Genomic DNA, 72,089 nt, shown 5'->3' on the forward strand with positions numbered 1-72,089 from the left:
TTCATTGTTGGCACTGGCCATGGATTGATGAGACGTCTGGGCAAGTGAGGGTGTTTGCTCAAGTGGAGCCAATTACATTCAAATAAATTGTCTTCCTCTCTTTCAACTCTCTTTCCTCTCTTTCCCCTCTATATTTCCTCTCTTTCCTCTCCCTCTTTCCTCTCCTTCCCCTCTCTCTTTCCTCTCCCTCTTTCCCCTCTTTCCCCTCTCTCTTTCCCCTCTCTCTTTCCTCTCTTTCCCCTCTCTCTTTCCACTCTCTCTTTCCTCTCTTTCCCCTCTCTCTTTCCTCCCTTTCCCCTCTCTCTTTCCTGTCTTTCCCCTCTCTCTTTCCTCTCTTTCCCCTCTCTCTTTCCTCTCTCTCTTTCCTGTCTTTCCCCTCTCTCTTTCCTCTCTCTCTTTCCTGTCTTTCCCCTCTCTCTTTCCTCTCTCTCTTTCCTTTCTTTCCCCTCTCTCTTTCCTCTCTTTCCTGTCTTTCCCCTCTTTCCTCTCCCTCTTTCCCCTCTTTCCCCTCTCTCTTTCCTCTCCTTCCCCTCCCTCTTTCCTCTCTTTCCCCTCTCTCTTTCCTCTCCTTCCCCTCTCTCTTTCCTCTCTTTCCCCTCTCTCTTTCCTCTCTTTCCTGTCTTTCCCCTCTTTCCTCTCCCTCTTTCCCCTCTTTCCCCTCTCTCTTTCCTCTCCTTCCCCTCCCTCTTTCCTCTCTTTCCCCTCTCTCTTTCCTCTCCTTCCCCTCTCTCTTTCCTCTCTTTCCCCTCTCTCTTTCCTCTCTTTCCTGTCTTTCCCATCTTTCCTCTCCCTCTTTCCCCTCTTTCCCCTCTCTCTTTCCTCTCCTTCCCCTCCCTCTTTCCTCTCTTTCCCCTCTCTCTTTCCTCTCCTTCCCCTCTCTCTTTCCTCTCTTTCCCCTCTCTCTTTCCTCTCTTTCCCCTCTTTCCTCTCTTTCCCCTCGGTCTTCCCTCTCTTTCCCCTCTCTCTTTCCCCTCTCTCTTTCCTCTCTTTCCTCTCTTTCCCCTCTCTTTCCCCTCTCTCTTTCCTCTCTTTCCCCTCTTTCCTCTCTTTCCCCTCGGTCTTCCCTCTCTTTCCCCTCTCTCTTTCCCCTCTCTCTTTCCTCTCTTTCCTCTCTTTCCCCTCTCTCTCTCCTCTCATCTCTCTGGCATGGTGTCTGTCGGCCCTGGTTTGGGGCCATGAGAGCCCCCTTCCAAATAAACAGTGTGGTAATGGTGGTTTACCTACGGCGCAAGAGCCATTATGCGACGGGAAGTTAAACATCTCTGACAGCCAAAATCGCCGGAGACAAATCACTGTTGCCCTTTCTTTCTCGTTGCAGATTGATTGGGAAGGATGCTTGATGTCTCTTAACTGTTTCCAGCAGCAGCCTTACATGGTCGCAGCCAACTGTTCCCTGCCGCCGTCTTCTCTTCAAGACATGCCAATGGGATGGTGTAAGGATTCCAATCAAGAGTAAGTTTGTCTCCAATTACAACTATAGAGAGCCGGGTGACCTCGGCCGAGGCGGATTTCATCACGCTTACCACCTCAGAGCAGACCTCTCAGAAAAGTGTTTTTTCAGGAGAACATCACAGCCCACCTCCTTTCAATCATCTCACAGGATCTGGAGAGCAGAACGTGGAAATGTCGGAAATGAGAGGGGGGACTCCCCAAAGTGCAGTCAAGGCCTGTCATAATGAACGAAAGGCCATTCCACAAAGTCATTTTCAGATCAGAAAGGAAGTTCTAACAAATTGGAGTGAATGGCACCATTCTATGACTTGGAGTCTAATTGGAGTTTAAATGGTTCTGTACACAGAGTTATGCATCTGCTCGTACATGTGTAGAATGTACTGAGTTCAATCACAGTGCACAGTCTATAGGAACTTTTACCAATCTTCAGTCAGTGGATGATTTTGTGTGTAAAAAAAACAGTTGGGCCGGGCCCGGGCCTTAGGGGTTGAACAGTCGGACCGGACCGGGCCTTAGGGGTTGAACAGTCAGGCCGGGCCTTAGGTCTGACTGTGAGGGTATGCAAAACATGGCCAATTGGATCACAACAGTTGACTGTTCAGAGATCAGAGACTGACTTCAAACACAGTATGTTGAACAATCCGTCATTATTGCTCAAATCATAGAGGATGTGGACAGTTGTACAATATGGAATTACAATCCTGGCACAGCACAAAACATCAATTTCTTTCTCATGGATTTCAAAGTGAATAGTTGGCAGTCTAATACAGTACGTACCATCTGGTGCCTGCGATGTGTGTGTGTGTGTGTGTGTGTTTGTTTGTTTGTTTGTGTGTGTGTGTGTGTGCGTGCATGCGTGTGTGTGCGTGTGTGTGTGTGTGTGTGTACTGTATATGTGCCTGTGTGTCTTTTCTCTCCATTGTCAATGTGCCAGGGAGCAGTCAACGCCTGGATCAGCAGGTCTCTCCCTCATGCACATCTACTCTCACACAGTCGAGTGATCTTCCTTCCCCTGCAGAGAACAGACTACACAGCTGCTTTCTTTCACAGTGTTAAAAAGGCCCCTACAGACCACGATTGAGCTGCCAACTGACCAATCGATGCTCCTGTGTGTCCTCTAATTACCTTGCTGGTGCCCGCCTACTATTGCAGGGATTTGTGTTTGTACTCATCTTTGTGGCTTTGCTTGCTAGGCTAATAATTTGTTAGCATGACCTGCCTAGCCTAATAAATGTTTGTAGCATGACCTGCCTAGCCTGATAAATGTTTGTCAGCATGACCTGCCTAGCCTTCTAAATGTTGGTAGCATGACCTACCTAGCCTGCTAAATTTTTTTAGCATGACCTGCCTAGCCTGCTAAATGTTTGTTAGCATGAGCTGCCTAGCCTGCTAAATGTTTGTAGCATGACATACTTAGCCTGCTAAATGTTTGTAGCATGACCTGCCTAGCCATTTTAAATGTTTGTAGCATGACCTGCCTAGCCTGCTAAATGTTGGTAGCATGACCTGCCTAGCCTGCTAAATGTTGATAGTATGACCTGCCTAGCCTGCTAAATGTTGGTAGCATGACATACTTAGCCTGCTAAATGTTTGTAGCATGACCTGCCTAGCCATTTTAAATGTTTGTAGCATGACCTGCCTAGCCTGCTAAATGTTGGTAGCATGACCTGCCTAGCCTGCTAAATATTGGTAGTATGACCTGCCTAGCCTGCTAAATGTATTTAGCATGACCTGCCTAGCCTCCTAAATGTTTGTTAGCATGACCTGCCTAGCCTGCTAAATGTTGGTAGCATGACCTACCTAGCCTGCTAAATGTTTATAGTATGCCCTGCCTAGCCTGCTAAATGTTTTTAGCATGACCTGCCTAGCCTGCTACATGTTTGTTAGCATGACCTGCCTAGCCTGCTAAATGTTGGTAGCATGACCTACCTAGCCTGCTAAATGTTTATAGCATGACCTACCTAACCATTTTAAATGTTTGTAGCATGACCTGCCTAGCCTGCTAAATGTCGGTAGAATGACCTACCTAACCTGCTAAATGTTTGTAGCATGACCTGCCTATGCATTTTAAATATTTGTAGCATGACCTGCCTAGCTTGCTAAATGTGTGTAGCATGACCTGCCTAGCCTGCTTAATGTTTGTAGCATGACCTGCCTAGCCTGCTAAATGTTTGTTAGCATGACCTGCCTAGCCTGCTAAATGTTGGTGGCATGACCTACCTAGCCTACTAAATGTGTGTAGCATGACATGCCTAGCCTGCTAAATGATTGTTAGCATGACCTGCCTAGGCTGCTAAATGTTTGTTTGCATGACCTACCTAACCTGCTAAATGTTTGTTGCATGACCTGCCTAGCTATTATAAATGTTTGTACCATGACCTACCTAGCCTGCTAAATGTTTGTAGCATGACCTACCTAATCATATTATATGTTTGTAGCATGACCTGCCTATCCTGCTAAATGTTGGTAGCATGACCTACCTAACCTGCTACATATTTGTAGTATGACCTGCCTTGCCTGGTAAATATTTGTAGAATGACCTGCCTAGCCTGCTAAATGTTTGGAGCATGACCTGCCTAGCCTGCTAAATGTTCATAGCCCACCGCTAATGATAACGCTAACGATACAAGGGGGCTGTTCAGGCTGATGTCGTTGTCTCACATTTCAGTCATTATTGTTCAGATAGTGCATCCTTTACTGGTGTGGTTGTACGATACTGGTGTGGTTGTATGATACTGGTGTGGTTGTATGAAACTGGTGTGGTTGTATGATACTGGTGTGGTTGTACGATACTGGTGTGGTTGTATGCTACTGGTGTGGTTGTATGCTACTGGTGTGGTTGTATGATACTGGTGTGGTTGTATGAAACTGGTGTGGTTGTATGATACTGGTGTGGTTGTATGCTACTGGTGTGGTTGTATGAAACTGGTGTGGTTGTATGCTACTGGTGTGGTTGTATGCTACTGGTGTGGTTGTATGCTACTGGTGTGGTTGTATGGTACTGGTGTGGTTGTATATTACTGGTGTGGTTGTATGCTACTGGTGTGGTTGTATGCTACAGTGGCAGTGCCTTTCCCACATGGTGGTCATTACCAGGCCTGGTGCTTTATCCTAGCCTTATAGCATACCTGACATGGCTAACGCTAGTTTCAGGCTCTACCTGGTCTGCTAGTTTCAAGCTCTACCTGGGCCTGCTAGTTTCAGGCTCTACCTGGGCCTGCTAGTTACAGGCTCTACCTGGGTCTGCTAGTTTCAGGCTCTACCTGGGCCTGCTAGTTTCAGGCTCTACCTGGGCCTGCTAGTTTCAGGCTCTACCTGGGTCTGCTAGTTTCAGGCTCTACCTGGGCGTGCTAGTTTCAGGCTCTACCTGGGCCTGCTAGTTTCAGGCTCTACCTGGGCCTGCTAGTTTCAGGCTCTACCTGGGCCTGCTAGTTACAGGCTCTACCTGGGCCTGCTAGTTTCAGGCTCTACCATGGGTCTGCTTACTGTTTAGCCATCCATGTTCATTCATATGTGATTCAGGCACTGCAATATTATGCATGTTTAGATTCACACATGTTTATCTTTAGTGTTTCATTGAGAACATTATTTAATGTATTTAGCTTAACTCTTGTAATGCAGTAGTGAGCAACTATGTATAGCCTAATTGCCTTGCATAGCCTTTGTGTGTATAACTTTGCAAGGTTCAATCTATTTCCAGTTCTCTTTCCTCCTAGAAACCGCATACCCCTGTTGAATAAGTCCCCAAACTGAACCGGAGTGTGTTGTTGTGTGGTGACAATAAAAACCCTTTGCCCTGACATCCTTTGGCTCTGTTCTTGCCGGACATCCCTGTGGTCCTTCACACATCCCTGAATCAGTACATGGTGATAAGTAGAGGTCATCCAGACTCTTGCAGTATTATATACTACACCCAGTATTGGAAGTCCAGCTCCTTGCAGTATTATATGCTACATCCAGTATTGGACGTCCAGCTCCTTGCATTATTATATACTACATCCAGTATTGGACGTCCAGCTCCTTGCAGTATAATATACTACCTCCAGTATTGGACGTCCAGCTCCTTGCAGTATTATATACTACACCCAGTATTGGACGTCCAGCTCCTTGCAGTATTATATACTACACCCAGTATTGGACGTCCAGCTCCTTGCAGTATTATATACTACATCCAGTATTGGACGTCCAGCTCCTTGCAGTATTATATACTACATCCAGTATTGGACGTCCAGCTCCTTGCAGTATTATATACTACATCCAGTATTGGACGTCCAGCTCCTTGCAGTATTATATACTACACCCAGTATTGGACGTCCAGCTCCTTGCAGTATTATATACTACATCCAGTATTGGACGTCCAGCTCCTTGCAGTATTATATACTACATCCAGTATTGGACGTCCAGCTCCTTGCAGTATTATATACTACATCCAGTATTGGACGTCCAGCTCCTTGCAGTATTATATACTACATCCAGTATTGGACGTCCAGCTCCTTGCAGTATTATATACTACACCCAGTATTGGACGTCCAGCTCCTTGCAGTATTAAATACTACATCCAGTATTGGACGTCAAGCTCCTTGCAGTATTATATACTACATCCAGTATTGTACATCCAGCTCCTTGCAGTATTATATACTACAACCAGTATTGGACCTCCAGCTCCTTGCAGTATTATATACTACATCCAGTATTGGACGTCCAGCTCCTTGCAGTATTATATACTACACCCAGTATTGGACGTCCAGCTCCTTGCAGTATTATATACTTCATCCAGTATTGTACATCCAGCTCCTTGCAGTATTATATACTACAACCAGTATTGGACCTCCAGCTCCTTGCAGTATTATATACTACATCCAGTATTGGACGTCCAGCTCCTTGCAGTATTATATACTACATCCAGTATTGGACGTCCAGCTCCTTGCAGTATTATATACTACATCCAGTATTGGACGTCCAGCTCCTTGCAGTATTATATACTACATCCAGTATTGGACCTCCAGCTCCTTGCAGTATTATATACTACATCCAGTATTGGACGTCCAGCTCCTTGCAGTATTATATACTATATCCAGTATTGGACGTCCAGCTCCTTGCAGTATTAGATGCTACACCCAGTATTGGACGTCCAGCTCCTTGCAGTATTATATACTACATACAGTATTGGACGTCCAGCTCCTTGCAGTATTATATACTACACCCAGTATTGGACGTCCAGCTCCTTGCAGTAGTATATACTACATCCAGTATTGGACGTCCAGCTCCTTGCAGTATTATATACTACATCCAGTATTGGACGTCCAGCTCCTTGCAGTATTATATACTACATCCAGTATTGGACGTCCAGCTCCTTGCAGTATTATATACTACATCCAGTATTGGACGTCCAGCTCCTTGCAGTATTATATACTACATCCAGTATTGGACGTCCAGCTCCTTGCAGTATTATATACTATATCCAGTATTGGACGTCCAGCTCCTTGCAGTATTATATGCTACACCCAGTATTGGACGTCCAGCTCCTTGCAGTATTATATACTACATCCAGTATTGGACGTCCAGCTCCTTGCAGTATTATATACTACACCCAGTATTGGACGTCCAGCTCCTTGCAGTATTATATACTACATCCAGTATTGGACGTCCAGCTCCTTGCAGTATTATATACTACATCCAGTATTGGACGTCCAGCTCCTTGCAGTATTATATACTACATCCAGTATTGGACGTCCAGCTCCTTGCAGTATTATATACTACATCCAGTATTGGACGTCCAGCTCCTTGCAGTATTAAATACTACATCCAGTATTGGACGTCAAGCTCCTTGCAGTATTATATACTACATCCAGTATTGTACATCCAGCTCCTTGCAGTATTATATACTACAACCAGTATTGGACCTCCAGCTCCTTGCAGTATTATATACTACATCCAGTATTGGACGTCCAGCTCCTTGCAGTATTATATACTACACCCAGTATTGGACGTCCAGCTCCTTGCAGTATTATATACTTCATCCAGTATTGTACATCCAGCTCCTTGCAGTATTATATACTACAACCAGTATTGGACCTCCAGCTCCTTGCAGTATTATATACTACATCCAGTATTGGACGTCCAGCTCCTTGCAGTATTATATACTACATCCAGTATTGGACGTCCAGCTCCTTGCAGTATTATATACTACATCCAGTATTGGACGTCCAGCTCCTTGCAGTATTATATACTACATCCAGTATTGGACGTCCAGCTCCTTGCAGTATTATATACTACATCCAGTATTGGACGTCCAGCTCCTTGCAGTATTATATACTACATCCAGTATTGGACGTCCAGCTCCTTGCAGTATTATATACTACATCCAGTATTGGACGTCCAGCTCCTTGCAGTAGGCTACTGTAACTGAGCTCCAAGCTTGTTTCACCAAGTCCACAATCCCTCGATTTTATCCATGAGAACTATGGTTGCATTGCCTTTTTTTAAATGTGTTTTACATTGCTTTGTCGGTGTGTTGCATGTGTTCAGTGACAATGTGGAGTTCACGTGAGGTTCTGATATCACCACAAAAGTCAGTGATACTCAATGTCCTGTTGTCGTGAGGTCGGTAAAGCAGTGCTGTCTGGACTGCCAACCATTTGTTGAAACCACACTGGCGGAAAAATACAGCATTATCAAACAGATTTTGGGATTCATCTCTGCAAGACAAAAAACATACTGTCTTTGTTCAATAATTAATCCAGGACACAGGAGTTACAAACTCTCCACACCACAGCCACAGTCAATCCGACCAGGTGTACATTTTTTCAATTGAGCCTTTAGGTCTGAATTCATGCTTTAGTCATTTGAATCGGTTCATACAGAATCAAAACAATACACTATTTGAACTTCTTCTTAAGATAGTTTGGTTGAGTCAACCTGAGGCCTGTGTTTTGATGGACAATACCCCCCCCCCCCCCCCCCCCCCCCCCCCCCCCCCGGTCCATACCTCCCAGATGGCCTATTTCAATCCTGAATAGGAACATGCAACCTTTTTGGCAGCCAATCAAAGGACAGACTGCTGCCCACATCCCTCAGTGCAGACCAGGGGTTGATTTCAGTGGGGTGAATGCCTCTCTCTCTCAATCTCTCTCTCTCACAGACACTCTCACACTGAGTCTCCAACCACAGTATTAACATAGCATGAAAGGGAACAGAATGCAAAACAATCCCTCCCTTGACAGAGGCAAACCTATTGGGGAGGAATCTGAATCGGATAGACACGTCTCTCACTTCGCATACCACCAGTCCCATGCCTCCGAACATGGGGCGGTTAGTTCATCATTAATGCCAGCTGCTGGGGTCTGTTCAAGTGACTGCGGATGTCTTTAGTTCTGTAGGAGCAGAGGGATATCAATACCCGCTGAGGACTCAGAGGATGGAGTAGGGGACCAGTAGTATTTAATACAACCTCAATTACACGACTACTGACACGTCTCGCCTGAGCTGAATACTTAGCATGGTTTCTCCATGATCTCTCTGCTCAGAGACCGAGAAATAATACTCTTGAGTTTTCATGTAGGAATGTGAAATTCTCCTAGTTGTCATATTTAATGAATGAGGTTATCGTTGTGCATCTGAATTTCCCTTTGAACCCCAGTGAGTAGTGGCTCTGATTTGCGCTGGTAGTTGGCCCCTGGAGACACAACTTTCTCTGGGAGAGTTGCAGGGCAAAGGCCACGGAGAGGTTGGTACACAGTCGATGAGGGCTTGAAGTTGAGGGACTCCATTGAAGGCAATAGGGCATTTCTGATGTGCTACTTTATTTGAACTACCTCCTCCTATCAACTATTCTCTATAAACAAAGCACTGCACTGCATATATTTTCCTCGCTCTTTTAAAGAACTCAAAGCTTTGAACTGAATTATCGGTATGTGTCAGTGAACATTAGAAATACAGAGGCACCGTCAAATTGCTGAAGAAGTCATTGATGGAGGAAAATTGAATAAATGAGAGAAGTTGGGATATCAGCATAGATGAGGTTCAGACGAGTACACTCCAGCTAACAAAAAAACGTTCCCACACCTTTAGAGAATGTTCCCTTCAGAGTGTCATAAGGTCCTTACCTAAGGTGTTCACAGGAATGTTCCAGAAATGTTCAAGGACTGTTTCTAAGAGACCAAATTGAATGGTAATGCTCATGTTTTCAGTGAAATATTCCTAGAAAATGTTCCTTAATGTCAAACAAAACTTTCCCAGGACTTGGTTACCATGTTCTCAGAATATCCGATATTTATAATTGTATTTTGACAGGGACAGGGCTGTGGTGGTCATGATATTTTGTCAGTTGGTGATTGTCATGCAAATAACTGCCAGTCTAACAGTAATTGACCATTAATTAACATTAACACGTTTAGCATATCAGGCTTCCACACATAACCTACAAGCCACTGATGTGCACCTTTTGGAACATCTACATTTAAAAAAGTCTAATAAATCAATTTAATACATCCTACACAACAAGTCCATTTTTTTATATTAGGCAAACATTATGATGTGAAGACAATGTAGCATATTTCAGAAAAACAGAATAGCATATTCTGAGTCATCCTTATGCTAGGCCCTGGTCTGGCTATGCCATATGGCTGTGGGCTGCGCTAGTTCATTTAGCAGGCAAGATTTGCTTATAATTCCCATGGCATTATTTTATAGTATAGTAATAACAATACAATTGAACATAGCTGAATGAAATAGATAGGATATTTTTCCCAAACTGTTTCTGAGGGAATCCGCACATGTGGGTATGCACATGTTGGTATTCTGTGTTCTCCCCCTGAGTAAATTAGTAGTAAAGGAAGAGGTTTAATACAGTGGGGGGAAAAATAATTGGATCCCCTGCTGATTTTGTACGTTTGCCCACTGACAAAGAAATGATCAGCCTATAATTTTAATGGTAGGTTTATTTGAACAGTGAGAGACAGAATAACAACAACAAAAAATCCAGAAAAACGTATGTCAAAAATGTTATAAATTGATTTGCATTTTAATGAGGGAAATAAGTATTTGACCACCTCTCAATCAGAAAGATTTCTGGCTCCCAGGTGTCTTTTATACAGGTAACGAGCTGAGATTAGGAGCACACTCTTAAAGGAAGTGTTCCTAATCTCAGTTTGTTACCTGTATAAAAGACACCAGTCCACAGAAGCAATCAATCAATCAGATTCCAAACTCTCCACCATGGCCAAGACAAAAGAGCTCTCCAAGGATGTGAGGGACAAGATTGTAGACTTACACAAGGCTGGAATGGGCTACAAGACCATCGCCAAGCAGCTTGGTGAGAAGGTGACAACAGTTGGTGCGATTATTCGCAAATGGAAGAAACACAAAAGAACTGTCAATATCCCTCGGCCTGGGGCTCCATGCAAGATCTCACCTCGTGGAGTTGCAATGATCATGAGAACGGTGAGAACTCTCTGTCTCTCTCTCTCTCTGTCTCTCTCTCTGTCTCTCTCTCTCTCTCTCTCTCTCTCTCTCTCTCTCTCTCTCTCTCTCTCTCTCTCTCTCTCTCTCTCTCTCTCTCTCTCTCTCTCTCTCTCTCTCTCTCTCTCTCTCTCTCTCTCTCTCTCTCTCTCTCTCTCTCTCTCTCTCTCTCTCTCTCTCTCTCTCTCTCTCTCTCTCTCTCTCTCTCACTATTTGACAAGCACTTCATAATATTCTCGCCCATCAGAATATTCTGAATTTAATCTGATTTATACATATAGCCAACTGATATATGTGTGGAATATTTTTTTATTTAGAATGGCCCACAAAAAGTGAAATGGCGAATGGAGGTTACGTGTGGTTACGTTGTTAATATGCCAGGTAGGCTACACCGTTTGTAAAGTGGATTCAGGTGATTCATTTTAAGAATTGAGCAATAAATATAGCAGCAAGAGAAAGCTGGGATCCTCTTTTAAAATAGTGGACAGTCAAAACACTGTTTTCACACGTGATTGCGCAATGAATGACTGGGCTTATAAGAACGCGTTTCTCTCAGCAGGCTATGGGCTCTCCAACCCTGTTCCAGGGATCGTGGGCGTTTGGAGTTATTTGGCCACTTTAGTTGTGATACAAACCTTAGCCTATAGAAGCTGATGGGACCCCCCCCCCCCCCCCCGATTTCAAATTGGGTAGTACATCATCAGTTTTTCTCTTGTCATGTTAGTCATTGCATACCTTAGAGCAGGTTTGCCCTAGCACTACACAGCTGATTCAAATAATCCACTAATCATCAAGCTTTGATTATTTGAATCAGCTGTGTAGTGTTAGGGCAAAAAACCAAAACGTGCACCCCTTGGGGTCCCCAGGACCGAGTTTGGGAAAACGCTGCCTTAGAGAGCTATTTATAACTTTATAACTTGGTGTCATGAACAGTGCTTGTGCCCATAGAAATAGACGTGGCATGTGCACGCGTGTTTCCCAATGCTGGAAGGAAAACGTTTTTCCCAATGCTTGGGAACCACTGATTCAGAGGGACAATAAAGCGCTGAGTACCGGCCAATTAGAGATGGCCGTTAGCAAGTTTGGTAGGTCACTAATGCTATGGCGTATATACTTGGTTGCCAAGGGAACCCAGAAAACTGACCAAAAAAAAATAATAAAATAAAAAATAATAACAATTATCTTTCGTGTTTCGTCTCTCTGTGTTTCATAATTTTCCTTCAATTCGCAAAAGTCTGAATATATCTCACCGGAGAAAGCATTTGAGCGAGCAAAACAGCGCCCCTCTATCTTTGTATGTGTAGGCCATCTATTTTACATTTTTGTCATTTAGCAGACACTCTTATCCAGAGTGACTTACAGTTAGTGAGTGCATACATTATAAACATTTTTCATACTGGCCCCCCGTGGGAATCAAACCCACAACCCTGGCGTTGCAAACGCCATGCTCTACCAACTGAGCTACATCCCCTGCCGGCCATTCCCTCCCCTACCCTGGACGACGCTGGGCCAATTGTGCGCCGCCCCCATGGGTCTCCCGGTCGCGGCCGGCTACGACAGAGCCTGGATTCGAACCAGGATCTCTAGTGGCACAACTAGCACTGCGATGCAGTGCCTTAGACCACTGCGCCACTCGGGAGGTTATCTATCTGATGCTGTCTGGTCAAAAAGGGTATGACATTGTTGCCGCAGCATTGAATGCAAGGGAAGCTAGTTTGGATTTGGCTTCACTCCTATCACATCAAGAACAATACGTCATTGACAGAAACAACTTGAATTGTTGCATCTCGTTGTGTTGTTGTCCTCCGGTGGCTAGGTAGCTAGTTAAAATGGTCCCTTTCCTAATTTAGCCATGGATGGAGATAGGGATTTGGACTTGAGATTTTACTAAATTCTCCGTACTGGCCAATGATTATAACGGTAATTCTGATCCATCCAAAAATTCATACATTGTGCCCTTGGCCTGAGAGGATGGAAGTTCAATATGTAGCTTTATGTAGAAGGCTAATGTTAACTAGCTAATGTTGCCCATGAAAGGAAGTTAGGTTAGCGAGCAAGCATTTTAGCCAGGTAGCCTAGGACAACAAAAACTAAAAGCGTGGACTGTATGACAGAGTCATAGACCGTTTAGGCAGCATGAAAGAGAGGAGGATGGCGTTGGCGTTTCTCTACAAGTAGGGTGAGTCAACATGTTTTTTCTACTCGCACTCACGCACACACACACACACACACACACACACACACACACACACACACACACACACACACACACACACCAGTACCATTGACAGCCACATCATATTTAACTCACGTTGACTGGACTAAATAGTTTTTGGTATCTTTTAGTTGTCACTTGTATTAGACTAAGCAGAGGTGATTTGATGATGTTGAAATGTTGAAGTTAAAATGGTGCTGGAATAGTGGAGGCAGCTCCTGTTTTCTTTGCGACTTGCGGTAACTCTCCGTGGTTCTAAATCAATAGTTGTTTAGTAGTCCGAAAATGTCTGAAACATTAACCTGCTTGACCCCTGCTGTAGGTCATGTAACTGTTTGTTAAATGAAGTATGCTTTGTGGACTTCACTGGACAGAGGATGCTCTCCGGTTGTTGTGATAAAACAAAGGTGCGTTTGATTTTATTCTGCCACTGTGTCTTCTTATTGTCTCAGCCCTTAGGCCTTTATATCCCAAGGCATATGAACTAACAGGTTATAGAGCAAACAACACAATTATCACAACACATAGGTTAGAATATGGCTTCTTTTTTTTTTTCTGTCTTGGCTTCCCAAGTGATGTTACCCAAAATACCGCTACTGTACTAATGACCATCAGCGGCATCAGAGCTCAGTTTTGGAGAAAACGAGTTACCATGACTCAATGGTCAGGTGGAATTTGACTGCGGTCATGCCTGTGGTGGTAATACGGTCACCTCAACAGCCCTAGCAGAGACAAAGGTCTCTTTTACAGATTAGACCTGCAATTACAAAAATATACACATCAATACAAATACAAAAAAAAACTAAACTAATCAGAGATACAAAACACCAAAACACATTCTTCACTAAACAGGTCCTCAATCATTCTAGACACGTTTCACTGGAACATGAATATTCCTGTGTCCCTTTTTTATATGTGTTTGCATAATATTTCATCAATGTCACACCAAACATACCACAGAACATGGGTTGCCAGAATATAAGATATTCATATTCTGGACATGTTTCATGAGAACGTTCTACCAACTGTAATTATTTTTTAGCTTCAGCTCACAGACGGATGGTCTGATATTCTCCTGTAGAATTATCTGATACAGAGCAGAATTCATGGTTCCTTCTATTAAGGCAAGTCGTCCAGGTCCTGAGGCAGCAAAGCATCCCCAAACCATCACACCACCACCACCATGCTTGACCTTTGGTATGATGTTCTTACTGTGGAATCCAGTGTTTGGTTTTCGCCAGGCACAATGGGACCCATCTCGTCCATCTCGTATGAAGCTGAAGCGCAGCTGGGTCATGCAGCAAGACAATGATCCAAAACACACAATCAAGTCTACATGAAAATTGCAAGAAAGCAACAAATTGGACGTTTTGGAATGGCCTAGTCAAAGTCCAGACCTAATCCCAATTGAGATGTTGTGGCAGGACTTGAAACGAGCAGTTCATGCTTGAAAACCCACACCTCACTGAGTTAAATTAGTTCTGCATGGAAGAGTGGGCCAAAATTCCTCCACAGTAACGTGAGAGACTGATCAACAACTACAGGAAGCATTTGGTTGGAGTCATTGCAGCTAAAGGTGGCACAACCAGTTATTGAGTGTAAGGGGGCAATTACTTTTTCACACAGGGGAATTGGGTGTTGTTTATGAAATAAATATGTAATTGTTGTATTATTTGTTCACTTATGTTCCCTTTATCTAATATTAGGTTTTGGTTGAATATCTGATAACATTCAGTATCACAAATATGCAAAAATAGAGAAAATTAGAAAGGGGGCAAATACTTTTTCATAGCACTGTATAGTACACTGAGTGCAGAAAACATGAACTTTCCATGACGTAGACTAGCTAGGTGAATCCAGCTGAAAGCCTTATTGAAGTCACTTGTTAAATCCACTTCAATCAGTGTAGATGAAGGGGGAGGAGACAGGTTAAAGAAGGATTTTTAAGCCTCGAGACAATTGAGACATGGATTGTGTATGTGTGCCATTCAGAGGGTGAATGGGCAAGACAAAAGATTTATGTGTCTTTGAACAGAGTATGGTAGTAGGGGCCAGGCACACTGGTTTGTGTCAAGAACTGCAACGCTGCTGGGTATTTCACGCTCAACAGTTTCCCGTGTGTATCAAGAATGGTCCACCATCCAAAGAACATCCAGTCAACTTGACACAACTGTGGGAAGCATTGGAGTCAAGACTGGCCAGCATCCCTGTGGAACACTTTGGACATCTTGTAGAGTCCATGCATTTACATTACATTTTAGTCATTTAGCAGACGCTCTTATCCAGAGCGACTTACAGTTACTGAGTACATACATTATTTATTTTTTTCATACTGGTCCCCCGTGGGAATCGAACCCACAACCCTGGCGTTGCAAACACCATGCTCTACCAACTGAGCTACATCCCTGCCGGCCATTCCCTCCCCTATCCTGGACGACGCTGAACCAATTGTGCGCCGCCCCATGGGTCTCCCAGTCGCAGCCGGCTACGACAGAGCCTGGATTCGAACCAGGATCTCTAGCGGAACATCTTGCACTGTGATGCAGTGCCTTAGACCACTGCGCCACTCGGGAGGTTACGTCACCGTGCCACTGCCCCGACGAAATGAGTCCATTTTAGCAAGGTGTTCTTAATGTTTTGTACATTCAGTGTATCTCATTTCTATAAGGGCAACAGGTCCCTGGAACACTGCTACTGATATGTTAAACCATGATTATTTATTAATGACAAGCATAATCAAATCTCAAAATCCAAAAACATTCGTATTGTAATTTTCAGCATATTGCAGATCCTTAAATAATAATAATAATAATATGCCATTTAGCAGATGCTTTTATCCAAAGCGACTTACAGTCATGTGTGCATACACTTTTACGTATGGGTGGTCCCAGGGATCGAATCTACTACCCTGGCGTTACAAGCGTCATGCTCTACCAATTGAGCTACAGAGGACCATTAATTCTTACATTAATTATATTAACTTAGGAGGACAGGAATATAGATTCAACTGCATAAAAAAAAAAAAAAAAAAAAGACACACTGTGGCCATTGTTGTGCTTGGAAAAAAGCTACCCATCCACATCACTACGGCCAAACGCCACGCCCACCACCGTTTCTTCTCCACTAGGCGTCTGGATTGGCTCGCTACATCTACATCTAGTAGAACGCCAACACATTCTGACCGTTCTGAATGAAAGACTGGGCACTCAAACATCAGGGGGAACATTACGGGTAACATTACATTGTATGAAACCTGGTGCCCGAAGGCCCAGTGGATGACGTGGTAGGTGCATGCAACGTCTGAGCAGGGGAACACAACCTGTAACCGTCTGAGCAGGGGAACACAACCTGTAACCGTCTGAGCAGGGGAACACAACCTGTAACCGTCTGAGCAGGGGAACACAACCTGTAACAGTCTGAGCAGGGGAACACAACCTGTAACAGTCTGAGCAGGGGAACACAACCTGTAACCGTCTGAGCAGGGGAACACAACCTGTAACCGTCTGAGCAGGGGAACACAACCTGTAACAGCCTGAAGTCTCAGCAGCTGTAGCTAGCTGAGACAAGGACCCGATGTGGAGGAACAGGTGGCCTGTGGGTATTCCTGTGGATTAGCATGGCTATGACAGACACACCAGACCTCACAGACATCAAAGACCAGATGCAGCGCAGGGTCGCTAATGATCTGCAGAAAGGAGCGGGGAGAGGGCAGAGTGCAGCGGTAAACTTGTTCAACCTCTTAAGGATCGGACCCTTTTTTTTTTCTTCAATTTTCGCCTAAAATGACGTACCCAAATCTAACTGCCTGTAGCTCAGGACCTGAAGCAAGGATATGCATATTATTGATACCATTTGAAAGGAAACACTTTGAAGTTTGTGGAAATGTGAAATTAATGTAGGAGAATATAAGATCTGGTAAAAGATAATACAAACTAAAAAACATGTGTTTTCTATTTATTTATTTGTTCCATCTTTGAAATGCAAGAGAAAGGCCTCAATATAATATTGCAGTTTAGATGGCAGCAGTGTGTGTGCAAAGTTTCAGATTGATCCAGTGAAGAATTGCAATACTGGACTATTTTGTATCAAGTCTGCCCAAATGTGCCGAAATGGTCAATTGATACATTTTCAAGTACATAACTATAGAGAACATACAACAATTATATGGTTATACAAAATGTAAGTTTACATACTCCCAGGAATTGCATACATGATGGATCATTAGCTTATACACTAACTTTCACACATCTAGATGGCCGGGCGGAGTTGGTGTGGAGCCAGAGACAGAAGGGGTTCAAACTGTAGAACCCAGTTCCTACATTTGAATATAAAAATGGATTTTATCACACAAAACTATGCTACATTTTATCTCTGTGACCCTTAGGATGACAAATCAGAGCAAGATTACTGAATGTAAGTACATTATTTACCTTCAGAGGTGAATGTATCAAACCAGTTGCCGTGATACGTTTTTTGTTGTTGTGCACTCTCCTCAAACAATAGCATGGTCTTTTTTCACTGTAATAGCTACTGTAAATTGGACAGTGCAGTTAGATTAACAAGCATTTAAGCGTTCTACCCATATAAGACATGTCTATGTCCTGAAAAGTTTGCTATTACTTACTACAGTCATGCTAATCACATTAGCGCACGTTAGCTCAACCGTCCCGTATATACAGGACGCCGATCCCGTAGAGGTTAATAATGCTTTTGAGTCGTGAACAAATGAATTGTTATTGATAAGTGTTCTTGATAAGATTCAGTAGCATGGCAGTATGCAACTCCATGACTGAAATGTAGAAATACATCAAATGCCAGTGTGTAAAAGCTACTGACGTGTGATTATTGAGAACTACACCTGAAGTTAGAGACGGTTTAACCCTTTAACCGTTTGATTTAATTTACATTTTAGACATTTAGCCACTCTTATCCAGACTATTTACAGTAAATGCATTCATCTTTAACTACAGTAAAGTAGCTAGATAAGACCATCCACATCTCAGTCATAAGGTTTCCACCAGTGGTGTGTTTCCACCAAACGGCTTGTTGAGGACTAAATGTATTTTTTTTCCGCGTAAGTGTTTTATGCACAGAATAAAAAATCTTAAAGTTCAATGTGTTTCCAACTCATTTTCAACTCTGCCGATAGTTTTGTCACAACTGTTGTGTTAAATAGCAAATGTGCCGACTCTGGTCTTCGTATGTGCACTCTAGCCAACAGCTCGCAGATACAGTACTCTCTGCTAGTCTTCATGATGAGATTATTATGGATAAGAGCAATAATATTTTATTTATCAAATGGCAGTCAAGTATTGATCATCATGTCACCAGAACAAGACCCTCAATATTGGAAAGGAGCTTCAAGATCACCGTGCACTTTCACCACCCTGTGAAGTTCATCATAACTTATGTCATCTGTAGCCTAATAAAATCATTACACCCTAGATCAGCTAGATCCAATCAAATCAAAAGTTATTTGTCATGTGCCGAATACAACAGGTGTAGTCTTTACAGTGAAATGCTTAATTACAAGCCCTTAGCCAACAATGCACAGTTTAAAAAAAGAAAGTAAGCAAGACAATATTTGCAAAAAAATACAATAAAAATGTGAAAAAGAAAGGCACGTAATAAAATAAGAATGAGGCAATATATATATATATATATATATATATATATATATATATATATATATATATATATATATATATATATACAGTGGGGAAAAAAAGTATTTAGTCAGCCACCAATTGTGCAAGTTCTCCCACTTAAAAAGATGAGAGAGGCCTGTAATTTTCATCATAGGTACACGTAAACTATGACAGACAAAATGAGAAAAAAAAATCCAGAAAATCACATTGTAGATTTTTAATGAATTTATTGGCATATGATGGTGGAAAATAAGTATTTGGTCAATAACAAAAGTTTCTCAATACTTTGTTATATACCCTTTGTTGGCAATGACGCAGGTCAAACGTTTTCTGTAAGTCTTCACAAGGTTTTCACACACTGTTGCTGGTATTTTGGCCCATTCCTCCATGCAGATCTCCTCTAGAGCAGTGATGTTTTGGGGCTGTCGCTGGGCAACACAGACTTTCAACTCTCTCCAAAGATTTTCTATGGGGTTGAGATCTGGAGACTGGCTAGGCCACTCCAGGACCTTGAAATGCTTCTTACGAAGCCACTCCTTCGTTGCCCGGGCGGTGTGTTTGGGATCATTGTCATGCTGAAAGACCCAGCCACGTTTCATCTTCAATGCCCTTGCTGATGGAAGGAGGGTTTCACTCAAAATCTCACGATACATGGCCCCATTCATTCTTTCCTTTACACGGATCAGTCGTCCTGGTCCCTTTGCAGAAAAACAGCCCCAAAGCATGATGTTTCCAACCCCATGCTTCACAGTAGGTATGGTGTTCTTTGGATGCAACTCAGCATTCTTTGTCCTCCAAACATGACGAGTTGAGTTTTTACCAAAAAGTTATATTTTGGTTTCATCTGACCATATGACATTCTCCCAATCCTCTTCTGGATCATCCAAATGCACTTCAGACGGGCCTGGACATGTACTGGCTTAAGCAGGGGGACACGTCTCGCACTGCAGGATTTGAGTCCCTGGCGGCGTAGTGTGTTACTGATGGTAGGCTTTGTTACTTTGGTCCCAGCTCTCTGCAGGTCATTCACTAGGTCCCCCCGTGTGGTTCTGGGATTTTTGCTCACCGTTCTTGTGATCATTTTGACCCCACGGGGTGAGATCTTGCGTGGAGCCCCAGATCGAGGGATATTGTCAGTGGTCTTGTATGTCTTCCATTTCCTAATAATTGCTCCCACAGTTGATTTCTTCAAACCAAGCTGCTTACCTATTGCAGATTCAGTCTTCCCAGCCTGGTGCAGGTCTACAATTTTGTTTTTGGTGTCCTTTGACAGCTCTTTGGTCTTGGCCATAGTGGAGTTTGGAGTGTGACTGTTTGAGGTTGTGGACAGGTGTCTTTTATACTGATAACAAGTTCAAACAGGTGCCATTAATACAGGTAACGAGTGGAGGACAGAGGAGCCTCTTAAAGAAGAAGTTACAGGTCTGTGAGAGCCAGAAATCTTGCTTGTTTGTAGGTGACCAAATACTTATTTTCCACCATAATTTGCAAATAAATTCATTAAAAATCCTACAATGTGATTTTCTGGATTTTTTTTTCTCAATTTGTCTGTCATAGTTGACGTGTACCTATGATGAAAATTACAGGCCTCTCTCATCTTTTTAAGTGGGAGAACTTGCACAATTGGTGGCTGACTAAATACTTTTTTTCCCCACTGTATATATATATATATATATACATACCTAAATATTGGGGGTACCGGTACCGAGTCAATGTGAAGGTTATTGAGGTACAGTGGGGAAAAAAAGTATTTAGTCAGCCACCAATTGTGCAAGTTATCCCACATAAAAAGATGAGAGAGGCCTGTAATTTTCATCATATGTACATGTCAACTATGACAGACAAAATGAGATTTTTTTTCTCCAGAAAATCACATTGTAGGATTTTTAATACATTGATTTGCATATTATGGTGGACAATAAGTATTTGGTCAATAACAAAAGTTTCTCAATACTTTGTTTTATACCCTTTGTTGGCAATGACACAGGTCAAACATTTTCTGTAAGTCTTCACAAGGTTTTCACACACTGTTGCTGGTATTTTGGCCCATTCCTCCATGCAGATCTCCTCTAGAGCAGTGATGTTTTGGGGCTGTCGCTGGGCAACACAGACTTTCAACTCCCTCCAAAGATTTTCTATGGGTTTGAGATCTAGAGACTGGCTAGGCCACTCCAGGACCTTGAAATGCTTCTTACGAAGCCACTCCTTCGTTGCCCGGGCGGTGTGTTTGGGATCATTGTCATGCTGAAAGACCCAGCCATATTTCATCTTCAATGCCCTTGCTGATGGAAAGAGGTTTTCACTCAAAATCTCACGATACATGGCCCCATTCATTCTTTCCTTTACACGGATCAGTCGTCCTGGTCCCTTTTCAGAAAAACAGCCCCAAAGCATGATGTTTCCACCCCCATGCTTCACAGTAGGTATGGTGTTCTTTGGATGCAACTCAGCATTCTTTGTCCTCTAAACACGACGAGTTGAGTTTTTACCAAAAAGTTATATTTTGGTTTCATCTGACCATATGACATTCTCCCAATCCTCTTCTGGATCATCCAAATGCACTCTAGCAAACTTCAGACGGGCCTGGACATGTACTGGCTTAAGCAGGGGGACACGTCTGGCACTGCAGGATTTGAGTCCCTGGCGGCGTAGTGTGTTACTGATGGTAGGCTTTGTTACTTTGGTCCCAGCTCTCTGCAGGTCATTCACTAGGTCCCCCCGTGTGGTTCTGGGATTTTTGCTCACCGTTCTTGTGATCATTTTGACCCCACAGGGTGAGATCTTGCGTGGAGCCCCAGATCGAGGGAGATTATCAGTGGTCTTGTGTGTCTTCCATTTCCTAATAATTGCTCCCACAGTTGATTTCTTCAAACCAAGCTGCTTACCTATTGCAGATTCAGTCTTCCCAGCCTGGTGCAGGTCTACAATTTTGTTTCTGGTGTCCTTTGCCAGCTCTTTGGTCTTGGCAATAGTGGAGTTTGGAGTGTGACTGTTTGAGGTTGTGGACAGGTGTCTTTTATACTGATAACAAGTTCAAACAGGTGCCATTAATACAGGTAACGAGTGGAGGACAGAGGAGCCTCTTAAAGAAGAAGTTACAGGTCTGTGAGAGCCAGAAATCTTGCTTGTTTGTAGGTGACCAAATACTTATTTTCCACCATAATTTGCAAATAAATTCATTAAAAATCCTACAATGTGATTTTCTGGAATTTTTTTCCCAATTTGTCTGTCATAGTTGACGTGTACCTATGATGAAAATTACAGGCCTCTCTCATCTTTTTAAGTGGGAGAACTTGCACAATTGGTGGCTGACTAAATACTTTTTTTCCCCACTGTATATGTACATGTAGGTAGGGGTAAATTGACTATGTTGAAGTCGGAAGTTTACATACACTTAGGTTGGAGTCATTAAAACTCGTTTTCCAACCACTCCACAAATTTCTTGTTAACAAACTATAGTTTTGGCAAGTCGGTTAGGACATCTACTTTGTGCAAGACACAAGTAATTTTTCCAACAATTGTTTACAGACAGATTATTTCACTTATAATTCACTGTATCACAATTCCAGTTGGTCAGAAGTTTACATACACTAAGTCGACTGTGCCTTTAAACAGCTTGGAAAATTCCAGAAAATGATGTCATGGCTTTAGATGCTTCTGATAGGCTAATTGACATCATTTGAGTCAATTGGAGGTGTACCTGTGGATGTATTGCAAGGCCTACCTTCAAACTCAGTGCCTCTTTGCTTGATATCATGGGAAAATCAAAAGAAATCAGCCAAGACGTCAGAAAAATAATTGTAGACCTCCACAAGTCTGGTTCATCCTTGGGAACAATTTCCAAATGCCTAAAGGTACCATGTTCATCTGTAAAAACAATAGTACGCAAGTATAAACACCATGGGACCACGTAGCCGTCATACCGCTCAGGAAGGAGACGCGTTCTGTCTCCTAGAGATCAATGTACTTTGGTGCGAAAAGTGCAACTCAATCACAGAACAACAGCAAAGGACCTTGTGAAGATGCTGGAGGAAACAGGTACACAAGTATCTATATCCACAGTAAAACGAGTCCTATATTGACATAACCTGAAAGGCCGCTCAGCAAGGAAGCAGCCACTGCTCCAAAACCACCATAAAAAAGCCAGACTACGGTTTGCAACTGCACATGGGTACAAAGATTGTACTTTTTGGAGAAATGTCCTCTGGTCTGATGAAACAAACATAGAACTGGTTGGCCATAATAACCATCGTTATGTTTGGAGGAAAAGGGGGAAGGCTTCCAAGCCGAAGAACACCATCCCAACCGTTTTGCACTGGGGTGGCAGCATCATGCTGTGGGGGTGCTTTGCTGAAGGAGGGACTGGTGCACTTCACAAAATAGATGGCATCATGAGGAAGGAAAATTATGTGGATATATTGAAGAAACATCGCAAGACATCAGTCATGAAGTTAAAGCTTGGTCGCAAATGGGTCTTCCAAATGGACAATGACCCCAAGCATACTTCCAAAGTTGTGGCAAAATGGCTTAAGGACAACAAAGTCAAGGTATTGGAGTGGCCATCACAAAGCCCTGACCTCAATCCTATAGAACATTTGTGGGCAGAACTGAAAAAGCGTGTGCGAGCAAGGAGGCCTACAAACCTGAGTTAGTTACACCAGTTCTGTCAGGAGGAATGGACCAAAATGCACCCAATTTATTGTTGGAAGCTTGTGGAAGGCTACCTGAAACGTCAGAGCCAAGTTAAACAATTTAAAGGCAATGCTACCAAATACTAATTGAGTGTATGTAAACTTCTGACCCACTGGGAATGTGATGAAAGAAATACAAGCTGAAATAAATAATTCTCTCTAGTATTATTATGATATTTGACATTCTTCAAATAAAGTGGTGATCCTAACTGACCTAAGACAGGGCATTTTACTAGGACTAAATGTCAGGAATTGTGTAAAACTGAGTTTAAATGTATTTGGCTAAGGTGTTTGTAAACTTCCGACTTCAACTGTAATAAACAGCAAGTAGAGGCAGCGTAAAAAAGGGGGTCAATGCAGTTGCCATACCAAGCAGTGATGCAACCAGTCAGGATGCATTCGATGGTGCAGCTGTAGAACATTTTGAGGATTTGAGGACCTATGCCAAATCTTTTCAGTCTCCTGAGGGGGAATAGGAGTTGTTGTGCCCTCTTCACAACTGTCATGGTGTGTTTGGACCATGATAGGTTGTTAGTGATGTGGACCCCAAGGAACTTAAAGCTCTCGACCCGCGCCACTACAGCCCTGTCGATGTGAGTGTGCTCAGCCCTCCCTTTCCTGTAGTCCACGATCAGCTCCTTTGTCTTGCTCACTTTGAGGGAGAGGTTGTTGTCCTGGCACCACACTGCCAGGTCTCTGTCCTCCTCCCTATAGGCTGTCTCATCGTTGTCTGTGATCAGGCCTATCACTGTTGTGTCGTCGGCAAACTTAATGATGATGTTGGAGTCATGCATGGCCATGCAGTCGTGGGTGCAGGAGGGGACTAAGTACTCACCCCTGAGGGGCCCAGGTGTTGAGGATCAGCATTGCAGATGTGTTGTTGCCTACCCTTACCACCTGGGGGCGGCCCGTCAGGAAGTCCAGGATCCAGTTGCAGTTGAGGTGTTTAGTCCCAGGGTCCTTAGCTTAGTGATGAGCTTTGAGGGCACTATGGTATTGAACACTGAGCTGGAGTCAACGAACAGCATTCTCAAGTAGGTGTTCCTTTTGTCCAGGTGGGAAAGGGCAGTGTGAAGCGCAAATGAGATTGCATCATCTGTGGAACTGTTGGGGTGGTATTACATTTACATTTTAGTCATTTAGCAGACGCTCTTATCCAGAGCGACTTACAGGAGCAATTAGGGTTAAGTGCCTTGCTCAAGGGCACATCAACAGATTTTTCACCTTGTCGTCTCGGGGATTAGAAACAGCGGCCTTTCGGTTACTGGCACTACGCTCTTAACCACTAAGCTACCTGCCGCCCCTGCTGCCCCGGTATGCGAATTGTATTGGGTCTAGGGTTTCTGGGATGATGGTGTTGATGTGAGCCATGACCAGCCTTTCAAAGAACTCCATGGCTACAGACGTGTGTGTTCCGTGGTGGTAGTCATTTAGGCAGGTTACCTTGGCGTTCTTGGGCACAGGGACTACGGTGGTCTGCTTGAAACATGTAGGTATTACAGACTCGGTCAGGGAGAGGTAAAAATGTCAGTGAAGACACTTGCCAGTTGGTCAGCGCATTCTCTGAGTACGCTTCCTGGTAATCCTTCTGGCCCTGCGGCTATGTGAATGTTGAGCTGTTTAAAGGTCTTAATCACATCGGCTACGGAGAGCGTGATCACACAGTCGTCCGGAACAGCTGGTGCTCTCATGCATGTTTCAGTGTTACTTGCCTCGAATCGAGCATAGAAGGCATTGAGCTCGCCTGGTAGGCTTGCTTCACTAGGCAGTTTACGGCTGGGTTTCCCTTTGTAATCCGTAGTAGTTTGCAAGCCTTGCCACATCCGACGAGCATTAGAGCCAGTGTAGTAGGATTCAAGCTTAGTCCTGTATTGACGCTTTGCCTGTTTGATGGTTAGGTAGAGGGCATAGCAGGATTTCTTATAAACGTCCGAATTAGTGTCCCGCTCCTTGAAAGCGGCATCTCTAGCCTTTAGCTCGAGATGCAAGGCAGTATTGAATGTGTCAATGTCTGTTAATTTGATTACTAAATTGTTTATCTTGACCTGTGCACCTACTTTGTAAACTTTAATTCATAGGCTAGGTTATAGCAACCTCATGATGGGTTTAGGGAAAATGTGAGTATCATGTAGTACCCTAAACCCATCGATGTTACATTGAGCTGGGTGAATGGAATATGACAGAGAGTCATCCAATATGTTGTAATAGAAATAAGGACATGCTCATAAAAAAAAAAAATGCGTCTTCCGTCATCTTAAACATCACCGACCGCCACTGGCCCATAAACATAGATATGGTGTTCCAAACATAGAACTCTTAGAAAAAAAGTTTCTGGATAGAACCAAAAGGGGTTCTATGCTTGCATCATATATGGCACAGCTTAAGGTTCTATATAGAACCGAAATTGGTTCCATGTACTGTAGAACCCTATTTGGAACCTTTTACGAATTCCCTGCCAGTGACTGTTATGTTACTGTTTTCAGCACCTCAAAACCCTGAGCGGAACACTCCACTCCCCATCCCCCACGACCGGAGCCCGAGAGTTTAGGGGGTACCATAGACCTGCCTCTCAAACTCTCTCTGACCAGTGTGACCTGTGCCCTGATAGGTTGCCAGGGAGGTTACTAGGGGGCCGGACATCCGCCCATCATCTTGACATTTACATTTTCGTCATTTAGCAGACGCTCTTATCCAGAGCGACTTACAAATTGGTGCATTCACCTTATGATAGCCAGTGGGACAACCACTTTACAGTATGTTTTTTTTTTTTTTTCTCTTTGGGGTGGGGTAAGGGGGGTTGAAGGATTACTTTATCCTATCCCAGGTATTCCTTAAAGAGGTGGGGTTTCAAGTGTCTCCGGAAGGTGGTGAGTGACTCCGCTGTCCTGGCGTCGTGAGGTCACACAATACCGTCAGCCTCCCTCAAGCAGTGGCAGAGAGGAACATCTCTGTCTCTGCCCATCAACAACTGGACTCACTCATATCTCTGGACTCGTGGGAAGGAGTGGGTGCCCAAAGTGAGTCGTGTGACGTGTATATTGTTCGTCATAGTTAGTTACTACTATTGTATGCTGTCCTCGGATCTCCCTCCGTGTGTTTAAATAAAGTTCCTGTGTGTTAACTCTTGGGCTGCTTTATTCCCCTCTAACCGGGGACGGTGTCAGTGAGTCACAAACCAGTTAAACATGCAGTGCCAGGTCGCTCTCTTTCAGAACCCAAGGGTTCTATATGGAACCAGTTTTGGTTCAGCGAAAAAAAAGAACCCCTGGGGTTCTATATAGAACCTTTAAGGGTGCCATATACATATAAAGCAAGTAATAGAACCCTTTTTTTCTAAGACTGTATTAAAACAGTATTAATTTAATACGCTCTTAAAATTCTTAATTCTATGGTAATCATATGGTTCCAACAGTACTGTTTGAACAAGTCCCTACACATGGAAATGCCTGACCGCCTGTTCCAACGGTAGAGTAATGGGAAAACGATGGACCTTCAAAGCTGGCAGAAATTGAAAAATTAAAAACAGGTGCCAAAAGCACATTAATCTGTCTTTTGCCGAATTAAGAATGTACGAAACTCAACCTCCCCTGACCACGTCTGTAACCGAGCATTAACTTTTCAAAACTTGACTTGATTAAATTTTTTCCTTGCCAGACAGCAATTAGGCGAAACAAGCCCGAACCTCTCAGCCTCCGTCATTCACCCCTGTCATGTCTCCTCTTTCATCTTTACCAACCCATTAAGCCAATACAACACACTGCCACTTAAAGTTCACAATGGAGCCCTTAACATCTAATAAATCATGTTTTCAACCTGCAATCAAAACGTGAGACGAGCTTTGAGTGAAGCACATGAGCATAGCATTCTTCCGAGTGTGGGGAAGAGGAAACAGATTGTCACGTTCGTCGTGTAAAGGATTGGTGCAGCGTGGTACGCGTACATAGTCGTTTATTATATAAACATCTGACAAAATAACAAAATCCAACAGAACGTGAAGTTCAAAAGGCTAAACATCCAACAAGCCAAACTGAAACAAGATCCCACAACCAAAGGTAGGCAAAATGGCTACCTACGTATGATCCCCCAATCAGAGACAACGATCGACAGCTACCTCTGATTGGGAACCACACCCGGCCAACATAGAAATAGATGACATAGAATCTATCCATAGATATTCACACCCTGACCAAGCCAACTAGAGATCTCTATGTCAGGGCGTGACACAGATGAGTACAGATGGAGGGGTAACGGTAATCGTTGGATTATCAGGAGTTATTAGGATGCATATGTTTTTTTTTTTTTTACATGTCAAACTGAGGCTTTGTACAGTATGAACAGCAAGGTGATGTAGGTGAAAGGTAACCCTGAGTGGAAATGTTAACAATGTCATTGCGCCCACGTTTAATTTGAAGATACATGGCCTAAAAAGCGCATCTGAGCCATCCTCCTGGGGAGACAGAGGTAAAGAGTGTCAGTAAACAAAACATGAGAAAACTACAGATTCCATCAGTCAAAACCACAAAACCCATAATGCTCCCTTGAAGTTATATGGGCTTTTGGAAGAGAATGTGGTGTTTACGTTGCCACGGCATCAGATTCCAGGTTGGGGGGGGTGGCTTTCTGGCGGCATGGTGACCATAGCCACCAGGAGGTGTATTTTATTCCAGATTGACTTCATTACTCCCTAAGTCCTCCCGTGACCTCTCCCCTCTTCTGTTCAAACAAACATCCAGCAAAAACTATTATTCCTCTCCCTGCCCAGTAAAGGTTGCTGTTGTCCTTCCTTGTTTTTCTCGCTCTGATTAGTTTTTCCCATACATCCTATGATGGGCGACATGTCGTCCCCCCCCCCACTATCTGTAAGTGGTTCAGGCCAGTGAATGGGGTTATGCAATATGTTGACTTTGGGTCCACTGGGTGTGAGACCCCAGGCATGATATCGCTCTCATATATTAATGATCCCCTATAGCAGTCAGCTAAGGCCTTGGTATAGTCTACGAGCGGGGTTGGGGAGGGGGGGAGTGGACAACTTTTGCTTAGGCTACAACCTCCATAAACCGAAGTCACAAGCTTATTTGACGTTCACACAGAGAAGAAAAAAAATTATGATTTTTAAAAAAAAAAGACAGGAAATGGTTCTATCAAATGACCATCCGTATTGAGACCTGGAGTGGGCCTCGACATGGTTTCAATCTAGGACAACTCCCTGCTGTTCTGAGAACACCAACACAGGAAACACCTCCCTCCTAGCCCTCACAAAACCCCATAATTGTTACATTATCTGTACCGCTTTCACGATTGACATATGGGCCGTGTAAAATTCCATTTTAAGTCAAAAGGGGAGCTTAATAATGCTGCCCTTTGTAAATGGTAGACTCACCCACCCCTTTTCTTTTTTTTTCTGTGTGTTTTCCCGTAATTGGAATACTGTCTGTAGGCCTTCACCTCCCAGATCATTTCCACCATCTTGGCGGAATGCAAACATGGCCAGGTTCTTTTCTCCTGAGGAGCTGCTAGGCTGTTTATTTTCCCCTTTAATAACCCCCCTTTATTAAAGCAGGGTAAAAAACAATTACGGGGGTGTATAAATTCTGTGGCTTTAATAACCCCCCTTTATTAAAGCAGGGTAAAAAACAATTACGGGGGTGTATAAATTATGTGGCTTTAATAACCCCCCTTTATTAAAGCAGGGTAAAAAAAAAATAATACGGGGGTGTATACATTCTGTGGCTTTAATAACCCCCCTTTATTAAAGCAGGGTAAAAAACAATTACGGGGGTGTATAAATTATGTGGCTTTAATAACCACCCTTTATTAAAGCAGGGTAAAAAAAAAAAAATACGGGGGTGTATAAATTCTGTGGCTTTAATAACCCCCCTTTATTAAAGCAGGGTAAAAAACAATGAAGGGGGTGTATAAATTCTGTGGCTTTAATAAGGGCTATACTGAATAACTGTCCTCCTAACCCACCTAGGGAAGGCTTCCATTGGTCAAGGGGGAGGGAAGGCACCTAGTGTTACGGTCCGGCACTGTTGGTCCTGTTCCTGCTGGTTTTCCTTTCCCTTTTTTCCCCCTGTTTGTGTCTGTCTTCCCCTGCTGTGCAGTCAGAGGATCTAGGTCAGGGGGCGTGGCCATTCTCTCTCCAAGATCAGTTACATCAAGCTGCAGCTCATTGTCACCAATCAAGCAGCAGTTATCTACCCGGGCTGGACACCTCTCCAGCGCCAGTTCGTTCCTACACTACCTGTGGTAACTTGGCCCGTACAGCACTCTCAGTTTAGTTGTACGCTCTCAGTATTATTGTTGTTCCTGCCACGTTTGTAACCTGTCTCTCCTTCGACCAGATTCCGTCTGTTCCTGCTGCCTGCCTGCTTGCCATTCCCACGCCGCTACCTGCTCCTCTGTTACCTGTTATCCTCGTCATCCAGCTCTCAGGACTACCGGCTCTCCACCCCACTCAGCTCCTACCCCGGCCTGAAGCTACTCCACCCTGAACTGCTTCTCTCTGCCAAAACACGTTGAATAAACTACATCCTAATTCACTCTCTTTGTCCGTGTGTCCGTCTCTGCACCTGAGTCCCCCACCCAACCTAATAGAACGAACTGGCCAAACATGGACTCAGCAGAGATGCCACATGAAACAACGGGTGATGGCGTACAACACGCCCTCCATTCACAGGGAATGCTATTGGGACAACACGAACAACTCATCCGGACTCTATTGGATAACAACCAGCAGTTGTTGGATCAAGTATCTCATCTCACCTCTCAGGTAGCTAACCTGGTAACACTCACTACCCTTCCTCCCTCTGCTTCTCCTCCGCCTGTTCCTCCTACAGTGGCTCCAGGCTCGGCTTCCGCTCCTGCCCTTCGGGAACCCCCTACAACCGCACCCGAACCTTTCACCGGGGACCTGAACAAATGCCGTGGTTTCCTGCTTCAGTGCCGCTTGGTGTTCCAACAGAAGCCCCTGTCTTTCTCCACGGAATCCTCCAAGGTACATTACGCACTGGGGTTAATGAGGGGCAAAGCTTTGATTTGGGCAGAAGCGGCTTGTTCTACTCAGCAGATTGCCAGCCTGTCGTTTGACGATTTTTCCTCTCAATTGAAAGTTGTGTTTGATCACCCGGACCATGCCGGGACCGCCACAAAGAGACTATTGAAGCTACGACAGGGCACGGGTAGCGTGGCTGAATACGCCATTGAATTTTGGACCTTGGCAGCCGATTCCAAGTGGAACGACGAAGCTCTTCAGGGAGCGTTTGTTAACGGTCTAAGTGACACGATTAAGAATGAACTAGCTGTTCGTGATGAGCCTGCTAACCTTCATGTTCTCGTTTCCCTTGCTACACGAATAGACAACAGGCTACGGGAGAGGAGACAGGAGAGGGGCGGTCGGGTCCACACCTCTAACGGGGCTCCCTCGCTTTCTGCAGCCCGAGCTACACCACCACTCGGACACCGCCCACACACCTCAGCGGATCCTTCCACGGAACTAGACGAGCCCATGCAGCTGGGCCGTGCTCGTCTGTCCCATGTCGAAAAGGAACGGCGCATACGGGCTGGTGAGTGCATGTACTGTGGGGACCGCACTCATTTCCTGGTTAACTGTCCGGTTCGCCCCAAAAGACCTAGCTCGCAGGTAAAAGTGGGCGTACTTGCGAGTGCTATACCTGACTCAATGCCCACAACACCCCGTCTAGTGATCCCAGTTACAGTCCAGTTCAGGAATCTATCTCTCCCACTAGCTGCTCTCATCGACTCTGGTGCTGAGGATAGTTTCATTGACGCTAACCTGGTCACTCAGGCTGAGATCCCTGTTAAGCCCCTGCCTAAGCCTATAACAGTAACCGCTATTGACGGCCATCAGTTTGCCAACATCACCCACCAAACTGTCCCCGTTTCTCTCATGCTGTCTGGCAATCACAAAGAAACCATCCAGTTTAAAGTAGTCTCCTCCTCGGCCTCCCCCCTTATCCTCGGTTTCCCCTGGCTTAGCCTTCACAACCCCCATATTGATTGGCAAAACCACAAAATACACAGTTGGAGCACTCACTGCCATTCTGTGTGCCTTGGGTCGGCTATTCCGCCCTCGGTCGGCTCCCCTGATTCCCCTGTCAAAACTCCAGACCTCTCTTCAGTCCCTGAGGAGTACCTGGACCTGGCCGAGGTATTCAGTAAGTCCAAGGCACTTTCATTACCACCTCATAGGCCATACGATTGCGCTATTGAGCTACTTCCTGGAGCCCCTTTGCCGTCCAGTCGGCTTTTCAATCTGTCCCGTCCTGAGAGAGAAGCTATGGAAACCTACATAGGCGACTCCCTAACCTCTGGCATCATTCGTCCCTCATCGTCCGCTGTTGGTGCTGGGTTCTTTTTTGTAGAGAAGAAGGACAAAACATTACGCCCCTGCATTGACTACAGAGGACTTAATAACATCACAGTCAGAAATACATACCCCCTGCCTCTCATCAACTCAGCATTTGACTCCCTTCATGGTGCCACTGTGTTTACCAAACTCGACCTCCGGAACGCTTACCACCTCGTTAGGATCAGGCAGGGAGACGAATGGAAGACTGGGTTCAATACCCCTCTCGGACACTTTGAATACCTAGTCATGCCATTCGGTCTCACTAATGCCCCAGCAGTGTTTCAGGCCATGGTTAACGATGTGTTGAGGGATTTTCTACACCGTTTTGTGTTTGTCTATTTAGATGACATTCTTATATTCTCTAAGTCACAGGATGAACACGTCTCCCACGTCCGTCTGGTTCTCCAACGCCTCATGGAAAACAAACTGTATGTGAAAGCAGAAAAATGTGAGTTCCACCGGCAGTCCGTCCCCTTTTTGGGCTTTATTATCGAGCGGGGACAAGTGTCACCAGACCCTGACAAGATCAGAGCGGTGGTGGAGTGGCCCACACCCACGTCTCGGAAGCAGCTGCAACGCTTCCTGGGCTTCGCCAACTTCTACCGCCGCTTCATCAGGGGTTTCAGCCGAGTGGTTGCCCCCCTGACCAAGCTCACCTCCCCTAAGGTGCCATTCCTGTGGACGCCTGAGGCCGAGTCAGCCGTGAGTACATTGAAGGAACTGTTCACCACCTCACCTGTTCTTATTCATCCAGACACTAGTTTACAGTTTATTGTGGAAGTGGACGCCTCTGATTCGGGGGTGGGGGCTGTCCTGTCACAACGTTCCCCCACGGACCAGAAGCTCCATCCTGTGGCTTTTTTCTCCAGGAGATTGACCCCTGCTGAGAAGAACTACGACGTGGGTAACCGGGAGTTGCTTGCTGTCAAGTTGGCGTTGGAGGAGTGGAGGCACTGGCTAGACGGAGCAGAGCAACCCTTCATAGTCTGGACAGACCACAAGAACCTGGCTTACATCCAGTCGTCCAAGAGGCTGAACTCCCGTCAGGCCAGATGGGCTCTGTTCTTCAGCAGGTTCAAGTTTATTTTAACATATCGTCCTGGCACACGTAATGTCAAGCCTGATGCTCTCTCTCGCCAGTTTACAGACAATGAAGACTCCAGCAATCCTGAATCTGTTCTGCCCGCTTCCTGTTTGGTGGCGGCTGTTCATTGGGAAATCGAGTCCCTCGTCCGATCGGCACAAGAGTTGGAACCTGGACCGGCCGATGGCCCCCCCGACCTTCTCTATGTTCCCGCAGCCGTGCGGCCGCAAGTGCTCAACTGGATCCACACCTCACGCTTCTCCTGCCACCCTGGTATGAAACGAACACTATCGCTACTGAAGAGGCACTTTTGGTGGCCATCCGCCGAGGCTGACGTCCGGGAGTACGTGGCGGCCTGTTCCATCTGTGCCCAAAATAAGGCTTCCCACAGGGCTCCTTCGGGCCTGCTGCGGCCTCTCCCAGTCCCGAGTCGTCCTTGGTCTCACGTGGGCTTGGACTTCGTCACTGGACTTCCTATGTCTGAGGGTAATGACACCATACTCACCATCGTGGACAGATTCTCTAAATCTGCCCATTTTGTTGCATTACCAAAATTACCATCTGCCAGTGAGACAGCCGACCTCTTTGTCCTACATGTATTCCGTCCCCATGGAATACCTGTGGACATAGTGTCCGATAGAGGTCCACAGTTTATTTCTCGGGTATGGAAGGAGTTTTGTTCGGCTCTGGGTGCCTCTGTCAGTCTCTCATCAGGTTTCCATCCCCAGTCCAATGGCCAGACTGAGAGGACCAATCAGGACCTGGAGGCTGCCCTACGCTGTGTGACATCCCAGAACCCGTCCACCTGGGCCAAACATCTCCCGTGGGTCGAATATGCCCACAATTCCCTCACCTCATCTGCCACCGGCCTCTCACCATTTGAGGCGGCTTTGGGGTACCAACCGCCATTGTTCCCGTCTCAGGAAAGGGAGTTAGCCGTCCCGTCAGTTCAGGATAACCTTCGTCGCTGCCGCAAGGTGTGGGTGGACACCCGTGAGGCCCTTCTACGGACAGCAGAGCGTAATAAGAGGGTGGCGGACAGGCACAGGGTAGTCGCTCCACAGTTCCAGCCTGGTCAGCGAGTCTGGCTCTCCTCCAGCAACATCCCCCTGCGCACTGACTCCCGTAAGCTGTCGCCCCGGTATTTGGGTCCTTTCGAGATCGAATCCATCATCAACCCTTCGGCTGTTCGGTTGAAGCTTCCCCAGGCCATGAGAGTCCATCCTACATTTCACGTGTCCCAGCTGAAGCTGGTCGCCTCCAGCCCTTTGTGTCCGCCTGTGGATCCCCCTCCGCCACCGCGCATTATTGACGACCATCCAGCCTACACGGTGCGGAGACTGCTGGACGTCCGGAGGCGTGGTAGAGGGCTTCAGTACCTGGTGGACTGGGAGGGATACGGTCCCGAGGAGAGGTCCTGGATTCCCCGACGATTTATACTGGATCCGCAGCTAGTGGCTGACTTCCATAGGGACCACCCTGACAAGCCGGGTGGGTCGCCGGGTGGCGCCCGTTGAGGGGGGGGTACTGTTACGGTCCGGCACTGTTGGTCCTGTTCCTGCTGGTTTTCCTTTCCCTTTTTTCACCCTGTTTGTGTCTGTCTTCCCCTGCTGTGCAGTCAGAGGATCTAGGTCAGGGGGCGTGGCCATTCTCTCTCCAAGATCAGTTACATCAAGCTGCAGCTCATTGTCACCAATCAAGCAGCAGTTATCTACCCGGGCTGGACACCTCTCCAGCGCCAGTTCGTTCCTACACTACCTGTGGTAACTTGGCCCGTACAGCACTCTCAGTTTAGTTGTACGCTCTCAGTATTATTGTTGTTCCTGCCACGTTTGTAACCTGTCTCTCCTTCGACCAGATTCCGTCTGTTCCTGCTGCCTGCCTGCTTGCCATTCCCACGCCGCTACCTGCTCCTCTGTTACCTGTTATCCTCGTCATCCAGCTCTCAGGACTACCGGCTCTCCACCCCACTCAGCTCCTACCCCGGCCTGAAGCTACTCCACCCTGAACTGCTTCTCTCTGCCAAAACACGTTGAATAAACTACATCCTAATTCACTCTCTTTGTCCGTGTGTCCGTCTCTGCACCTGAGTCCCCCACCCAACCTAATACCTAGAGGGATTGGCTAAGTAATTCAATTAGATGTAATATGCACCAAACCCCTCAAATTGCAAGATAATTCCTTTTCGCTGATAGAGAAAATAGAAAAAAAAAAGTTTCCAAAAGGGCCTGAAACAGACGAAGATGGTTTCACAGAGCGTCCAAATATCTCAATCCTAGATTAAACAGAAGGGGTTAAACCCTCTTGAGACTGGTAATATGCTGCACTTGTTTCTCATCGCATGTGAACTGGCTTAACCAGGAGAGTGGCCATAGGGTCAGAGGGAAGTCCCAGAAACTGGCTTAACCAGGAGAGGGGACATTGGGCCCGAGGGAAGTCCCAGAAACTGGCTTAACCAGGAGAGGGGACATTGGGCCCGAGGGAAGTCCCAGAAACTGGCTTAACCAGGAGAGGGGACATAGGGTCAGAGGGAAGTCCCAGAGATGTGTTTAACCAGGAGAGTGGCCATAGGGTCCCTACTTTCTATACAGACATCATATACAGTGCATTCGGAAAGTATTCAGACCCCTTGACTTGTTCCACATTTTGTTACATTACAGCCTTATTCAAAAATTTATTAAATTGTTGTTTTCCCTCATCAGTCTACAAACACAATACCCCAAATTGACACAGCAAAAACAATTAAAATCTGAAATATTACATTTGCATAAGTATTCAGACCCTTTACTCAGTACTTTGTTGAAGCACCTTTGGCAGCGATTACAGCCTCGAGTCCTCTTGGGTATGGCGCTACAAGCTTGGGACACCTGTATTTGGGGAGCTTCTCCCATTCTTCTCTGCATATCCTCTCATGCTGTCAGGTTGGATGGGGAGCGTCGCTGCACAGCTATTTTCAGGTCTCTCCAGAGATTTTCGATCGGGTTCAAGTCCGGGCTCTGGCTGGGCTACTCAAGGACATTCAGAGACTTGTCCCGAAGCCACTCCTGCGTTGTATTGGATGTGTGCTTAGGGTCATTGTCTTGATGGAAGGTGAACCTTAGCCCCAGTCTGAGGTCCTGAGAGCTCTGGAGCAGGTTGTCATCAAAGATCTCTCTGTACATGAAGGTCAGTCAATACGGACAATTTCAAGAACTTTGAAAGTTTCTTCAAGTGCAGTCACAAAAACCATCAAGCGCTATGATGAAACTGGCTCTCATGAGGACCGCCAGAGGAAAGGATGACCCAGAGTTACCTCTGCTGCAGAGGATAAGTTCATTAGAGTTACCAGCATCAGAAATTGCAGCCCAAATAAATGTTTCACAGAGTTCAAGTAACAGACACATCTCAACATCAACTATTCAGAGGGGACTGTGTGAATCAGGCCTTCATGGTCGAATTGCTGCAAAGAAACCACTACTAAAGGACACCAATAAGAAGAAGAGACCTGCTTGGGCCAAGAAACACGAGCAATAGACATTAGACCAGTGGAAATGTGTCCTTTGGTCTGGAGTCCAAATTGAAGATATTTGGTTCAAGCCGCTGTGTCTTTGTGAGATGCGGTGTGGGTGAACGGATGATCTCCACATGTGTAGTTCCCACCGTAAAGCATGGAAGAGGAGGTGTTATGGTGTGGGGGTGCTTTGCTGCTGACACTGTCTGTGATTTATTTAGAATTCAAGGCACACTTAACCAGCATGGCTACCACAGCATTCTGCAGTGATACGCCCATCCTGAGGGGGAAGAGGCGCTGTCATGCCTTTTTCACGACTTTGGGCGTGTATGGATCATTTTAACTCCTTAGTTATTTGGACACGGAGGAAATTGAAGCTCTCGACCGTCTCCACTTCAACCCGGTCGATGTGGATGGGGGCCTGCTCGCCCCCACGTTTCCTGTAGTCCACGATCAGCGCCATTATCTTACTGACGTTGAGGGAGAGATTGTTGTTCCGGCACCACACTGCCAGGTCACTGACCATGGGAAACTGCAGCTCCAAACGCAGCGGGTCGCAGCATTGAACATGAAGGGTCCCTACTTACGAACTCTTTGTCTAAGGTTTAAACTTTTTTCCCGTAAACAAATTCTGCATCGGCCAATTAAAAAAAAGTTGCCGTAGTTGGACGTGATAGAACACTTTGTCGTGAAAGCATTCTTAACAGAAGTCAAATGGAGTCAGCACGAGTCAGCTAATCAAAGTTACTAAAACACATGTAGCTGAACAACTGGCCAAATGAAGAGGAAGAATACATTTTTAATGAGGAGCTGTGTCTTTCTTCAGCCTTGCAGACAAACACAGTTTTTCTAATTAAAAAGCAAAATATGTTGCTAAGGGGACTCATTGGAGTACACCAACTTAGCAGATGACACCACCTGGCATTCATAATGAAAAGGGGTACTTTCCTGCTATTTGACATTTATAATGAAAAGGGGTACTTTCCTGCTATTTGACTAGAGCATTAGTCTCAGATGTATTTTACGATAAATACACGTTGTATAAACCTCTTATCTTCTTTACCAGAAAAGCACATGGATGCGTGTGAAATTGATGAGTAAAAACATGGAATTGTTTCATATGCGAAAAACTTGCCTTTTACATTTTCTCCAATGTTAGTAGCCTAGTCAAGGATGCATCATGTAATATATATTGGCACATTTTACTTGTTACAGACCAAGCGGAACAACCTACACCTTGAATTTGGAAGTGTACATTATCCCTCTGGTGGCCTAGTTGAACTATTTTAAGAAATGCCATTGGTTGTTGACTATACCGTCTAAGATCTTTGATTGGCTGATGTGGAATTTGTTACAGGAAATAACCATGCTGGTCAACTGGTTGTGTTAGCATAATGACTACGTGTGCCACGCTATCTCATGGGAAAAGCTAACATATAGCATTTGAGGAAAAAAAAGTGTAAACCTTAGGCAAGTATGGAACCAAAAATGCTGTGTTCACAACGCTAACTCAAACCGTGGTGTGGCAGTCTCCATTACTCGCCAGCCACCCACAATTCCAGTATTCCCCTGTACCCCCTGCACGCCATGAGGTTAAAATAGTAACTGGACACATTGTCAAAATATATACATATTTATTCTAAAACAGATGGGTTTAAAAAAAGGTAATTTTTTTAAATAAAAAATACAATGCTTAAGGTTATAAAATCTAGAAGCCCTTTCCTGCAGAGCATAAAGGCCTACCTCTTTCCACAAACATTTCTCCCAAACTTTTCAAATAGACATTTGAAGGAGACACACACTCTTTAAGATCAGGTGTGCCAAATAAAAGGCTGGAAACAAACTTAAATTATCAAGACAAACACTAGAAACTGTTGAGGGTGGAATTGATGGTAAATGTAGACATATCAAGGTATGAATAGTTAACCCAATTTGGGCCCAATTAAACAACATAATAACTAAATACCAGATTTAAAAATGTCTTAGTCGAAGATGCATTGTCCTTGTGCAGATCTTCACACCCTGGCCCATTAAAGAGCAACCGAACGCAAAAAAAACAACTTATCTGGTTGTGAACGGCCTATGTGGCATCGATATTAGTCAAACATTTATTCCGGTGCCAAAAAAAGTGTATGTAGGATAATTTTGGCCATAAAGTCAGTATATTTCAAAACAGAGTTTTGTGAGATTTATATAGCTGAGGTCGTCGAGACCTACATGAGGGTTGGGTTACAATCATGCCCACTAACATGACATGGTAAAGCCTAGGGAGCATTGTCATGCACTGAGATCTCTATCCAATCGCTGAACCTACAGACAGTGATTATTATTGGAGATGTCCTTCTCACCTAATATCCCAATGCTGTTCAGATATTCTAAATAAGGTAATATTGTGAGAGTCAAATCCGAGCCTGGTGAGAGGGTTACAATAAAAACAAACATAAAAAAAACACACGTTGACATTTACACGTCAGTTCACATTGAGGATTTACACGTCAATTCACATTGAAGGATTTACACGTCAATTCACATTGAAGCATTTACACGTCAATTCACATTGAAGCATTTACACGTCAGTTCACATTGAAGCATTTACACGTCAATTCACATGGAGCATTTACACGTCAATTCATCAGAGTCTTATTGTCACTGCGGAAGGGGATGAAGGATTTCTTTAGTCCATTCTTCTGTGCGAGTGGCACTTTCAGTGCAGAGTTTCTAAACGCAGAGGCCCAATGCTTCCGGCAACAGACCAGACTGAGGTTTGGGAAGTCACTGAGAGAAGTGAACGAATATTCCTGGGTTGTACATTTTCTCAATTTTCTAAAGGCACAACCTAGATTCAAGCCAATATCTTAAGTAGCCTGAACACGTTATTACTCCAACCTCGGGACAAACTGACACATTTTTCATAAAAAAAATAAAAATAATAATAATTATATCGAAGGCATGCTTTGATTTGACAGCATGTTTGGTGTCGATTTATGCAGTTTGTGTCTTAAGGGGAGGTCCAAGGCAAGTCGGATTAATTTACATACCGGGATCAGTTCTGTCAGTGCAGTAACCAAGTCACAGATGAAAGGTTATTGTAATCTTTGACCCAGTCAAAGATACTCATAACTAACCCCTTTTGTCTGTGACCGAGTCTTTAGCTAGCTGGGTAGCTAACAAGTGATGACTTTAGCTAGCAAAGCTAGAAATGTTGCTGGCTGGCATTGGCATTTATGGTAAAATGGAGAGTGAATTAAATTGAATTAAAAGCAACATTTGTCATGTGTCACTTCTTCAAAGTGATCAAAATGAAGTTTTTACGAATTATAAATACGGCAGCAATTATTTACAAATTGCAGGTCAGATTTCTCCAGGTAATTATGACGCGTATGGATAATTACTCTCGTGCACGTTCTAGGCGTATCTGTTCCTCTGAGCCATCCACGACTACAGCAACACATCAACAATACAAATATTGACTGTATGTCCTTCTCATTATAAAAAAAAAAGACACATTATAAATGAGAGTTGAGTGATTCAGAATGAAAGTGTAGCCTAATTAAGCTAACGTGTGTGGTAACGGTTCATATATTGGCGCCTGGCTGTCTGTCCGTCTGCCTGTGCTACAGCTGATTATACACAAGTAGCACAGATTTGAAAACACAGGTGGGTCTGTTTGCTTTGACGTTGCTAGCTTGTGTTTCTGAATACAACGGGAATTGTGGGTGATTTTTATTCACTTGCTAGCTGGACCATGTTTTAGACTCCTCGCTCAGCACTAGTGTCAGTGCTGTGGACAGTAATAATCACGAAAGCCATGCTACTAGCTGTCTACTGGTAAGTGGCGCTAGTTAGCAAGCTAGCTAGCTAATTTAGCTGGCTAGCAAACACAAATTGCTATCAAATGTGCAGTTTTTCCTCTTGGATGTTGAGTTTACTATTGCAACATTTTGATGGCAAATGTATTTTATACGTTAACATCGGCTAGTTGCTGAGGGTCCAATTCCATGTGTTTGCAATTCAAGCAGATAGACTGCAAGCAGATAAACCGTTGTGCTACAGTATGTTGTTGTCTATGTAAATTACATTGTGCGGTATAATACCTACATGTACTTTTAGTAAAATGTACTTTGTTCAGTGTGATACCCGCGTGTACTATTTATCTTGAAAAACAAGTAGCGGGTGGCCTCTTTATTTTGAAGTCACAGGCATGCAGGTGCACAGGCATTCTCAGTATCTCAAACCAATTTCACCCACAATCTGTCAAAATTGAGATGCAAAACAAATTAATTTTGGATCAGTCAAATGTTTTGTTCTGATTTGTAATTTACAAGCTCATACTTTTCACACATTTATTTCCATCTCTGTCCTATAGTCCCAGCCCTTTTTTTTTTCTCAAAACATTTGATGCAGTAAGAATACAAAAGCAGAATTTCGCTGATTGAATCCAAATGTGGACATTTAAATAGAGATTAAGTTGGAGCAATAGGAGGTCCTATTTACATGTAAAGGATTTCTAACAAGTTAGGCTAATATAAGGTAAATATTTAATAATTCAGGAAAAATAAAAGTTTGTCCCACCCACCTCATGAGGTCAGGTCTTTTGATAAATGCTAGTTAAATGCATGTTTAGGTGATTACAACATGTTTATCCACAGTAATTGCATATAATGCATTTGCTATAACCTCATTATAGGCTAATTGTAAAACCATATGCATTTCTGATTTCACTATACAAGTCAGCCAAACAGCTGAACGATAAAGTCAAGGTAGGAGTAAGGGTGAATAAATAAATCCCATAACCAGACCTGGCTTCAAACAGTATTTGTTTTCTTTTAAATACGTTGAACTTTTGAATGAGCCTGCGTGGGAGTGCCATATGGGCGGGCTTTGCACTTTTGGGACTGTTCCATTGGTTCCATTGCACCAGGCCAGCTCAACCAAGTGCAGCTGAAGTAGTTCAAAGAAAATGAATACTATTTGAAACGCAGGTCTGCTCATAACTCGACACAGCACCTCGACAGGCCCTAGTCTATAGTGTTGAGTATGGCGACAATCAAACCAGACAGAAAGAGGAATACTTTTGACCGGGAGGATGGAAGACATACCTTTGAAGTGCAGGCCTGTGACAACACATCAGACTATGGAGACCTTATCAAATTTGTCAAACATTTGGTTGATTAGGACTCCTCTAATTCAAACGGGCAGACAGACGGTTCACTGAAGCGGCCTATAAAAATCAAAGCCTTATTCACCCTGTCGGTGGATCGGAGCGAATGAAATAAATATGTGAACCTGACCTGGCCCGCAAATGGAACATGTCTCCTCTCGTTTCCCATCACGCTCGGTCCCGAATTTCATGATTTTGAGCTCCATTAGCAATAATGAAGTGTAAAATAATCTTTAATACACCTTCTGGAAGACACGGATATGGTAGGGATGAAAAGCGTAGAATGCCTTGCAGCTCAGATCATTTTAGGATGGGGCCGTCTGAAGCTTTCGAAAAAGGAACCCCACCACCAAAAGAGACCCTTCCTCTGTCTCTGGTTTGAATCAAAGGCTTACGGAAATATGTCTTGATGGAAGTTAACTGTTCTCAATGGGAAACATGTGACCTCAGAAAGTGGCAAGGCACTCCAAGGGAACTGTGAGTGGCCACTTTCTCTTGAGAGGGATGTGGGTGTCAAAAGAGTGCCATCAAAACGGCAGGGAGCCTCTTCTGTTTGTGTTACAAAGGGCCCTGTGAGGTGCAGAGGTCAGAGTGATAATCACATGTGTAAACACGCTCTTCCTGCTTGGGTGACGCTTTCGAAAGGCTTCAAATTCACGTTTACATTTTAGTCATTTAGCAGACGCTCTTATCCAGAGCGACTTACAGTTAGTGAGTGCATACATTTTCATACAAATTGACCCCCTTTCTCTTCCAGGTGAGTGTTTGTGAATTTTACCTCCTCTCGAACAGCTTTTGACTATTTCTTTAGAATTAAGGGTCTATTCTCATTGACAAGAATTAAGGTATCGATTCTCGAAAGATGTTACGGTAAACATGTGTACAACCTTCGAAAGGTTGTGCACGACACTCGCCCGACAGTTGCCCCCCTTCAAGCAGGGCTGTGCTATTGTCTTGCAAGCTACATTTAGCTAATGGAAGCTACATTTAGCTAATGCAAGCTACATTTAGCTAATGCAAGCTACATTTAGCTAATGCAAGCTACATTTAGCTAATGCAAGCTACGTTTAGCTAATGCAAGCTACGTTTAGCTAATGCAAGCTACGTTTAGCTAATGCAAGCTACATTTAGCTAATGCAAGCTACATTTAGCTAATGGAAGCTACATTTAGTTAATGCAAGCTACATTTAGCTAATGCAAGCTACATTTAGCTAATGCGTGTACGAACGAGAAAATAGACCCTTTAGTTTTCTGCACATGCTTGTGAATTGTTACATTATTCAAGAGTGTAGCTGATATGTTTTAGAGGAAAAGTTGCTTGCATTGTTGAATCGTTACATTTGTAAGCTTACTGGCTAGTGGCTACTTGTGATACTGATATTTACCGTACATTTGGAGATGCAGAGCAAGAACGTCACGTTGACAGCCACAGCGAAAGGTAAGGCAAGGATGTGATGAACGTTGATGTACATATGATGTAAATTGACATGTCGTCGCACTGCCTCTCCTTAATAGATTGTCAATGTGTCTAGCCTCTAATTTGATGCTACGGGGAGTAGAGCGTGATCCTGGAAGCCTTAATGGTGAAACTGCCACGTCCGTTTGCGATATTACAACAACAAAGAAGTTACTGCAAACAACGAACACAGCTTTTTTTTCCCCCTCATATCATTGCACATGCGATAGAAGAGCACAATACAGCATTTTTTTTTTTTTTACCATGCTGCTCAACGCTCCTCTGCTCTAAAACTACATCTTTAATAAAGTCCGCTATTTAGTTCTGGGTGTCAATATTAGCTGAATTAACCCTCCCGTTGTCCTAGGGTCAAAATGACCCGCCACTGTGTTGAACCAAATTTATTCCATTTTTATATTTTGGGGATCATTTGTGAGAAGGAGGCAGTGAGACTTTAAAGAAAGTATCACTGCCTCCTTCTCACAAATGATCCAAAAAATATAAAAATTTAATAAAGTTGACCCTAGGACAACGGGAGGGTTAAGTCATTTATAACCTAAAACTACAAAATAACACTGTATAGTTTGGGTGTTTTTTAGTTTTTTTACTCAATTGTTCTCTGTTTGCATAGTAACTATGGAGAAAGATTCCTAAAAAGTGAAAACTAGCTGTGATTGGCAGAGAGGTTTGGAACTCTCTTTCTTATTGGTCTATTAACTAATTTACTGTCTGGTGGCACAACATTCCATCCCACCAAAACAGGCTCAAATGTCTTATACTAAAATGGAATTATCGTAATTTTCACAATTTCACAGTATTTGTTAGGCCTACTGCTGCTAGGTAGCTCTCTCTCTGCTCTCCCCCTCCCCTCTGTCTGTTCTTGATTGCAGGAGTGAAGTCTGGTGTGCGGGAGTCAGGGTTCCAGCTGCAGCTCATTCACCATAATCACCTCAGCCTTAAAGACCCGGTCAAACTTGCCACTCATCGTCAGATCATAGTCAAGACGACCATGTTAGTCTCGCTGCTGACTCAACCTGCTTGTTTTCGCTCTTTGTGTTTTTGGCCTGTTCTATTTATATTTCTCCTGTGCCACAGATTATTGGAACCTGACTCCTGCCTCCGCTTCACTCCTGCCACCACCATCCTGCTTTCCACTACTGGACCTCACATTTGGACTCACCACGGACACTAGGACGTTACGGTACCACTCCTGCTCAGAACCCTGGATCTGTTACCCTCCCTGTAGACCTGGACTTGCTCTTCCCCTATTTTTGGAAACCTGGACAATTTAACTTTGAAATAAACCTGTTAAACCTTCTCTGGCTCGGTGTAGTTGTCTGCATTTGGGTTCATATTCAGTTTAAATCGTGACAGTATTATTCCAACCTCATAGTGTGGAAATATAAATAAAACACAGAAAATGTAATGTGTCAAGATCCAAAAGCAAAGGAGTCATTACCTAAAACAAATAAATGCAAGGTTTTTTTCTGGTTAACATTGCACATTTTACAAATATTTGTTACTTCGCAAACACAACAGTGGTGAAATAGCCTCCTGTAGCTCAGTTGGTAGGGCATGGCGCTTGCAATGCCAGGGTTGTGGGTTCAATTCCCATGGGGGGCCAGTATGAAAAATGTATGCACTCACTAACTGTAAGTCGCTCTGGATAAGAGTGTCTGCTAAATGTAAAAATATATTTTTGTTAATGTGACCAAATTTGTGACTCCACAGATTACTTTTGTGACTTGCATTACATTCGTGACTGCACTCCCATATTTATGAGTTGGCTGATCAAAAAACACGGTATCCATATTAGGACTTCCTTAGTTCTCATGTTCCCATTTAGGCAAAAAAAAAGAAGATACAAACAAATATATCATATAATTCATTTTAGGAATGCATGTGTTGGATCACCAGCATAAGATGTTCCATTTTCCATGCTTTTCCATGCTTTTCCATGCTTTTCCATTTTCCATGCTTTTCCATCTTCCATGCTTTTCCATGCTTTTCCATGATTCTTACCTGCACAGTTTACAGAAAATGATTTTATTTCATTTCTTTATTTATAGGGACAGTGCACATTAATCAGCATCAACATGACAGTAATGCATGTAAATGTGCCAGGGTTAGCCAAAATCTCATTGGCACCCGTACTCCCAGGGCAGGTAAGGGCAATTTCACAGCCACAATACAAACACAAATACTCACTAACACAATACAAATACATTACATCCGATACAATATGATTATAACAACAACAACTTATTCATAATAAAACAGTAAACTACTGTAAGTTTGGCTAGCTAACCTAGCATAGCGAAAACCTCTTGCCTAGTCACAACATTTACATTTAAATTTTAGTCATTTAGCAGACACTCTTATCCAGAGCGATTTACAGTTAGTGAGTGCATATATTTTTCAAACATGTGGTAATACTACCACTTGAAGCTTTTAAACATCTGGTAATGACAAAAACAAGTCGATATACACAAACACTATAAGCGTTCAACATTTCAACACCACAAACCATACTAAAATCATATTTTTTCCCATGTCTTAGCTATGATTTAACTAGCATTATTGTGAGTAAAATTAACCTTCTTGGAAGTTTACAGACATAAATGTAGTCTTAAATCTGGACAACTTGTTTAACAGTGGAAGTTAGCAAGAAATTAATCAAAATTGTCCTCACCAGCATTCCCCACGTCATTGTCTCCATTCTTGTGACTTTTCTCACAACAAGGTTGATATTAACTTTCAGTGACTGTTCATCTTATTATTATTTTTCTCAGCCAGGGAGAATCTGCTATCGACTTTGAGTCATGTTAACTAGCTAGCTAACTTAACTCTGATTATTCATTTAGCTAGCTAGCTAACTTAGCTCAGATTATTCATTTAGCTAGCTAGCTAACTTAGCTCAGATAATTCATTTAGCTAGCTAGCTATCTTGCTAATTTGTTGCTTGCCAGGGAGTACCAGAGAGATCAGGGGTGTAGTCATTCCGCCGATTCTGTTGAAAAATGTTTCTTAAACGGAAGCAAACGGAACGAAACGGGGATAAACATACCTGAATTCGTCCAATAGAAACTCTTGTTTTACAACTGTTGGACTAATGGTTACACCCTAGATAAGCTAGATGCAGGCAAGAGTGTGCAAGGCGTCATTGAATGTGTCACTGTCTGTCCATGTGTCACTGTCTGTCATCTCAAATGTGTCTCTCGACCTGTGTGCACCTACGTTGTAAACTTTCATTTCTTAGGCTAGGTTGTAGCAACCTCATGATGGATATAGGGTCAACAAGAGTATCATGTAGGAGCCTAAACCTATTGATGTTACAATGAACTGGGTGAATGGAATATGAATGACAGTCATCCAATATGCTGTAACATAAATAAGGCTCTTTTAAAACTGCCCCTGATGATAGAAATGTTTGCACACGGCATAAAATGTCTTATAGTTACTTATATAGTAATTTTTTTTTTTTTTCACAAGAGGCATGACTTGGTGTAGATCTCCACTTGGAAGAAGTCATTTTCAGGAAGCTCATCTTGGGCCACTCCTGGTAAGTAAAACACTGCAATGTCACACACTGCTATAAATTGCTCCTCAGTGTGTGTAGGTAGCTATGTGTGTGTGACGCCCCTGTTGATTTGTGTTTGGCAGCAGTGTAGAAGTAGTGTCAGCTACTTAAAAATGAATTATCTGAGCTAAGTTAGCTAGCTAGCTAAATGAATTATCTGAGCTAAGTTAGTTAGCTAGTTAAATGAATTATCTGAGCTAAATTAGCTAGCTAGTTAAATGAATTATCTGAGCTAAGTTAGCTAGCTAGCTAAATGAATTATCTGAGCTAAGTTATCTAGCTAGTTAAATGAATTATCTGAGCTAAGTTAGCTAGCTAGTTAACATGACTCAAAGTCGAAAGCATATTCTCCCTGGCTGAAAAAAAAAAAAAAAAAAAAAAACCTTGTTGTGACTAGGCAAGAGGATTTAGCCATGCTAGGTTAGTGATAACAGTGATAACAGGTGGAGTGATAAAAGGTGGAGTCCACCAGTAGTTTTAGTGAGGACATCATCCGAGAAGATGCTGAACTGGCTGTCGACAGCAAGACTGAAGTCTACAGGCCAGGCAGGGCAGGCTAGTCTGTTATTATGTCCACCGTATGTATCAGTGTCTGTTTTATTCTCTCTGTCAGACTTTATACATTATAGATATCAGTGTAATAAGCCTGCATGTCCTGTAGATATTTTTTGGTCTCTCCCCTGACAGACATCTGGCGTCATTGCTTGGAAGGCAGACACAGTGTGTCCTTTATTTAAAGGGAGAGATCAAGCTGATCTTAATTGTTATAGGGCAATTTCTATCTATCTACCAATTTCTTGCCCTGTTTATCATAAGTGTTGGGAAAACTTGTCAAAAATCAACTGACTGGCTTTCTTGATGTCTATAGTATTCTCTCTGGTATGCAATCTGGTTTCCTCTCAGGTTATGGATGTGTCACTGCAACCTTAAAGGTCCTAAATTATGTCACCATTGCTCTTGATTCTAAGCAATGTTGTACTCCTATTTTTATTGACTTGGCCAAAGCTTTTGATACGGTAGATCGTTCCATCCTTGTGGGCCGGCTAAGGAGTATTGGTGTCTCTGAGGGGTCTTTGGCCTGGTTTGGTAACTACCTCTCTCAAAGAGTGCAGTGTATAAAGTCAGAACATCTGCTGTCTCAGCCACTGCCTGTCACCAAGGGAGTACCCCAAGGCTCCATCCTAGGCCCCACGCTCTTCTCAATTTACATCAACAACATAGCACAGGCAGTAGGAAGCTCTCTCATCCATTTATATGCAGATGATAGTCTAATACTCAGCTGGCCCCTCCTTGGATATTGTGTTAAACGCTCTACAGCAAAAATGTATTAGTGTCCAACAAGCTTTCTCTGCCCTTAACCTTGTTCTGAACACCTCCAAAACAAAGGTAATGTGGTTCGGTAAGAAGATTGCCCCTCTCCCCACTGGCGTGATTACTACCTCTGAGGGTACATACAAGTACTTGGGAGTTTGGATAGACGGTACACTGTCCTTCTCTCAGCACATATCCAAGCTGCAGGCTCGCTCCTCTTTCACCCCAGCTGGCAAACTAACCCTGATTCAGATGACCATCCATGCTAGATTATGGAGCTGTAATTTATAGATTGGCAGGTAAGGGTGCTCTCGAGTGGCTAGATGTTCTTTACCATTCGGCCATCAAATTTTTCCACCAATTCTCCTTATAGGACATATCACTGCACTCTATACTCCTCTGTAAACTGGTCATCTCTGTGTACCTGTCGCAAGACCCACTGGTTGATGCTTATTTATAAAACGCTCTTAGGCCTCACTCCCCCCTATCTGAGAAACCTACCGCAGCCCTCATCCTCCACATACAACATCCGTTCTGCCAGTCACATTCTGTTAAAGGTCCCCAAAGCATACACATCCCTGGGTTGCTCCTCTTTTCAGTTCGCTGCAGCTAGCGACTGGAACGAGCTGCAAAAAACACTCAAACTGGACAGTTTTATCTCCATCTCTACATTCAAAGACTCAATCATGGACAATCTTACTGACACTTGTGGCTGCTTCACGTGATGACAGGCCTCCTGTAGCTCAGTTGGTAGAGCATGATGCTTGCAACGCCAGGGTTGTGGGTTCGATTCCCATGTGGGGCCAGTATGAAAAATGTATGCACTCACTAACTGTAAGTCGCTCTGGATAAGAGCTTCTGCTAAATGACAAAAAAATAAAACATGTAAATGTATTGTTGCCTCTACCTTCCTGCCCTTTGTGCTGTTGTCTGTGCATAATAATGGTTATGTTGTGTTGCTGCCATGCTGTGTTGTCTTAGGTTTCTCTTTATGTAGTGTTGTGGTGTCTCTCTTGTCGTGATGTGTGTTTTTGCCTACGTTAAAATGTTTAGTCCCAGCCCCAGTCCCCGCAGGAGGCCTTTTGCCTCTTGGTAGGCCGTCAAGAGTTTGTTCTTAACAGACTTGCCTAGTTAAATAAAGGTTAGATAAAAAAGTAATGGCTGGTGGGCTCTTCCTGGCTAAAGCCCACAGCACTGGAGTGGGCTCCATCGTTGACAGGGCAGAGGTCAGCCCTCACACACACAGGGTACCACTTCCTCTGTAGCTCAGCTGGAAGAGCACGGTGCTTGTAACGCCAAGGTAGTGGGTTCGATCCCTGCGACCACCCATACACACAACAAATATATATTATGCACGCATGACTGTAAGTCGCTTTGGATAAAAGCGTCTGCTAAATGGCGTATTATTATTAAAAAACGTTAATTTTAAACAATTAATTAATTTGACATCAACCTTGGTGACTGATTACATTATGTAAGATTTGAAATGGTTGGTAAGCCATTGGATAGCCCACATTTTAATGCCAAAATGGTATGGGCCCATTTGCTAACTGATGGAAGGCTACACTGAGATGTCAACATTTTCCCAACAACTGAGTATTGTTTTTGCACCTTTGACTAGAGAGAGGAATCAGTCAACCCTCAAGCCCATTCCAAGTGCAGGGACAGACTCAGCATTGGGGTCAAATTCAGTCAGACCCACAATCACTATAACTACTACTATAGTCACTGCTGCTGCTACTGTTATAAGTAGGTAGGTAAGCCTTGAACAAGTAAGCCTTGTCCGAGCCAGAACGGCCCATAGGGGCAGGAGCCTATCTCCTGATTCTGTAGCGTGAGGCAGCTTGATGTACAAGTACACCTCCCTGGACAGGATGCTAGTCTGTCGCAGGGCCTTACCCCCAAACCATCACCTTAATGATGAGTGCCAAGCAGAGAGGTATCAGGATATTTTATTTGATTTTTGGGGGGGTTTGGTATGACTCGACCAGGGATCGAACCCCCACCCTTCCATTCTACCACAGGGCCACTGATTGGCTGCTACTGTTATAGTGACTGTAATAGCATTAGTAGTAGTGTAGAATGCCCAAAGTCACTACAGAAAGTATTCATACCCTTCGACTTATTCCACATTTGAAATAAATAAATATCTCTTTTACATAAGTATTGACACCCCTGAGTTAATACTTTGTAGAAGCACCTTTGGCGGCGATTACAGCTGTGAGTCTTTCTGGGTAAGTCTCTAAGAACTTTGCACACCTGGATTGTACAATATTTGCACATTATCCTTTAAAGAATTCTTTAAGCTCTGTCAAGTTGGTTGTTGATCATTGCTAAACAGCCATTTTCTGGTCTTTGCCATAGATTTTCAAACTGATTTTAAGTCAAAACTAACTAGGCCACTCAGGAACATTCAATGTCTTCTTTGTAAGCAACTCCAGCATAGATTTGGCCTTGTGTTGTAGGTTATTGTCCTGCTGAAAGGTGAATTCGTCTCCCAGTGTCTGTTGGAAAGCAGACTGAACTAAGTTTTCCTCCAGGATTTTGCCTGTGTTTAGCTCTATTCCATTTATTTTTACTCCCAAGTCCTTGCTGATGACAAGCATACCCATAACATGATGCAGCCACCACCATGCTTGAAAATATGAAGAGTGGTACTCAGTGATGTGTTGTGTTGGATTCGCACTAAATATAACGCTTTGTATTCAGGACCAAAAAAAAATCAGTAGTGCCTTGTTGCAAACTGGATGCATGTTTTGGAATATTTTTATTCTGTACAAGCTTCCATCTTTTCACTCTGTCATTTAGGTTAGTATTGTGGAGTAACAATAAGCTTTCTCATTACACAACCATTCAACTCTGTAACTGCTTTAAAATCACCATTGGCCTCATGTTGAAATCCCTGAGCAGTTTCCTTCCTCTCCGGCAACTGAGCTATGAAAGGTGCCTGTATCTTTGTAGTGACTGGGTATATTGATACAGCATCCAAAGTATAATGAATAACTTCACCATCCTCAAAGGGATATTCAGCTTTTATGTTTTTTACACCTCTACTAATCAGTGCCCTTCTTTGCAAGGCATTGAAAATCTTCCCTGGTCTCGTGGTTGAATATGTGCTTGAAATTCACTACTTGATTGAGGGACCTTATGGATAATTGTATGTGTAGGGTACAGAGATGGAGTAGTCATTGAAAAAGTATGTTAGCCACTATTGTTAAACACGGAATGAGTCCATGCAACTTACTATGCGATTTGTTAAGCACATTTCTACTCCTGAACTTGTTTAGGCTGGCCATAACAAATGGGTTGAATACTTAGTGACTCGAGATATTTCAGCTTTACATTTCTTAAATTTTCTAAAAAAAAAAAATCCACTTTGACGTTATAGTGTATTGTGTGTAGATCAGTGACAAAAAATATCTCAATTTAATCAATTTTAAACACAACAAAATGTAGAAAAAGTTAAGGGGTGTGAACACTTTCTGAAGGCACTGTAGTAGGAGTAAAGGAAGCTGGGAAAGGAGGAAAGGGATCTAGGAAAGGAAGCTAGGGAAGGAAAGGGAGCAAGGAAATTAGGAAAGGGAGCTATGATAGGAGGAGAGGAAAGAGAGTTAGGAAAAGATAGGAGAAAAGAGAGGTAGCATAGCAAAGGAGGGGAGGAAAGGAAGGAAAGGGATCAAGAAAGGAAGCTAGGAAAGGAGGAATGGAAGATGGGAAAGACCAAGGAAAGGAAGCTAGGAAAGGAAATGGAGCTAAGAAAGGAAATGGAGCTAGGAAAGGAAATGGAGCTAGGAAATGAAATGGAGCTAGGAAATGAAATGGAGCTAGGAAAGGAAATGGAGCTAGGAAAGGAAATTGAGCTAGGAAAGAAAAGGAGGGGAGGAAAGATCAGAAGTAAAATAAGCTAAGAAAGGAGGAAAGGAAACTAGAAAAGGAGGGGACGAAAGGAAGCTAGGGAAGGAAAGGGAGAAGGAAAAGGAGGAAAGGAAGCTAGGATAGGAGGAAATGAAAGAAAGTTATGCAAGGATATGATAAAAAGAGCTAGGAAAGAAAAAGAAGGAAAGGGATCAAGGAATGAAGCTAGGGAACGGAGCTAGGAAAGGATAGGAGGAAATGAGCTAGGAAAGGATGGAAGGAAAGGGATCATGTAAAGGAGGAGATGAAGCTTGGATAGGAGGAACAGAAAGACAGCTAGGAAAGGAAAGGAGGGGAGGGAAGGGAAGGGATCAAGGAAAGCAAGCTTGGAAAGGAGGAAATATGATAGGATAGGAGGAAAGGAAGCTAGGATACCAAACAGATGCATTTCTAAAAGTAATTGTGATCTGCACAAACTGATCTGTAAAACACAACTCACAAATGTAATGCAAGTCACAAACATGTAAAATGCATGTCACAAAGTAATCTGTGGAGTAACAAACGTTGTCACATTTACAAAAACATATTTGACCACTGTTGTGTTTGCAAAGTAAGAAATATGTCTGTACATTTTGCTGTGGTAACCAGAAAAACCTGTCTTGCATTTAATTGATAATCATCATTTGTTTTTGGTAATGACTCCCTTGCTTTTGGATCATGACATATGTTTGTGAAACTATATGGGCATATTTACAGTTGCATTCTATAGTTGAACAACACATATTTTCTTTGTGACTCACTACTTACAGTATGTATTTTAAACATTTTGATCAAAATATATAATAATAATAATATGCCATTTAGCAGACGCTTTTATCCAAAGCGACTTACAGTCATGTGTGCATACCTTTTTTTTATTTTGTGTATGGGTGGTCCCGGGGATCGAACCCACTACCTTGGCATTACAAGCGCTGTGCTCTACCAGCTGAGCTACAGTATCTCCATACGTAATACTTTCTCCAATTGCAGGGCCTCCTGTAGCTCAGTTGGTAGAGCGCGGCGCTTGCAACGCCAGGGTTGTGGGTTTTCGATTCCCACGGGGGGCAAGTTTGAAAAATGTATGCACTGGCTAAGTCGCTCTGGATAAGAGTGTCTGCTAAATTACTAAAATGTAAAAATGTAAGTGTTCCAATCAGTCAAACACACACACACACACACACACACACACACAGCCCTCAGTTCATTAATATCCCCTCTGTCTCCCAGGCCGTGAGGCGGTCCAGCTGATCTCCTGGCAGTTTGTCCAGTTTAATCAGAACTGTAACCTCCTCAGTTTGTCCAGTTTAATCAGAACTGTAACCTCCTCAGTTTGTCCAGTTTAATCAGTACTGTAACCTCCTCAGTTTGTCCAGTTTAATCAGAACTGTAACCTCCTCAGTTTGTCCAGTTTAATCAGAACTGTAACCTCCTCAGTTTAATCAGTACTGTAACCTCCTCAGTTTAATCAGTACTGTAACCTCCTCAGTTTAATCAGAACTGTAACCTCCTCAGTTTAATCAGTACTGTAACCTCCTCAGTTTAATCAGTACTGTAACCTCCTCAGTTTGTCCAGTTTAATCAGTACTGTAACCTCCTCAGTTTAATCAGTACTGTAACCTCCTCAGTTTAATCAGTACTGTAACCTCCTCAGTTTAATCAGAACTGTAACCTCCTCAGTTTAATCAGTACTGTAACCTCCTCAGTTTGTCCAGTTAATCAGTACTGTAACCTCCTCAGTTTAATCAGTACTGTAACCTCCTCAGTTTAATCAGTACAGTAACCTCCTCAGTTTGTCCAGTTTAATCAGTACTGTAACCTCCTCAGTTTAATCAGTACTGTAACCTCCTCAGTTTGTCCAGTTTAATCAGTACTGTAATCTCCTCAGTTTGTCCAGTTTAATCAGTACTGTAACCTCCTCAGTTTGTCCAGTTTAATCAGTACTGTAACCTCCTCAGTTTGTCCAGTTTAATCAGTACTGTAACCTCCTCAGTTTAATCAGTACTGTAATCTCCTCAGTTTGTCCAGTTTAATCAGTACTGTAATCTCCTCAGTTTGTCCAGTTTAATCAGTACTGTAACCTCCTCAGTTTGTCCAGTTTAATCAGTACTGTAACCTCCTCAGTTTGTCCAGTTTAATCAGTACTGTAACCTCCTCAGTTTAATCAGTACTGTAACCTCCTCAGTTTAATCAGTACTGTAACCTCCTCAGTTTAATCAGTACTGTAACCTCCTCAGTTTGTCCAGTTTAATCAGTACTGTAATCTCCTCAGTTTGTCCAGTTTAATCAGTACTGTAACCTCCTCAGTTTGTCCAGTTTAATCAGTACTGTAACCTCCTCAGTTTAATCAGTACTGTAACCTCCTCAGTTTGTCCAGTTTAATCAGTACTGTAACCACCTCAGTTTGTCCAGTTTAATCAGTACTGTAACCTCCTCAGTTTGTCCAGTTTAATCAGTACTGTAACCTCTTCAGTTTAATCAGTACTGTAACCTCCTCAGTTTAATCAGTACTGTAACCTCCTCAGTTTGTCCAGTTTAATCAGTACTGTAACCACCTCAGTTTGTCCAGTTTAATCAGTACTGTAACCTCCTCAGTTTGTCCAGTTTAATCAGTACTGTAACCTCTTCAGTTTAATCAGTACTGTAACCTCCTCAGTTTAATCAGTACTGTAATCTCCTCAGTTTAATCAGTACTGTAACCTCCTCAGTTTAATCAGTACTGTAACCTCCTCAGTTTGTCCAGTTTAATCAGTACTGTAATCTCCTCAGTTTGTCCAGTTTAATCAGTACTGTAACCTCCTCAGTTTGTCCAGTTTAATCAGTACTGTAACCTCCTCAGTTTAATCAGTACTGTAACCTCCTCAGTTTGTCCAGTTTAATCAGTACTGTAACCTCCTCAGTTTAATCAGTACTGTAACCTCCTCAGTTTGTCCAGTTTAATCAGTACTGTAACCTCCTCAGTTTGTCCAGTTTAATCAGTACTGTAATCTCCTCAGTTTGTCCAGTTTAATCAGTACTGTAATCTCCTCAGTTTGTCCAGTTTAATCAGTACTGTAACCTCCTCAGTTTAATCAGTACTGTAACCTCCTCAGTTTAATCAGTACTGTAACCTCCTCAGTTTGTCCAGTTTAATCAGTACTGTAACCTCCTCAGTTTAATCAGTACTGTAACCTCCTCAGTTTGTCCATTTTAATCAGTACTGTAATCTCCTCAGTTTGTCCAGTTTAATCAGTACTGTAACCTCCTCAGTTTGTCCAGTTTAATCAGTACTGTAATCTCCTCAGTTTGTCCAGTTTAATCAGTACTGTAACCTCCTCAGTTTGTCCAGTTTAATCAGTACTGTAATCTCCTCAGTTTGTCCAGTTTAATCAGTACTGTAATCTCCTCAGTTTGTCCAGTTTAATCAGTACTGTAACCTCCTCAGTTTGTCCAGTTTAATCAGTACTGTAACCTCCTCAGTTTAATCAGTACTGTAACCTCCTCAGTTTGTCCAGTTTAATCAGTACTGTAACCTCCTCAGTTTAATCAGTACTGTAACCTCCTCAGTTTAATCAGAACTGTAATCTCCTCAGTTTAATCAGTACTGTAACCTCCTCAGTTTAATCAGTACTGTAACCTCCTCAGTTTAATCAGTACTGTAACCTCCTCAGTTTAGTCAGTACTGTAACCTCCTCAGTTTAATCAGTACTGTAACCTCCTCAGTTTAGTCAGTACTGTAACCTCCTAAGTTTAATCAGTACTGTAACCTCCTCAGTTTAATCAGTACTGTAACCTCCTCAGTTTGTCCAGTTTAATCAGTACTGTAACCTCCTCAGTTTGTCCAGTTTAATCAGTACTGTAATCTCATCAGTTTGTCCAGTTTAATCAGTACTGTAACCTCCTCAGTTTGTCCAGTTTAATCAGAACTGTAACCTCCTCAGTTTAATCAGTACTGTAACCTCCTCAGTTTGTCCAGTTTAATCAGTACTGTAACCTCCTCAGTTTAATCAGTACTGTAACCTCCTCAGTTTGTCCAGTTTAATCAGTACTGTAATCTCCTCAGTTTGTCCAGTTTAATCAGTACTGTAACCTCCTCAGTTTGTCCATTTTAATCAGTACTGTAACCTCCTCAGTTTAATCAGTACTGTAACCTCCTCAGTTTGTCCAGTTTAATCAGTACTGTAACCTCCTCAGTTTAATCAGTACTGTAACCTCCTCAGTTTAATCAGAACGGTAATCTCCTCAGTTTAATCAGTACTGTAACCTCCTCAGTTTAATCAGTACTGTAACCTCCTCAGTTTAATCAGTACTGTAACCTCCTCAGTTTAATCAGTACTGTAACCTCCTCAGGTTGTCCAGTTTAATCAGTACTGTAATCTCCTCAGTTTGTCCAGTTTAATCAGTACTGTAACCTCCTCAGTTTGTCCAGTTTAATCAGTACTGTAATCTCCTCAGTTTGTCCAGTTTAATCAGTACTGTAACCTCCTCAGTTTGTCCAGTTTAATCAGAACTGTAACCTCCTCAGTTTAATCAGTACTGTAACCTCCTCAGTTTGTCCAGTTTAATCAGTACTGTAACCTCCTCAGTTTAATCAGTACTGTAACCTCCTCAGTTTGTCCAGTTTAATCAGTACTGTAACCTCCTCAGTTTGTCCAGTTTAATCAGTACTGTAACCTCCTCAGTTCGTCCAGTTTAATCAGTACTGTAACCTCCTCAGTTTGTCCAGTTTAATCAGAACTGTAACCTCCTCAGTTTGTCCAGTTAATCAGTACTGTAACCTCCTCAGTTTAATCAGTACTGTAACCTCCTCAGTTTGTCCAGTTTAATCAGTACTGTAATCTCCTCAGTTTGTCCAGTTTAATCAGTACTGTAACCTCCTCAGTTTGTCCAGTTTAATCAGTACTGTAACCTCCTCAGTTTAATCAGTACTGTAACCTCCTCAGTTTGTCCAGTTTAATCAGTACTGTAATCTCCTCAGTTTGTCCAGTTTAATCAGTACTGTAACCTCCTCAGTTTAATCAGTACTGTAACCTCCTCAGTTTGTCCAGTTTAATCAGTACTGTAACCTCCTCAGTTTAATCAGTACTGTAACCTCCTCAGTTTGTCCAGTTTAATCAGTACTGTAACCTCCTCAGTTTAATCAGTACTGTAACCTCCTCAGTTTGTCCAGTTTAATCAGTACTGTAACCTCCTCAGTTTGTCCAGTTTAATCAGTACTGTAACCTCCTCAGTTTAATCAGTACTGTAACCTCCTCAGTTTGTCCAGTTTAATCAGTACTGTAACCTCCTCAGTTTAATCAGTACTGTAACCTCCTCAGTTTAATCAGTACTGTAACCTCCTCAGTTTAATCAGTACTGTAACCTCCTCAGTTTGTCCCTTACGAAAAAAGATTGATTTCAGAGTGCAGTATACAGTAATTCAGTACACTGCAGTACAACTGCAGTTAGAGTGCAGTATAACTGTAGTATGAAGCAAATACAGCGTCCAAAAGAAAACTTTTTTTTTTTACTGCAGTAATTTTGCAGTGACACTGCAGTTATTCTGCAATTACTGCATCCAAAATACCACAGTCGACTGCAGTTACTGAACTTTTACTGCAGTTTCAAAATTGCAATACTTTTTTGTAAGGGGTCCAGTATAATCGGTACTGTGGCCTCCTCAGTAAAGCCTACAGTGGCTTGAGAAAGTATTCACCCCCCATGGCCTTTTTCCTATTTTGTTGCCTTACAACCTGGAATTAAAATTGATATTTTGGGGGTTTGTTTAATTTGATTTACACAACATGCCTACCACTTTGAAGATGCAAAATATTTTTTGTGTGTGAAACAAACAAGAAATAAGACAAAAAAACTGAACTCTTGAGCATGCATAACTATTCACTCCCCCAAAGTCAATACTTTGTAGAGCCACCTTTTGCAGCAATTACAGCTGCAAGTCTCTTGGGGTATGCCTCTATAAGCTTGGCACATCTAGCAACTGGGATTTTTGCCCATTCTACAAAGCAAAACTGCTCCAGCTCCTTCAAGTTGGATGGGTTCTGCTGGTGTACAGCAATCTTTAAGTCATACCACATATTCTCAATTGGATTGAGGTCTGGGCTTTGACTAGGCCATTCCAAGACATTTAAATGTTTCCCCTTAAACCACTCAAGTGTTGCTTTAGCAGTATGCTTAGGGTCATTGTCCTGCTGGAAGGTGAACCTCCGTCCCAGTCTCAAATCTCTGGAAGACTGAAACAGGTTTCCCTCAAGAATTTCCCTGTATTTAGTGCCATCCATCATTCCTTCAATTCTGACCTGTTTCCCAGTACCTGCCAATGAAAAACATCCCCACAGCATGATGCTGCCACCACCATGCTTCACCGTGGGGATGGTGTTCTCGGGGTGATGAGAGGTGTTGGGTTTGCGCCAGACATTGCGTCTTCCTTGATGGCCAAAAAGCTCAATTTTAGTCTCATCTGACCAGAGTACCTTCTTCCATATGTTTGGGGAGTCTCCCACATGCCTTTTGGTGAACACCAAATGTGTTTGCTTATTTTTTCCTTTAAGCAATGGCTTTTTTCTGGCCACTCTTCCGTAAAGCCCAGCTCTGTGGAGTGTACGGCTTAAAGTGGTCCTATGGACAGATACTTCAATCTCCGCTGTGGAGCTTTGCAGCTCCTTCAGGGTTATTTTACATTTACATTTTAGTCATTTAGCAGACGCCCTTATCCAGAGCGACTTACAGTTAGTGAGTGCATACATTTTTTTTCTTCATTATCTTTGGTCTCTTTGATGCCTCTCTGATTAATGCCCTCCTTGCCTGGTCCGTGAGTTTTCGTGGGCGGCCCTCTCTTGGCAGGTTTGTTTTGGTGCCATATTCTTTCCAATTTTTAATAATGGATTTAATGGTGCTCCGTGGGATGTTCAAAGTTTCAGATATTTTTTTTTAACCCAACCTTGAACTGTACTTCTCCCCAACTTTGTCCCTGACCTGTTTGGAGAGCTTCTTGGTCTTTATGGTGCCCCTGGCTTAGTGGTGTTGCAGGTTCTGGAGCCTTTCAGAACAGGTGTATATATACTGAGATGATGTGACAGATCATGTGACACTTAGATTGCACACAGGTGGACTTTATTTAACTAATTACGTGACTTCTGAAGGTAATTGGTTGCACCAGATCTTATTTAGGGGCTTCATAGCGAAGGGGGTTGAATACATATGAACGCACCACATTTCCTTTATTTATTTTTTAGAATTTTTTTAAACAAGTAATTTGTTTCATTTCACTTCACCAATTTGGACTATTTTGTGTATCTCAATTACATGAAATCCAAATAAAAATCAATTTAAATTACAGGTTGTACCGCAAGAAAATAGGAAAAACGCCAAGGGGGATGAATACTTTTGCAAGTTACTATAGATGTTCAACCAACGACTAACCCTAGAAGACAAACATTAACACTTACCCCAAACCTATAACCCTAACCCTAAATCAACCTATTTCATAATGCATTTCATAGTTTGTTGATAGTCTGAGCATACAATTTGTAGACCTTCCATCGAATTAAAGTAGGAACTAACTTGGTCTCATGACACCACTGCCAACATAACATGGTCATGAGGCAAATTGCTTTAAAGATGTTTACACTCAAGTTGAAGTTGTAATTTATAGGTATCTCACCAGAAATTAGTCTGCCAGTCAGTGTTTACAACATGTCTTGTGGTAAATAAAAGGGCCTGGAGCTGAAATAAGCAAATGAACAAGCCAGAGTTAATAAGCCTGTGAGTGTCCACATGTCGGCGAGAGAAGTAAATTGCATTTAATGGACTGGGAGTGTGGAGATGTTTATCAGACTAAATAACTGGGTAATACTGTTAGGAGACGGATCCAATACATCTACAGCACATCCACACAGTGTTGAGCCTGAGTGAAGAAAGCATGCTGATCAGACCCGTAACCCTCTATTGGTCTGTATAGAGAGTTAGGCCAGACCCGTAACCCTCTATTGGTCTATATAGAGAGTTAGGCCAGACCCGTAACCCTCTATTGGTCTATATAGAGAGTTATATCAGACCCGTAACCCTCTATTGGTTTATGTAGAGAGTTAGGCCAGACCCGTAACCCTCTATTGGTCTATATAGAGAGTTAGGCCAGACCCGTAACCCTCTATTGGTCTATATAGAGAGTTATATCAGACCCGTAACCCTCTATTGGTCTATGTAGAGAGTTAGGCCAGACCCGTAACCCTCTATTGGTCTATATAGAGAGTTAGGCCAGACCCGTAACCCTCTATTGGTCTATATAGAGAGTTAGGCCAGACCCGTAACCCTCTATTGGTCTATATAGAGAGTTATATCAGACCCGTAACCCTCTATTGGTCTATGTAGAGAGTTAGGCCAGACCCGTAACCCTCTATTGGTCTATATAGAGTGTTAGGCCCTTAACCCTCTATTGGTCTATATAGAGAGTTAGGCCAGACCCGTAACCATCTATTGGTCTATATAGAGAGATAGGCCAGACCCGTAACCCTCTATTGGTCTATATAGAGTGTTAGGCCCTTAACCCTCTATTGGTCTATATAGAGAGTTAGGCCAGACCCGTAACCATCTATTGGTCTATATAGAGAGATAGGCCAGACCCGTAACCCTCTATTGGTCTATATAGAGAGATAGGCCAGACCCGTAACCCTCTATTGGTCTATATAGAGTGTTAGGCCAGACCCGTAACCCTCTATTGGTCTATATAGACAGTTAGGCCAGACCCGTAACCCTCTATTGGTCTATATAGAGAGTTAGGCCAGACCCGTAACCCTCTATTGGTCTATATAGAGAGTTAGGCCCGTAACCCTCTATTGGTATATATAGAGTGTTAGGCCAGACCCGTAACCCTCTATTGGTCTATATAGACAGTTAGGCCAGACCCGTAACCCTCTATTGGTCTATATAGAGTGTTAGGCCAGACCCGTAACCCTCTATTGGTCTATATAGACAGTTAGGCCAGACCCGTAACCCTCTATTGGTCTATATAGAGAGTTAGGCCAGACCCGTAACCCTCTATTGGTCTATATAGAGAGTTAGGCCAGACCCGTAACCCTGTATTGGTCTATATAGAGAGTTAGGCCAGACCCGTAACACTCTATTGGTCTATATAGAGATTTAGGCCAAACACGTAACCCTCTATTGGTCTATATAGAGAGATAGGCCAGACCCGTAACCCTCTATTGGTCTATATAGAGAGTTAGGCCAGACCCGTAACCCTCTATTGGTCTATATAGAGAGATAGGCCAGACCGTAACCCTCTATTGGTCTATATAGAGAGTTAGGCCAGACCCGTAACCCTCTATTGGTCTATATAGAGAGATAGGCCAGACCCGTAACCCTCTATTGGTCTATATAGAGAGTTAGGCCCGTAACCCTCTATTGGTCTATATAGAGAGTAAGGCCAGACCCGTAACCCTCTATTGGTCTATAAAGAGAGTTAGGCCAGACCCGTAACCCTGTATTGGTCTATATAGAGAGTTAGATCAGACCCGTAACCCTGTATTGGTCTATATAGAGAGTTAGATCAGACCCGTAACCCTCTATTGGTCTATATAGAGAGTTAGATCAGACCCGTAACCCTCTATTGGTCTATATAGAGAGTAAGGCCAGACCGTAACCCTCTATTGGTCTATATAGAGAGTTAGGCCAGGCCGTAACCCTCTATTGGTCTATATAGAGAGTTAGGCCAGACCCGTAACCCTCTATTGGTCTATATAGAGAGTTAGGCCCGTAACCCTCTATTGGTCTATATAGAGAGTAAGGCCAGACCGTAACCCTCTATTGGTCTATATAGAGAGTTAGGCCAGGCCGTAACCCTCTATTGGTCTATATAGAGAGTTAGGCCAGACCGTAACCCTCTATTGGTCTATATAGAGAGTTAGGCCAGACCGTAACCCTCTATTGGTCTATATAGAGAGTTAGGCCAGACCCGTAACCCTCTATTGGTCTATATAGAGAGTTAGGCCCGTAACCCTCTATTGGTATATATAGAGAGTTAGGCCAGACCCGTAACCCTCTATTGGTCTATATAGAGAGTTAGGCCAGACCCGTAACACTCTATTGGTCTATATAGAGAGTAAGGCCAGACCCGTAACCCTCTATTGGTCTATATAGAGAGATAGGCCAGACCCGTAACACTCTATTGGTCTATATAGAGAGTAAGGCCAGACCCGTAACCCTCTATTGGTCTATATAGAGAGTTAGGCCAGACCGTAACCCTCTATTGGTCTATATAGAGAGTTAGGCCAGACCGTAACCCTCTATTGGTCTATATAGAGAGTTAGGCCAGACCCGTAACCATCTATTGGTCTATATAGAGAGTTAGATCAGACCCGTAACCCTCTATTGGTCTATAAAGAGAGTTAGGCCAGACCCGTAACCCTCTATTGGTCTATATAGAGAGTTAGGCCAGGCCGTAACCCTCTATTGGTCTATATAGAGAGTTAGGCCAGACCCGTAACCCTGTATTGGTCCAGAAAGGGAAAAAGGGGGATGAAGAAGAAGAGTCCAGAGTTTTTCTATTTTTTTTCTATTTTTTTTATTTCACCTATATTTAACCAGGTAAGCCAGTTGAGAACAAGTTCTCATTTACAACTGTGACCTGGCCAAGATAAAGCAAAGCAGTGCGATAAAAACAACAACACAGAGTTACATATGGGGTAAAAAAAAAACATAAAGTCAAAAAATACAACAGAAAATATATATATAGTGTGTGCGAATGTAGTAAATTATGGAGGTAAGGCAATAAATAGGCCATTGTGCAAAATAATTACAATTTCGTATTTACACTGGAATGATAGAAAAAGAAATAACAATATGGGGATGAGGTAGTTGGGTGGGCTAATTACAGAATGGCTGTGTACAGGTGCAGTGATCGGTAAGCTGCTCTGACAACTGACGCTTAAAGTTAGTGAGGGAGATACGAGTCTCCAGCTTCAGAGATTTTTGCAGTTCGTTCCCGTCATTGGCAGCAGAGAACTGGAAGGAATGGCTGCCAAAGGAGGTCTTCTTCCCTTCTTCCCAGGCCTCCGATCCCTCTCTTTCTGCTCTGATTGCATCCATATGCTCTCACTGGATACTACAGGTCAACACCCTACTTACTCACGCCACACTGGAGTACTGACACTGGTGAGAACGCTTTAACACACACACACACACACACACACACACACACACACACACACACACACACACACTTGTTGTGGCAACTGCTCGGCATCCGACCGCAAGACGCTACAGACAGTATAGCGTACGGCCCAGTACATTACATTTGACATTTTAGTCATTTAGCAGACACTCGTAATATATTCTATAATATTCTACTGTATCTTAGTCCATGCCGCTCTGTCATTGCTTGACCAATATTGTATATATTCTTAAATTCCATTCCTTACTAGTTTTGTGTGTATTGGGTATATGTTGTGAAATTGTTAGATATTACTTGTTAGATATTACTGCACTGTCGGAGCTAGAAGCACAAGCATTTCGCTACACCCACAGTAACATCTGCTAAACACGTGTATGTGACAAATAAAATTTGATTTGATTACTCACCACATACTGCTGCTACTGTTTATTATCTGTCCTGTTGCCTAGTTACTTTATCCCTACCTATATGTACATATCTACCTCAATTACCTCGTACTCCTGCACTTTGACTCGGTGCTGTTACCCTGTATATATAGCCATGTTATTACCTCGTACCCCTGCACATCAGGAGCTGAACAGAAAGGATGGAGGATCTGGAGCCTCAGTACTGCTGGTTAATACCATAACACTGATGTATGGAGTCTGTTGCTCCACCATTGATTCCCTGCAATACGTCCAAACCAGGTTCCTAAGAAAATCTGCTATCAGTTGTGTGACGTCTCACAAGAACAAGCCTTGATAGGCCAAATGGCTTCCTCTGAACAAGCCTTGATAGGCCGAATGACTTCCTCTGAACAAGCCTTGATAGGACAAATGACTTCCTCTGAACAAGCCTTGATAGGACAAATGACTTCTTCTGCATTCAATCCTCTCTTTTGTTCTGCTCTGAAGCAGGGTGCAAATTGCAGTCAAACTTGTAGGGAACAACTCAAGGCCGGGAGGGAGAGGGAATTAGCCTCCTCAAGCCCCCCCCCTTCCCCTCTTCTTGGCCTCATCTTCCACTCACAAGCAGGGAGCACACACACATTATGCACTGTACATGCTGTATGCGAACACACACATACTGAACATGTAACAGTCACTTAGAACACACACAGACATGTAAAAGTCACTTAGAACACACACAGACATGTAACAGTCACTTAGAACACACACAGACATGTAAAAGTCACTTAGAACACACACAGACATGTAAAAGTCACTTAGAACACACACAGACATGTAACAGTCACTTAGAACACACACAGACATGTAAAAGTCACTTAGAACACACACAGACATGTAACAGTCACTTAGAACACACACAGACATGTAACAGTCACTTAGAACACACACAGACATGTAACAGTCACTTAGAACACACACAAACATGTAACAGTCACTTAGAACACACACAGACATGTAACAGTCACTTAGAACACACACAGACATGTAACAGTCACTTAGAACACACACAGACATGTAACAGTCACTTAGAACACACACAGACATGTAAAAGTCACTTAGAACACACACAGACATGTAACAGTCACTTAGAACACACACAGACATGTAACAGTCACTTAGAACGTGGTCCTCTGTAGCTCAACTGGTAGAGCACGGCGCTTGTAACGCCAAGGTAGTGGGTTCGATCCCCGGGACCACCCATACACAAAAATGTATGCATGCATGACTGTAAGTTGCTTTGGATAAAAGCGTCTGCTAAATGGCATATTATTATTATTATTATTAGAACACACACAGACATGCGTTCACACACAGAGACAGCATAACAAACACAGACTGTAAAAACAGACAGCAACTTGCAGGACACTCAATCAAGTCCTCACACACACACACACACACACACACACACACACACACACACACACACACAAGGGAGGGACACTCAAAAGCCGGTTTTAATAAACCCATCTCTGAGTCTGGACCTTGTCAATGACCTCTAGAAACTGAGTCTGTCTCAGTTTTGACATCCCCTGATCATAACTCAACTGTCATTGGTGAAATATATAGAGTGTGTCAGTCGATGATGATGCATCAGCGAACTCAGCTGACAGAATTCTCAACTTTCCACTGGTCTATAGAGAACAGTAGGAAGATCATCAGTTACTGGTGTTTTGATCTCCTGACTTCACAGACTGTAAAGTCAAAAAACAGGCATCCAAGCTGTTCAATGATATATTGGTGCTTGAAGGATTTTACCCTGCTTACCTTCCGAAGGGGCAGGTTTTCCCAAAACAATGGAAGGTCACTCCTCCGTGTCCAAATCCATACACTTTCATCTGGGGAAGCGAACGTTTGCACAGGGGGTCGGAGATCAAAGTGATTTCACCGACCAGAGATTTGTTGGCGTACCTCAACCCCTCTGTGTTCATGAGATGAGAAGGGAGTGGCTGATTTTTAGAAAGCCCCCGTCTAAAACAGGAACTTTCTGCTCACTTAATCCAACAAGAAAAACCCTCATCCAAACCCTTGCCCTATGAACTGGGAGCTTAGTGGGAGAACTTTGATTTGTCAACGATGACCACAACAAAGTGGAAGACTCCCGTTTGATAATCGCTTGGCCACTGCCCTCCACAGCACCTTGTGACTCAGGGTGGAGGAGGGTGGAGGGAGGGAGGGAGGGAGGGAGGGAAGGGAGTGGTGGGGTGTTGTTTCACGGTGGCTTGGTGTTGTGATAAAGGTATCTCAGTCATGTGAATGTTGAGAAGGGCAGTACATGCAGCCAAAGCTTGGAGGTTGGGCCAGGAGCACTCCCCAGAGGCCACTGCCTGCAAGTGAGCTGGAAAACCCCTCAATCCCTTTCTCTCTGGTAAATCCTTCAGTAAACAATGGCTGAGAAAAAAATCTCCTTTCCCACATGAAGAGTGCCCCACACCTAAGACCATACAGTTCCCAGCTCCTTAGGGAATGGAGGGAGTACAAGCCGATTTGGTTATTGTTTTTATACGAACACAACTTTTATTAGAGGTGACTTACAAGCATCAACATCCATGAAATGATATAATCAGTACAAGCTCGAGGGCAGTCTGGAATGAGATACGTTTTATAATGGCATCAGCATTGATTGCATGGAACGGTATAAAAATCTAATTAAAATGTATTAGTCGTGTACACAAATTTGCAGTTATCGCAGGTGCAGCGAAATGCTTGAGTTTCTAGCTCCAACAGTTCAGTAATACCTAGCAATACAAACGTAAAAGCAATGCACAAGCCATCTCAAAAAAAAAAAAAAAAAGTTATATAGGATGAGAAATGAATACAACACAGTATATACATACTGTATAAAGTGGGTAAAACATATGTAAATGTTATTAAAGTGACCGCTCTCCCGTCTGATAGAGAAAGCCTGTGATAAAGTTACAGACGAGCTGACTAGAGAAAGCCTGTGATAAAGTTACAGACGAGTTGACTAGAGAAAGCCTGTGATAAAGTTACAGACGAGCTGACTAGAGAAAGCCTGTGATAAAGTTACAGACGAGTTGACTAGAGAAGGGGAAAAAACGTTAGAAAGGAGAATGAGGTTGATATGGTTAGTATAGTAGTCAGTGGTAATAGTATCAAAGACATAGAGTAGAGAAGAATCTCCGTCATCCTCTGTCACTAATCTGTGCTCGTAGCTCAGCCAGTGGATATTAAACCTCTTCCTTTACTACTAACCTCTGGTTTTATCATCCTGCCTTTATTTGGTTATGTTATCTCCACCATCCCTCCTCATATTAAGAGAAACATAATGACACTCAAGATGTTTTTAGTTACTTGGAGTTTTGGAAGTAATGTTCATTTGATCAAACTTAGAGCTACAAATGAGCGTGCATTTTGGAGTTTGGAACCGAGTAAGCATCTTCCCAGTAAAATTAGTGAAAAATAAACCTACAATATAGATTTGATTCTGAACCATTTTAACAAGAGTGATTTAGACAAGAAGTTTATTAATATGGACTTACAAGTAAATCAATTCTGAATTTTATATGATCCCGTATTGCTGTTTTTCGATGGACTCGCAAGCGCTGAAGTAACGACAAGTTTAAAATTAAATTTTTAGTCATTTAGCAGACGCTCTTATCCAGAGCTACTTACAGGAGCAATTAGGGTTAAGTGCCTTGCTCAAGGGCACATCGACAGATTTTTCACCTAGTCGGCTCGGGGATTAGAACCAGCGACCTTTCGGTTACTGGCACAACGCTCTTACCCACTAAGCTACATGTAGGCTACCTACGTAGTTGAAGTAGCCGTCTACCCAGTCAAGTGGAGGATGTAAAACACCTCCCCATCAGATCAATTCAACAGTTAATGTGTACTTGTCCCAGCTCTGTCTCGGTGGCCTGACAGGAAGCCCCGAATGTTCCCTGCCTGTTAGGCGTGTAAACACAGCCAACCAAAGCAGTTGTACCAAAGCAATCCCAGGCGCCTCACCTCTGAACCCTTCCTCTGTCGGCTTGTTCCGTGTGGATCCCCTGGTTCTGCTCGCCGCGAGGCCCACTGCACAGATTTGACACACGTGTGATGGTGGTCCGACAGTCCATGAAGCTGAGTTAACGCAGAGCGAGGAGTTCCGAGTTCCCTTTTGGGGGCTTGACTATGAGCAGGGACTTTTTCAACTTTGTGGTCCCGGATTTTTAGGTCTCCAAGATCTCTAGGCTAAAAGGGTCTCCAAGATGTCAGATCGCTAGGCTAAAAGGGTCTCCAAGATGTCAGATCGCTAGGCTAAAAGGGTCTCCAAGATGTCAGATCACTAGGCTAAAAGGGTCTCCAAGATGTCAGATCGCTAGGCTAAAAGGGTCTCCAAGATGTCAGATCGCTAGGCTAAAAGGGTCTCCAAGATGTCAGATCGCTAGGCTAAAAGGGTCTCCAAGATGTCAGATCGCTAGGCTAAAAGGGTCTCCAAGATGTCAGATCGCTAGGCTAAAAGGGTCTCCAAGATGTCAGATCGCTAGGCTAAAAGGGTCTCCAAGATGTCAGATCGCTAGGCTAAAAGGGTCTCCAAGATGTCAGATCGCTAGGCTAAAAGGGTCTCCAAGATGTCAGATCGCTAGGCTAAAAGGGTCTCCAAGATGTCAGATCGCTATGCTAAAAGGGTCTCCAAGATGTCAGATCGCTAGGCTAAAAGGGTCTCCAAGATGTCAGATCACTAGGCTAAAAGGGTCTCCAAGATGTCAGATCGCTAGGCTAAAGGGGTTCCAAGATGTCAGATCACTAGGCTAAAAGGGTCTCCAAGATGTCAGATCGCTAGGCTAAAAGGGTCTCCAAGATGTCAGATCGCTAGGCTAAAAGGGTCTCCAAGATGTCAGATCGCTAGGCTAAAAGGGTCTCCAAGATGTCAGATCGCTAGGCTAAAAGGGTCTCCAAGATGTCAGATCGCTAGGCTAAAAGGACAATCCCCTAGGTACACTGAGAATTGGGTAGGTGAGGGTCATAAGCAGAGAGTTCACGCCATGTATACGTTTCACAGGCCTCCAAAATGGAGGTGCTTTACATTTGTGCTTTATTTTCCAGTTAAGGGTGAGGTTACACAGTGACTGCATCACTTTACAGTATGTTTCACCCTCATCACAACACATGTAGCTTGGCCAGATGTAGACAAGTCTTGGCACCCCGGCTAAATTTCAGGATTAAGCTATTAAATGTCAATGTATATGACTAGAATAATCCATTCGAAATATCTGTCTGTGCCTTCACCTATTTTCCAGGTCATATGTAAATTGAAAATCGTACCAGCGAGGGAAATTAAAAGCCCCCCCCCCCCCCTTCTAGCTCTGATTCTACTGATAGCTGTGATATTGAGGATACATGTACTTTCTATGCCTGTGATATGTGGTTGTCCCACCTAGCTATCTGAAGATGAATGCACTAACTGTAAGTTGCTCTGGATATGAGTGTCTGCTAAATGACTAAAATGTAATGTAGAACGTAAGTGATGTTGTCTGTTGAGGATTTACAGTGCCTTCAGAAAGTATTCACACCCATCTTCACACAATACCCTATAATGACAAAGTGAAAACATTTTTTTAGATTTCTTTGCACATTTCTTGAAAATGAAATGAATAAATATCTCATTTACATAAGTATTCACACCCCTGAGCCAATACATGTTAGAATCACCTTTGGTAGTGATTACAGATGTGAGTCTTTCTGGGTAAGTCTTTAAGAGCTTTGTACACCTGATATTCCACAATATTTGCCCATTATTCTTCAAGCTCTGTCAAGTTGGTTGTTGATTATTGGTAGACAGCCATTTTCAAGTCTTGCCATAGACTTTCATGCCGATTTAAGTCAAAACTATAACTAAGCCACTCAGAAACATTCAATGTCATCTTGGTAAGAAACTCCAGTGTATATTTGTCTACCAGTGTCTGTTGGAAAGCAGACTGAACCAGGTTTTCCTCTAGGATTTTGACTGTTTTGTATGTTTTGGAATATTTGTATTATGTAAAGGCTTAATTATTTTCATGCTGTCATTTAGGTTAGTATTGTGGACTAACTAAATTGTTATTGATCCATCCTCAGATTTCTCCTATCACAGCCATTAAACTCTGTAACTGTTTTAAATTCGCCATTGGCCTCACGGTGAAATCCCTGAGTGGTTTCCTTCCTCTCCGGCAACTGAGTTAGGAAGGACGCCTGTATCTTTGTACTGACTGAGTGTATTGATACACCACACAAAGTGGAATTAATAACTTCACTATGCTCAAAGGGATATTCATTGCCTGCTTTTTTTTTTACCCATCTACCAATAGGTGCCCTTCTTTGAGAGGTCATTGGAAAACCTACCTGGTCTTTGTGGTTGAATCTGTGTTAAAAATTTACTCCTCGACTGAGGGACCTTACAGATAATTGTATGTGTGGGGTAGAGATGAGGTGGTCATTAAAATATAATGTTAAACACTATTATTGCACACAGTGAATATATGTAACTTACTGCAGTAAGGCTCTGTAAATACATTGTGAAATTCTGTAAACCCCCTGCAGTAAGGCTCTGTAAAAAGATAGCGGTATACTTGTTATATCTAGCCTAGCTGTAGAAGAACGCACATCTGCACAGTTTCACGTTGTACATCACTCTGTCCTTTAATGACATGTGCCACTCATTCTGACAACCCATTCGTCCGTAAAGCAGCACACTGTCGTAAACCATAACAACGCACAGTACGATGTACAGCACGTCGTACCATACATAACATCCCCCCCCCCCCCCCCCCTTTCCAAAACCAGGGACTGGTACCATATATAAAAATGTCCATAGTGCGAGAACCTAGAGCGATACCTGTAAGAAATAAACATTAACCCTTAAACGGAAGGACTCTCCAAACTAGCCAGTTCAGTCCGTTAACCTGGAGGTTGACCAAGACACCTAACGGAGCCTAAGAATGAAATGAGGTTAAGTAGTCCCCCAGATGAGCAGGGCCAGTTCGTGCCCACATAGGCCTTTGTTCAACCGCCACCGCTTGTGGCTCTGGCCCTTGGGGAACCCACAGAGGCTGGGGCTCGGGTGGTATTGGTGGAGGAGGTCCATCAGGTGGTGGCTTGCATGTCTGTTTTGTGGGTATTCGTATTCCTTGAGGGGCAGGGACTTTCCTGAGGCGGCGGGATCCATTGCTCATCATGAAGATGGCGGGCCCCAGTTGTCGACGGACCTGCAAAGGGTCCGACCAGAATGAGGCCATTTTGTTGCACCGCTGAGGCCGTCGGGCTCGGACCCAGTCTGACACTTGAATGATCGACTTCTTCACCCTGTGTGCCTTGTCGAAACGCTGTTTCATTGCTCTTTGGTGCCTGGTCACTGCCTGCTTTTCTTGGGTGCGCCTAGTCGCCGGTTCTGCTACTCTCTGTGTTCTGAGTCTGTCCAGTGGCAGTTCCATCTCACGACCTAGCATGAGAGATGCCGGGGAGACCTGTGTCGTCGTGTGCTTGCTTGCTCTGTAGTGCATTAGCGTTTGATTCAAAGCAGTTTTGGAACGTGCACCCCTGGACCAGGTGCGCTCTGATGCCGTTCTGACCAGTTTCCCAGTCCCTGCCGATGAAAAACATCCCCACAGCATGATGCTGCCACCGTCATGCTTCACTGTGGAGATTGTGTTCTCTGGGTGATGAGAGGTGTTGGGTTTGCGCCAGACATAGTGTTTTCCTTGATGGCCAAAAAGCTCAATTTTAGTCTCATCTGACCAGAGTACCTTCTTCCATTTGTTTGGGGAGTCTCCCACATGCCTTTTGGCGAACACCAAACGTGTTTGCTTATTTTTTTCTTCAAGCAATGGCTTTTTTCTGGCCGCTCTTCCGTAAAGCCCAGCTCTGTGGAGTGTACGGCTTAAAGTAGTCCTATGGACAGATACTCCAATCTCCGCTGTGGGGCTTTGCATCTCCTTCAGGGTTATCTTTGCTCTCTTTGATGCCTCTCTGATTAATGCCCTCCTTGCCTGGTCCGTGAGTTTTGGTGGGCGGTCCTCTCTTGGCAGGTTTATTGTGGTGCCATATTCTTTCCATTTTTTAATAATGGATTTAATGGTGCTCCGTGGGATGTTCAAAGTTGCTGATATTTTTTTATAACCCAACCCTGATCTGTACTTCTCCACAACTTTGTCCCTGACCTATTTGGAGAGCTCCTTGGTCTTCATGGTATCGCTTGCTTGGTGGTGCCCCTTGCTTAGTGGTGTTTCAGACTCTGGGCCCTTTCAGAGCAGGTGTATATATACTGAGATCATGTGACAGATCATGTGACACTTAGATTGCACACAGGTGGACTTTATTTAACCAATTATGTGACTTCTGAAGGTAATTGGTTGCAACAGATCTTATTTAGGGGCTTCATAGCAAAGAGGGTGAATACATATGCTCGCACCACTTTTCCGTTATTCATTTTCTAGAATTCTTTGAAACTAGTTGTTTTTTTCATTTCACTTCACCAATTTGGACTATTTTGTGTATGTCCATTACATGAAATCCAAGTAAAAATCCATTGAAATTACAGGTTGTAATGCAACAAAATAGGAAAAACGCCAAGGGGTATGAATACTTTTGCAAGGCACTGTACTCTCACTGCTGGTGTCCCCCCGGGCTCGGTTATAGGCCCTTTTCTCTATATACCAGTGTCACTCTGCTCCATCATAACCTCACATGGTATCTCCTATAATTGCT

The sequence above is a fragment of the Coregonus lavaretus genome (genome assembly GCF_964263955.1).
Source record: "Coregonus lavaretus genome assembly, chromosome: 11".
Lineage (NCBI taxonomy): Eukaryota > Metazoa > Chordata > Actinopteri > Salmoniformes > Salmonidae > Coregonus > Coregonus lavaretus.